This window comes from Mesoplodon densirostris, chromosome 16, assembly GCF_025265405.1.
Source record: "Mesoplodon densirostris isolate mMesDen1 chromosome 16, mMesDen1 primary haplotype, whole genome shotgun sequence".
NCBI lineage: Eukaryota > Metazoa > Chordata > Mammalia > Artiodactyla > Ziphiidae > Mesoplodon > Mesoplodon densirostris.
In genome coordinates, this window is record NC_082676.1 from 38,306,842 (window position 1) to 38,376,679 (window position 69,838).

General features: G+C 47.7%; 3 protein-coding genes across 5 annotated transcripts in view; 2 read left to right on the top strand and 1 right to left on the bottom strand.

The window, feature by feature from the left end:
• The first annotated feature begins 10,529 nt into the window (after window positions 1–10,529).
• On the top strand, window positions 10,530–37,385 carry EIF4H (eukaryotic translation initiation factor 4H). Of its 2 annotated transcripts, XM_060077876.1 has the most exons (7): window positions 10,531–10,675; window positions 28,094–28,281; window positions 30,319–30,383; window positions 30,468–30,564; window positions 30,880–30,939; window positions 35,228–35,365; window positions 35,456–37,385. In XM_060077876.1, exons 1-7 carry the CDS (start codon window positions 10,617–10,619, stop codon window positions 35,593–35,595), a joined length of 747 nt encoding a protein of 248 aa, XP_059933859.1. In that variant the 5' UTR covers window positions 10,531–10,616; the 3' UTR covers window positions 35,596–37,385. The 2 variants fall into 2 exon arrangements, with proteins under 2 accessions (XP_059933860.1, XP_059933859.1); XM_060077877.1 differs by lacking the exon at window positions 30,880–30,939 and having other exon boundaries at window positions 10,530–10,675.
• Window positions 37,386–44,271: 6,886 nt separating this feature from the next.
• LAT2 (linker for activation of T cells family member 2) lies at window positions 44,272–59,084 on the top strand. 2 transcript variants are annotated; one of them, XM_060078061.1, is made up of 13 exons: window positions 44,272–44,377; window positions 48,732–48,857; window positions 49,320–49,359; window positions 52,937–52,980; window positions 53,156–53,216; window positions 53,411–53,481; window positions 53,764–53,799; window positions 53,880–53,910; window positions 54,471–54,526; window positions 55,575–55,637; window positions 55,927–55,998; window positions 56,457–56,577; window positions 58,813–59,084. In XM_060078061.1, the coding sequence occupies exons 2-12, from the start codon at window positions 48,761–48,763 to the stop codon at window positions 56,558–56,560; spliced, it is 675 nt and encodes a 224-aa protein (XP_059934044.1). In that variant the 5' UTR covers window positions 44,272–44,377; window positions 48,732–48,760; the 3' UTR covers window positions 56,561–56,577; window positions 58,813–59,084. The 2 variants fall into 2 exon arrangements, with proteins under 2 accessions (XP_059934044.1, XP_059934045.1); XM_060078062.1 differs by having other exon boundaries at window positions 53,444–53,481.
• Window positions 59,085–60,544: 1,460 nt separating this feature from the next.
• RFC2 (replication factor C subunit 2) overlaps window positions 60,545–69,838 on the bottom strand; it is a 22,796-nt gene continuing 13,502 nt past the window's right edge. Inside the window, exons 7-11 of the mRNA XM_060120568.1 lie at window positions 65,291–65,448; window positions 64,976–65,041; window positions 64,170–64,250; window positions 62,860–62,973; window positions 60,545–61,282 (exon numbers count right to left, since the gene is read on the bottom strand). Of these exons, the coding sequence (XP_059976551.1) occupies window positions 61,172–61,282; window positions 62,860–62,973; window positions 64,170–64,250; window positions 64,976–65,041; window positions 65,291–65,448 (530 nt within the window). The 3' untranslated portion in view covers window positions 60,545–61,171. The remainder of the gene's footprint in view (window positions 61,283–62,859; window positions 62,974–64,169; window positions 64,251–64,975; window positions 65,042–65,290; window positions 65,449–69,838) is intronic.

The window sequence follows — 69,838 nt, forward strand, 5'->3', positions numbered from 1 at the left end:
GAATAAGACATTATGGGGGTGGAAACAGAGGAGGCAGGTTTTAAGAAGAATCAAACAGAACTTATAAAGATGAAAAATGGGGACTTCCCTGGTGGCGCAGTGGTTAAGAATCCACCTGCCAATGCAGGTGACACGGGTTCGAGCCCTGGTCCGGGAAGATCCCACATGCCGCGGAGCAACTAAGCCCGTGCGCCACAACTACTGAGCCTGCGCTCTAGAGCCCGCAAGCCACAAGTACTGAGCCCATGTGCCACAACTACTGAAGCCCACACACCTAGAGCCCGTGCTCCCCAATGAGAGAAGCCACCGCAATGAGAAGCCTGTGCATCACAACGAAGAGTAGCCCCCGCTCGCCGCAACTAGAGAAAGCCCTTGCGCAGCAACAAAAACCCAACACTGCCAAAAATAAATAAATAATAAAATAAATAAATTTTAAAAATAAAGATGAAAAATGCACTCAATGAAACAAATTTTTATAAGGGAAATGAGTTATGTAACAGGTTAAATATACCTGAAATGAAAATTACCGACCTGGGAGACATATCTGAGGAACAGATTAAATGTGCCCAGAATGCACAGAAAGCCAAAATGGTGGAAAATATAAAAGAAAAGTTAGGGGACATAGAAAAGAGAATAACAAATTCAACACGGGTATAATAGGTTCTATAAGGAGAAAGAAAGAATGTGGGAAAGACAATATTTAAAGAGAGAATGATGACTAATTTTCCTGAGTTGATCAAAGACACAATTTTAAAGATTCAACAAGCAGAAACTCTACCCCTGCTCAGAAACAATAAGTCCACATTTATTTTTTTAATAAGTATTTTTTTAATTTATTTATTTAGCCGCACCTTGCAGCTTTCGGGAACTTAATTCCCCAACCAGGGATTGAACCCAGGCCACAGCAGTGAAAGCACCAAGTCCTAACCACTGGACCACCAGGGAATTCCCAGTGAGTCCACATTTAGAACCATCATAGTGAAAAGGCAGAACCAAGGCCAAAAGAAAAACTGTTTAAAGCTACCAGAGGGGAAAATGCTGATAATCTGACAGTGAGATTGACAGCAAAACAATAGCAACATCAGAAGACAAACAGGGCAATGGAACATCATCATCAGATTCTACAGGAAAATAATTCTCAACCGTAGGATCGATACCCAGCTTAGTCATCATTTAATATTGAAAGTAAAATAAAATTTTTTTCAGAAACGACTCAGAGAATTTCTCTCTCATAAATCCTTTCTGAGAGTATTATAAAGGATGTACTCCAGGAAGAAAGAACTAGAATTCAGAACGAAGTGGTCAGTTACAAGAAGTGATGAGAACAAAGACATTATTAGTACACATGTGGACGAATCTAAACAAGCATGGACTTTAAAGAAGACTAATTTTGGTGTTGAAAATAAAATACTGGAAATTGATAACTTGTGAGATGTTGTATTTGTTTTTTTGTTTTTTGTATAAATTTATTTATTTATTTTTGGCTGAGTTGGGTCTTTGTTGCTGTGCGCGGGCTTTCTCTTGTTGCAGTGAGCGGGGGCTACTCTTCGTTGCAGTGGCTTCTCTTGTTGCAGAGAATGGGCTGTAGGTGCATGGGCTTCAGTAGTTGTGGCACACAGGCTCAGTAGTTGTGGCTTATGAGCTCTAGAGCGCAGGCTCCGTAGTTGTGGCACACGGGCTTAGTTGCTCCGTGGCATATGGGATCTTCCCGGACCAGGGATCGAACCCCTCTCCCCTGTATTGGCAGGTGGATTCTCAACCACTGCACCACCAGGGAAGCCCCTGTATTTGTTTTCTTAGGTGTGCCCTAACCTAGGTGCCACAAACTGGGTGGCCTGAAACAACAGAAATATATTCTCTTGCAGTTCTGGAGGCCAGAAATCAAGGTGTCAGCAGGGTTGGTTCCTTCTGGAGGTTCGGAGGGAGAATCCACTCCACGCCTCTCTCCTGGCTTCTGGTAGCTGTTGGCGTTCCTTGGCGTTCCTTGGCTTGTAGCTGCATCACTCCAGTCTCTGCCTCCATCTTTACATGGCCTTCCCCTCTGTTTCTTTTTTTTTTTTTAATATTTATTTATTTATTTATTTATTTATTTATTTATTTATTTATTTATTGCTGCATTGGGTCTTAGTTGCAGCATGTGGGATCTTTCATTGCAACATGGGCTCTTCGTTGCGGCGCACCAGGGTTCTCTCTAGTTGTGGCGTGCGGATTTTCTCTCTCTAGTTGTGGCATGCAGATTTTCTCTCTCTAGTTGTGGTACGGGGGCTCCAGGGCGTGTGGGCTCCAGAGCACGTGGGCTTAGTAGTTGTGCCACATGGGCTTAGTTGACCTGCGGCATGTGGGATCTCAGTTCCCCAACCAGGGATAGAACCTGTGTTGGAAGGCAGATTCTTTTTTTTTAAAATCAATTATTTATTACTATTATTATTATTTTTTAAATTTTTGGCTGCACTGGGTCTTCATTGCTGCATGGGCTTTCTCTAGTTGCAGCGAGCAGGGACTACTCTTTGTTGCGGTGTGCGGGCCTCTCATTGCAGTGGCTTCTCTTGTTGCAGAGCACGGGCTCTAGGTGCGCAGGCTTCAGTAGCTGTGGCGCATGGGCTCAGTATTTGTGGCACACGGTCTTAGTTGCTCCGCAGCATGTGGGATCTTCCCGGACCACAGCTCGAATGTCCCCTGCATTGGGGGGCGGATTCTTAACCACTGCGCCACCAGGGAAGCCCTGGAAGGTGGATTCTTTTTTTTTTTTTTTTTTTTTTTTTTTTGCTTTATAACAAATTTAATCAGTTATACATATACATGTGTTTCCATATCCCCTCCCTTTTGCGTCTCCCTCCCACCCTCCCTATCCCACCCCACCAGGCGGTCACAAAGCACCGAGCTGATCTCCCTGTGCTATGCGGCTGCTTCCCACTAGCTATCTACCTTACGTTTGGTAGTGTATATATGTCCATGCCACTCTTTCACTTTGTCACAGCTTACCCTTCCCCCTCCCCATATCCTCAAGTCCATTCTCTAGTAGGTCTTGGAAGGTGGATTCTTTACCACTGGACCACCAGGGAAGTCCCTCCTCTGTGTTTCTATCTCACATCTCCCTCTGCCTTTCTCTTCTAAGAATCCCTGTCATTGGATTTAGGGCTCGCCCTAAACCCAGGATGATCTCATCTCTAGATCCTTAACTTAACTACATCTGCAAACACCCTTTTTCCTAACAAGATCACATTCACTTGGTTCAGAGGATTAAGACTTGTTTTGGGGGACTACTATTCAACTTACTACAGATGGCTAGAGAGTGATTAAAGAGTTCTAGGGTCCTTGTTTTGTTTTGGATTGATTTTAGACTTTGTGAAATCAAATATGTGTGCTGGAAACTGAATGACAATTTCCCAAATATCTGAAATAAAATTATTATAAGTTGGGAAGGAATAAAAAATTTTGACCAATTTAATAGAAGATAGAACCAAAGAAAGGCAAAGAAAAAGCACAGTATATAGAAAGCACAAAATAGGATGACATAAATAATCCAAATATAGCAGGACTCACCATAAATGAAAATGCACTAACTCGCCAATTAAAAGGTAGACATTACCTGATTACATGCTATTCATACTGTTTAACCATATACTATTTATACGAGAGGCCCACCTAAAAATATAAAGATTCAGAAAGGCTAAATATAAAGGGATGAAAGAAAATGTGCTAGGCAAAGAAAGCTGGTGTGCTTCTGTGTGTCCTACACATTAGTATAGACATATTTAAATAGACTTTGAGCCCTCCCCACCCCCCAAAAAAATCAGGAATAAAGAGAAGGCTCACTACATAATGTTAAAAGGATTAGCAGAACAAGAAGATAAGATTATTTAAACTCGTATGCAATAGCAACAGAGTCTCCAAATATACAGTGCCAAAATTACAGAGAATAAATTGACAAATCCACAGCCACAGTGTGGAGATTTTAATATATGTCTCCCACTAGTTGAGAGCTAGCTCAAGCAGACAAAAATTAGTGAGGACACAGAAGAGTTAACCTACCTTCACAAAACTCCATATTCAACAATTAGAGACTACACATGGAACATTTTCAAAAACTGACCACATGGTAAGTCAGAAATAAGCCTTAGGGACTTTCCTGGTGGCGCAGTGGTTAAGTATCCACCTGCCAATGCAGGAGACATGGGTTAGAGCCCTGATCCGGGAAGATCCCATATGCCGCGGAGCAACTAAGCCCGTGTGCCACAACTACTGAGCCTGTGCCCTAGAGCCCGCGAGCCACAACTACTGAGCCCATGTGCCGCAACTACTGAAGCCCGCGCACCTAGAGCCCGTGCTCCGCAACAAGAGAAGCCACCACAATGAGAAGCCCACACACCGCAATGAAGAGTAGCGCCCGCTTGCCGCAACTAGAGAAAGCCCGCACACAGCAACGAAGACCCAACGCAGCCAAGAAATTAATGAATTTTTTTTAAAAAAGAAAGAAGCCTTAATAAATGCCAAAAATTTAATACCATACATACCACCTTCTCTGATGACAATAAAATGAGGAAGCAATAAGAGAAAACATACGCAAGTCCACGCACATTTGAAATTTTAAAATACACTTCTGAGTATTTTACCAATCAAAGAAATGAAAATACCATGTAACAAAACTGGTAGGATGTGGCTATAAAAATACATACTAGGGCTTCCCTGGTGGCGCAGTGGTTGAGGGTCCGCCTGCCAATGCAGGGGACGCGGGTTCATGCCCCGGTCTGGGAGGATCCTACATGCCGCGGAGAGGCTGGGCCCGTGAGCCATGGCCGCTAAGCCTGCATGTCCGGAGCCTGTGCTCCGCAACGGGAGAGGCCACAACAGTGAGAGGCCCACATACCGCCAAAAAAAAAAAAAAAAAAATACATACTGATACTTAGGGGAAATTTTTTAACCTTAAATGTATATGTTAGAAATAAAGACCAAAAGTCAGTGAGCTGGGCATCCAACTCAAGAAGTTAGAGGGAAAAAAACAAAATAGAAAAACCCCAAAGAAAAAAAAAGGAAACAATAAAATTGAGAACAAAGAAACAAGATAGAGAGCCCATAAACCCAAAACTGGTTCTTTTAAAGTCTAATAAATCCCCTGACAAAAGAAAGAGAGAGAGAGGGAGGAGAAAAACTATTGGAAAGAAAAAGGGCCATATTATAGATACAGCAGACTGTACTGAGAACCACTTTATGACATTAAATTTGAAATTTTAGATGGAATAGATAATTTATCTTAAAAATATAACTTACCAAAATGTATTCAAGAAGAAATAGAAACCCCTAATAAACCTATAACTATTTTTTAAATGGGTCATTTAATATCCAACCACCAATTGGTCCTAATAGGAAAATAAATAAATTGAGGTTTAGGCACCTAATGGAATACCATAAAGGTGCTAAAAAGAATGAACTAGTTTCACAAATGTCCACACAAATACAAGTAAGAAACAATTTGGAATGGAATCATGTGCAAAAGGAATTGTACAGTCTGATAACATTTCATAAAATGGTAAAATACAAACAATAATCATATCTATTCCTTAGAGATGAAGGGACTGACTGTTAAGTCAATGGCGAGTGGTGAGAGTGTGCAGGCCAGGAGGACTTGGGGGCCCAGCTGGCCTGGTGGGGGTCCATACTCAGCTCCAGTGCTTGGTACCATGGAGAAATGAAGGCCCAGTGTCACCAGATCTTCCCAGTTTTTGAAAGTGAACAAGAAATCAAGGCATTTATGTGAATTATGTTCCAATTCTTTGAAAGGCTGAACTTGGGGGAGGGGGTCTTCCATAGGCGGATCACATTTGGTCTATGGCTCCCCCAGTTTCTGACTTTTGGCCCAGGCCACAAGAAGTTGGGTCTGGGTTTGAACAGGAGCTCTGGGGAGAACAGGCTGGATCAGCCACGCTGGAAGCAGCCTAGATTCTGCCCAATGAAAACTCCTTGGCTTAGGCAATAGGTTCTTAGATATGACATTTAAAGCATGAGCAACTGAAGAAAAAAATAGATAAATTGGACATCATTAAAATTTTAATGTTTCAAACACCACCATAATGAAAGTGAAAAAAAAAAAAACACCCCACAAAACTGGAGAACATTTTTGCAAATCATATCTGTAACGGTCTTGTATCTAGAATAGATAAACTCTTACAGCTCAATAATAACAAGACCAATAATTCAATTTAAAAACAATGGCTCTGATTACACATTTCTCCAAATAAGATATATAAATGACCAATAAGCACATGAAAAGATGTTCATAGCCATCAGGAAAATGCAAATCAAAACAACAACGAGATACCACTTCATAACCACAAGATGGTCATAGTCAAAAAGATAAGTGTTGGGGAGGAAGGGGAGACATCGGAACCCTTATATACTGCTGGTAAGAATGTGAAATGGTAAATGTCATGAAGAACCTAGGGGTAAAACGGGAATAAAGACACAGACCTACTAGAGAATGGACTTGAGGATATGGGGAGGGGGAAGGGTAAGCTGTAACAAAGCGAAAGAGAGGCATGGACATATATACACTACCAAACGTAGGGTAGATAGATAGTGGGAAGCAGCCGCAGAGCACAGGGAGATCAGCTCGGTGCTTTGTGACTGCCTGGAGGGGAGGGATGGGGAGGGTGGGAGGGAGGGAGATGCATGAGGGAGGGGATGTGGGAACAGATGTATATGTATGACTGATTCACTTTGTTATAAAGCAGAAACTAATAAAAAAAATGGAAAAAAAAAAAAAAAAAAGAATGTGAAATGGTGCAGCCACTTTGGAAAACAGTCCACAAGTTCCTCAAGTAGTTAAACATAGAGTTAACCATATGATCCACCATTTTCACTTCCAGGCATATACCCAAGAGAAGGGAAGACACACAAAAACTTGTACACAATATTCATAGCAGCATTATTCATACTGACCCCAAATGGAAACAATGCAAATGTCCATCAGCTGATGAATGGATAAATAAAATACGGCATACCCACACAATGGAATTTTATTTCACAATAAAAAAGAATGAAGTACTGCATGGATGTACTACATGATACAGCATGGACCTTGAAAATATTATGCTAAATGAAAGAAGCCAGTCACAAAGGATCACATATTGTATGATTCCATTTACATGGAATGTCCAGAATGCACAACTCTATAGACAGTAGATTAGTTGGTCTCCGACTCTGGGAGAGCATATGGGGGTTGGGGAGTTAGGCTAAGGGGAGCAGAGTTTCTTCTGGGTATTGAAACTGTTCTGAATTGATAGTGTTGATGGTTGCACAATTCTGTAATTATCCTACAAACCACTGAATTATACACTTTAAATGGGTGAATGGCATGGTATGTGAATTATATCTCAAGAAAACTATTAAAAATATTACTAATGAAGCACATGAATGGTGCCATTGTTGAACCACAGGGTCTTTTTGTCCACAGAGCACCAGTGGCTGCGGAAGCTCTTTGCAATGCTACCCAAGTTGAGGGATGGGAGGAAATGGGATGATGAAGAAAGGGTTTTAATCAAACTCCAAATATTTTCATCTGATTCCCAGTTTTCATAGAAGCAACCAGTATTTATTGAACTTCCTCTATGAGACAGTCCCTGCTTTAGGTGCCAAGACTTCATCAGCCAGCAAAACAAATACCCTGCTCTCAGGGAAGGTGGACTTTAAATACGAAAACAATAAATAGATAAGAAGTCAGGTGCGACAAGTGCTGGAAGAAAGAACCACCAGGGCAGGAAAGAGAAAACTGGAGGCTGTTGATATTTCGAACAGAGCAGTTAGGGAGGCTCCTTTAAGCAGAAGCCCAAAGGAAGCAAAGGTGCGTGCCATGTGGGTATCAGGGGGACAGGCAAAGCAAAGGCTTGAAGTGGTGAAGTGATCAGGGTGCTAGAGGAAGAGGAAAGAAAACAGGGTGGCTGGGCGGACAAGTGACAGGACAGACAGGGAGGAGGGGCTGGGAGGGGACAGAATAGGTCCTTTAGGCCATAGTAAGGGCACTGGCTCCTACCCAGGAAGATGGGAGGGTTGGAGCAGAGAAAATGACATGCCCTGATTTAGGGTTTAGAAAAAACACTATGACTGCTTTGTGAAAAATGGACCAAGGGGGCAGAGTTGAAGCATCCTTCTTCTCCAAATAGTTTCACTGCTTATTTGATATATTTGAGATCTTTTTAAACAGTTTTTTGTTACTTCCCAAAGTCTGCACAGTTTCAGTGCTAGTAAGCTATAGTTTTGGTGACAAAGCAAGCATATTCAGTACTCTTTTTCTTCTTTATTTTCATCATGTATAGATAGAGATTTCATTTTTAATTTTTCTCATATTCACATTCACTTGTTTGGAAAGCCTTTGACCTAGAGTAACACGTGCTTGTAACAGAAGCTTTGCAGTAGCTCAATACAGATGCTTACTGAGATTCACGCAGGGCCAGATCTGCGCAGATTTGTAGAGTATCAGTATGTCTTTTCACATAAATTGACTAAGTCATTGATCTTAATCTCAACATAAAAGTGATTCATATTTGAGGTTATTTTAGATAGGTTAACAGCATTTCACTAACAAAACATCGTTCGAAACTTAAAAACAGCTGAATACTGAAAACTGTTATCACAAGGACTATCATTCTTTTATAGGCAAAGAATTGACAGATTAAACAATTTGTTTGAGGTCACACAGCTAGTAGTTAAGTGGGTTGGCCAGGATTTAAACACAGGCAGTTTGAAATGCAACCCACAAGCTTCACTACACTATAGGTATCTCAAGGAAAGTGGCATCTGAGATGGGTCCTCTAGCAGGTTACACCCCCAACTCCCAGGATTAAAGGGAACTGGTAAAGGCTGGGATATCCACTCTTGGGAAGGAGTTAGGGAACAAATTAGGATCAAAGCTCATGAGGACAATCTCAGGAGAGGTTGGGCATCTAGCTTTGCCATGGAGGCAGTCAGCATATTTATGGAACTTTCTAGGGTTGGTCTCAATCCTCTGGATCCTGTGTGGGACACAGGTTGTGTGCTAGAGATCAACAGAAGGGGAAAGGGCCTATGGATAGTAAGGCTTAAGAGTGTGGCCTGAGACTGGCCCCGGGTGTTGCCCAAGTAGAGAAAAGGCCATTAAGCCTGGTGGGAGGGGATGGCCCATGGATGGGCCTGGTGCTGGGAAAGCCCCAGACATACACCTTCCTATTAGTCTTCCCTCCTTTTACTTCATTCATGATAAATCACTCTCTTCTCCCTCACGCAGGGCCCTGTGGGAGATGACAGACCTCTCTCAACACGGGTTCCTATCCTCCAGAATCTCACCTTGGGGTGACTTTGGACTGGGAGACTTTGCTTCTCATTTAATCTTTACAATCTGAGGAGGTGGGTGATATCCTCCTCTTATGATAAAATGATCATAAAATTGAGACATTAAAGAGGTTAAGTAACTTGCTTGAGGTCACACAACTAGTACGAGGCAGGGTCCAGATTACTTTGGGTCTATCGGATAGTAAAGTGGTTTTATTATAAATACTTAACAAAGATAGAGACAGAAAAGCAAAAACTGAGTGAATAGCTGCCCTGTCAATGCCAGCACTGGGATAAAGTAGCAGAAATGCTTAAATATAACAGTACTGGGCATACGTTGCAAAAATTCTGAGGTTCTTCTAAATTCTTGCTAGACACGGAAGGGTTTGGAGCATCCAATATTACCACAATCTCAATCACAAACTGGAGAAATTACCAGTGTAATGAATTCTCATTGCATATCCATTCTTTGCTATTGCTAGATGGACTTCACGTCAGGATAGAATTTTCTTCCAAAAGCAAGATGCACCAACTCGCTCGCAGGTTCAACGACAAGCTATACTCCAATCTCAACACCCCTTCCCCACCACCAATACCCAAACGGCAAGTAGATCCTTGAGGCAGGATTCAAAAGGGCATCCCCATTGCCTCGCACGCTCAGATGCTGACCCCAATCTCACCCTTCCAGGCCCTTCGCCCCCTGTGCATTCTCAACAAATCCTTAGCTCTGTGGGGTCTCCGTCCTGGGGGAGGTAGCCCTTTCTTTGGTGTTAGCAAGCGATGCCCTGGCCGTGTAGGTGTCGGAGTGGGACCCCCCACCCCGACCAAGCGGAGGAGACCTCTGGGGTCCCTGCCAGGTCTGGAGTTCGGAAGCTAGGCGACAGAAAACACCGCAGGCCCGGTTTAGATTCCAAGGCCAGCCCGGGGCGGGGCCTTCGCAGCGCGCGGAGGGAGCTAACGGAGGTTCGGCAGGTAGGGCAAGGCTCACGTCCAAGGGTGGGGCGGGGCAGGGGCAGGAGGCGGACGCGGATGAAACCTCAGAGCTAGCACACAATGGGCCGGAGCGCGAGGGCAGGAACCGAGCCAACGCGCCGCCACACCACGTGGCCCGCAAAACGGGCCGGGCCGCCAGAGGCCAACCAGCCCAGGCCGGGCGCGGCGCGGCGCGGCGCGGCATACGTGCGCGCACGCGAGCGTGCGTGCGTGCGATTTGCGATCAGGCGGCGCGGCGGACAGCCCCGGCGGCGGGGCGGGGGGAGTTATATTGCGGGGTCCTTCCTCGCTCACCCTGGTTCCTCTCGGAGCGGAGACGGCAAATGGCGGACTTCGATACCTACGACGATCGGGCCTACAGCAGCTTCGGCGGCGGCAGAGGGTGAGGCGGGCGTGCGCGGGCCCCGGCCGGGCGCGGGAGGCGGGCGGAGTCAGGGGCCCCTGGGCCGCGGCCTTCCCGCGCGCACAGCAGGAGCGGCGAGCGGTAGGGGCCCGGCTGGGCCGACTGAGGCCTCGTAGAGGCGCCGGGAGGAGTGGGGTCTGGAAATGGCGCGCTCGGGGAGGGTGCGGCGGTGGTTAGGCTCCCCGGGTTTTGCTCGCGGGACAGATCCCTTTCTGTGCCACCCCCGCCGCCTCCGACGTGTCTTTCCTCTGCCTCGGTCGCAGGGCCAGGCCGCAGCGGCGCTGAGTGCCCGGCAGGACGAGCTCCCGCTTCCAGCCCCATCCCCCAGTACGGCGGGGCCAGCGCGGGGCTGTGCTGCAGCGCGGGGGTGGAGGCCGCGGCCTGCCCCGCTCCAGTCCCGGTCCCGGCCGCGGCTTCCTGTTGTCAGCCTGCGCTGCAGGCCCCCTGGCCCCTTTCGCCAGGAGATCAGCGGGCTTGGTATGATCGGAAGGCCGAGAGAGGGGCGATTCCCATCCCTTTACGGGTGTGAGGCTGGGATTTGGCAGCTGGAGCCCTGGAATAGTTCAGTTCACCCCAGAGTCGGGGGAGACCAACCAGAACATACACATCATAGCATTGTATTTGTCCTTTCTGAGATCAGAGTGCCTTGTTGACAAGTGCTACTTGCCTACTGGCAGAAAATGTTATTCTCCCTGGTTTCTCCAGACCTGGAGAAGGAATCGCATTTAGCTTCGTTCTGATTCTGGTCATACACAGACTATATGTAATTGAGGCACCTTGTTTAAAAGAAAGATCCCTGACTAGTGAAGAAAAAGCTTATGGTGTTCAATTCCAGGAACCCGCCCTAGATTATTTCTTTTTAGACACAAGTTACCTCATACAGAATTTAGAAGATAGGCTATAAACATCTTGTTGTTTGTCAAGGGCACACTTGGCCTTTGTGTGATTTACAGAAAGGATTACTTTCCCAGGATAACACCACAATAGTACCTACTGAGGTGTCCAGTCTCCTGGGTTTCACTCCTAAAAGTATCTTTGTTTGGTGAAGAATGATCTTTTAATACCTTGGTTTGGGAATGGCTCAAATAAAAGCTTGTTTGGGTGCGGGAGTGTACCCAGTATCATTCATGAAAGTTGGGGACATGGAAGTTGGGGGAGGTGGAGCCACCTGTTACTTCAAAGAATACTATATTTACTAATAAAAAAGAAATAGATGTTGGATTACATGTAAAGTTACTGCTTTGGGGGTAGGTTTCTAGACATCAAATTTGTGCTTCAGTCATCTCGAAATTTAATAACTAAGATTTTTTTTTTCCTAGTTTCCAAAAGCATTTGAAAGTACCCAGGAAAACTCTTAAACAGAGTAGTTCAGATTAAGGCAGCTCCAAGGAATTTTAGTTGGTTTGGAACTACAGTGTTAGTCATATTATACAGAGCCTGGGGATTTTTTTTATGATTATTTTTTAATTCTGCCTTTTGACAAATTTACCAGCTGTTCTGGTGACTAGAGGTGTTCAAGTTAGACTTTTGTTGGATATCAAATTTTGACAGTTGGAGTGCCTTGAACAATAGAAGTTGATCAAAAGTAAAATTCTCTTTTAAGATGCCATTTATTTATCAGAATATCAAAAGACGAGGACACTGCTAACCATTTACCCAGATGTACTCCAAAAACTTGTATAAGAGAATAGTAGCTGGCATGATACATCTCCTAAGCTTCCTAATAAAAAATCCCTTTACTATTAAGCACCTTCTGCATCTTACCTTCTCAGAATTTTCCACTTCATCTTCATGTAAAAGTACAAAGGAAATACTGCTCAGATTGCCTAACAGTAGTTTTTAAAACTTGTTGGTGAATATGTGTGTTCTTTTAGGCGGTGTCACAGGTGAGTCAGGAAACTTCACAGAGGACTAGACATGTAGTGGTGCGATCTGTGCCAAAGCTTTCCTATTTCAGATAGTTAATGTTATTTTAACTTCATCAGGTCGAAAGTTATCAGTTATTGGAATCTTTGAAATTTAGCAAGGTTATAGGATAGTTGACCAGATATTCTTCAATGATAATTTTGAGTTTTGAATTATGTTCACATCAGTACATGTCTCAGTGCTGTTTATGTTCAGATAGAAGCTTAAGCATTATAGACGATTACCATCTATGGAAAGCTGGTCTTGTATTGCTTTGTTTGGTACTTTTTTTAAAAATTTATTTTATTTAATTTATTTATTTTTGGCTGCGTTGGGTCTTCGTTGCTGCGAGCGGTCTTTCTGTGGTTGCGGCGAGCGGGGGCTGCTCTTCGTTGCGGTGCACGGGCTCTAGGCACGTGGGCTTCAGTAGTTGTGGCACATAGGCCCAGTAGTTGTAGCTCTAGGGCTCTAGAGTGCAGGCTCCGTAGTTGTGGCGCATGGGCTTAGTTGCTCTGTGGCATGTGGGATCTTCCCAGCCCAGGGCTCGAACCCATGTCCCCTGCATTGGCAGGCGGATTCTTAACCACTGTGCCACTAGGGAAGTCCCTGTTTGGTACTTTTGTAAGGCAACTTCTCTCTAGTCTAAAACACCTTAGCTAGATAAGATGTCTCAACTCTAAGCAACTTGGGTCACAGGTAAAAGGAATGGCGGGTTTGAAATATAGAGTCAAGGGGCTTCCCTGCAGTGGTTAAGAATCCGCCTGCTAATGCAGGGGACACGGGTTCGAGCCCTGGCCCAGGAAGATCCCACATGCTGCGGAGCAACTAAGCCCGTGGGCCACAACTACTTAGCCTGCGCTCTAGAGCCTGCGAGCCATAACTACTGAAGCCCACGCGCCTAGAGCCTGTGCTCCACAACAAGAGAAGCCACCGTAGTGAGAAGCCTGCGCACTGCAAGGAAGGTAGCCCCTGATCGCCGCAACTAGAGAAAGCCCGTGTGCAGCAGCGAAGACCCAACGCAGCCAAAAAATAAATAAAAACAAATTAATTAATTATTTTTTTAAAAAGAAGGGTCTTCTCATTAAAAAAAACAAAAACCAAGAACTTGGGTTTTAATAATTATACATTCCCCATAAGTTTATTTTGTAGTTGTGTGTAATAACCAGTACGGTTGTCAGGAAGCAATATTGAACAACTGCTTTATTTCCCCAGCCTACAGAGGCATGGTCCCCTGCAGCAGAGGAGAGAACCAGGGACTGCACTGTTGCTCAGAAAGCAAGTCAAAGCAGAATTCCAAATTATCAGGAGTTGATTGTACCATATCTTGAATGTATTTGGTTTTGCACTTTGCTAAATTATCTTTGTGGGGTTCCAGTTTTTCATTTGCTATTGACAGTAAAGTGGAGAGTAACACTGATTTTACATTTTTAACTGCAAAAGGCCTTCTGAGTGCTTAACCTAAAAGTAGCATCAATCCTGAGAATTAGATTGGAACTTGGAATTAGCAAGAATTGATATTGCTGAAATGGTACCTGCTAAAAATTGATTAAGCTACAAAGTTAAATATTCTTTACTAGGTTCCAGTTAGAGGATTTAGAATTCTAATCTTTGAGTCTTATAGGATTTAAGCTTGGCATCTCTGTCTAAATTTCTAAGTATATTTTAAGCCTTAAAATGGGGAAGAAAGTGTATAAAAGCTAGCTAGTTTCACTTATAACAGGATCTGTAAAGGTGTTGAAAGGCATATTCTAAAATCCTGTTTACCTGTCAAATGGCAAGTTGTTTGGGTTTATTGTCATCCTTCTCTCCACTCAGTCTCCCAGTGCTTGATTCCAAGTCACTGTCCTCTTTGAGAAGTGTTGTTACCACAAATACTTGGTTTTACCAAGAGATCTTTGAGATGTCAGATGTTCAGGCAGCAGCCCTGGCTTTAGAATCAAGCAGACCAGAGCTTAAGTGTCCCCCTGGCTGTGTATTAGCAGTATGATCTGGACAAGTTTCTTTACCTCTCTGAGCCTCACTTTCCCTGCATATAAGATAGAAACTCCTCTATAGGGCTGTTGGGGAGTATTAAATGAGATGTTAAACTGTGCAGCACAGTATCTGGTACATTAAAAATGCTTAATATATGATAGCTGTTGATTTATAATTTTTGATTTATTTATTTATTTTTGGCTGTGTTGGGTCTTCATTGCTGCGCACGGGCTTTCTCTGGTTGCGGTGAGTGGGGGCTACTCTTTGTTGCGGTGCGTGGGCTTCTCTTGTTGTGGAGCACAGGCTCTAGGTGTGCAGGTTCAGTAGTTGTGGCACACGGGCTCAGTAGTTGTGGCTTGCAGGCTCTAGAGCACAGGCTCAGTAGTTGTGGCACATGGGCTTAGTTGCTCCGCGGCATGTGGGATCTTCCCAGACCAGGGCTCAAACCTGTGTCCCCTGCATTGGCAGGCAGATTCTTAACCACTGCACCACGAGGGAAGTCCAATTTATAATTTTTTAATTCTTAAAATAATTCCTTTGGAGTTAGAGTGGGAAAATTTCTGTTGAGGGTTAGATGGAGTGAGTTTTTATTTTCCTGTCTATATTTCTAAAGCCAATAAAGGGAAAGCTATTCATTTTATAGGCATAAAGCATTTATAATGTAATACCATAAGTATGGTAAATTAGTACCAAGTAATTCATTCTTTTTATTCATTTATTTATTGGCTGCTTTGGGTCTTAGTTGCTGCACACAGGCTTTCTCTTCCATTGCAGTGCGTGGGCTTCTCATTGCGGTAGCTTGTTGCGGGGCATGGGCTCTAGGTGCATGGGCTTCAGTAGTTGTGGCACTCCAGCTCAGTAGTTGTGGCTCGTGGGCTCTGGAGTGCAGGCGCATGGGCTCAGTTCCTCCGTGGCTTGTGGGATCTTCCCGGACCAGGGCTCAAACGCGAGTCTCCTACATTGGCAGGCGGCTTCTTAACCACTGCGCCACCAGGGAAGTCCCAAGTATTTCATTCTTGTACATTATTGGTTTGTAGCAGAATTCATGCTTGGAATATTTAAATGCTTCTGAGATTTCTAAAAAAAATTTTTTTTCGCATACTTTCAAAATTTATATTTCTGTTTGAAATTAACCTTAGTGTTCTGGAAAGACTTTACACAAATTCAAGAAGTCTTCCCAGAAACTTGGAACATACAAAGCAGAATGTTTGGCTGGGGGTGTGGTGGGGCATGGGGGGAGTCAGTCCTAGATCAAATCCACCTTCCAGTTTCCAGCTTCCGCTAGAAACGGAAGAGTGTTGGGCAGAAGACCATGCCATGTGTCTCTGCCTTTTCATCATTTGTGCAGCTGGTTAGACCTGCACACGCAGGGCACGAAGTAAGCAACCACTTGATTTTGATTGCACTTAGCAGCTGTAATGTCTAAGTTGTCTTTTTAAATAATTGAACATCCTATTTTTTTTAAGTTTGCCAACCATATGATGGTTTTTTAAATGTTTTTCTTGATAGGACCCTCTGGATGTGCTTCAGTATGTTGATACTCTACTGAAAACATAGTACCTTCATTGCACTCCAATATAGGATAGATGTAGCTGGTGATCTCCCTCGCTCTGCACACTGTTCTCTAATTGAAATAATCGGTTGCATTTTTGGAGCCACCCCACCCCCACCCCTTTTTTTTTTTTGGCCGCACCGCGCGGCTTCTGGGATCTTAGTTCCCCTGACTAGGAATTGAACCTGGGCCCTTGGCAGTGAAAGCAAGGAGTCTTAACAACTGGACCTCCAGGGAATTCCCTGGAGCCTTTTGAATATCTGGCTGAGTAGAAGACAGCTCGTTTCTCATAGCTGCTTCTGTATTCACTCTTGAGGTAGGTTGTTTGGTTGACATATATGAAGAAAATCCAGCCTTACATAGGTAAGTAGTTGGAAGTGGGAGGACTATTTTAATAGCCTTTTCAGATAATTGTAGATACTCTTATTTGTGACTGTACCAAAACTTGTCAGGTGGTAATTTCCATAAAGGTTAGTTGTAACAATAAACTTTTCATACTCTTACATTAAAATCCATAGATCTATCTTATATTTTGAGTGGATCTTTTACTGTGCTTTTTTTTTTTGACTGTATTGGGTCTTTGTTGCTGTGCACAAGCTTTCTCTAGTTGCGGTGAGCAGGGGCTACTCTTCGTTGTGGTGCGCGGGCTCTAGGCGTGTGGGCTTCAGTAGTTGTGGGTCGTGGGCTCTAGAGCGCAGGCTCAGTAGTTGTGGCGCACAGGCTTAGTTGCTCCGCGGCATGTGGGATCTTCCCTGGCCAGGGCTCAAACCTGTGTCCCTTGCATTGGCAGGCAGATTCTTAACCACTGCGCCACCAGGGAAGCCCAGCTGTACATTTTTTTTTTTTTTTGTAACATGATACTTTGGTCATTTGGAAAGTAACAGTTCACTGAGTTATGTAGCTCTTCCAAATGTTGAAGCATTTCACTATACAGTGTCAAAAATCATGTTCATTAATGTCCCCATCAGTTTCATCAGAAAAATTTCAGGTATTGGGAGACTGTCAAGCTTATATCGATAGAAAAAAGTTTTCTAAAATTCTGGTTTTTGCTTGAAAGCCTGCGTTTTGTCATTCGCAGCAGATAGTACTGTTGTTTTCCTTGAAGTGACAGACTCACTTCATTTACAAGAAAATGTCTATGTAGCATCCGAGTCTGAACCATAGTTTGTCAGTTCTTTCAGGTAAAAATGGTGTTCCGTGAAAAGAATAGCTAGTTCAGCTTGTAACTCACTTGCAGGAGTGCCTTTCCTGGAGATAATCATGCACTTCTGTAAGCAGCAGAAGTGCTTCATTCCCATTTCGTGACAGGGAATATTTTAAAAGTGGGTCAGTATTTAGAAGTCCAATGCGCTATTCATTGCGCAACGGAGCCACCTGTGGGTCAGTATTTAATAAAATTAATCATTTTTACCACTTTATCAAAAACATTCTTTGCAGAAGGTGGCTTTTTTTTTTGTGGCTGCGCCACCAGGTTTGTAGGATCTTAGTTCCTCCACCAGGGATAGAACCTGAGTGAAAGCGTGGACTGCTAACCACTGGACCACCAGGGAATCCACCCCCCTCCCCCCTTTTTTTTAATACTGCAAATGCATGAGTAATAGTGCAGTTTGGTGCCCTGGCCTGATTCATGCGAATCAATGGCATGATTGGTGTACATGTTTGCTCTCTTTGACTTAACAGGGATATTACAGCCAGAAAGGTTTGGCTCTGGGGAGACAGAGCCAGAACCAAAGGAAGTACGTTTTGGTGCTCTTTTAGAGGCCGTCTGAAAGTGCAAAGAATTGTTACTTTAACTGATTTTCTGTTAATTGAGGAACCTCAGTATGGTCTAGATTGAGCTGGAATTTACCAGTTGCTCATTTTTCCTAATACTTAAAGATTTTTTAAATAAATGTATTTATTATTTTTTATATTTTTATTTTTGTTTGCGTTGGGTCTTCGTTGCTGCGCACAGGTTTTCTCTAGTTGCGGTGAGCGGGGGCGACTCTTCGTTGCGGTGCGCAGGCTTCTCATTGCAGTGGCTTCTCTTGATGCGGAGCACGGGCTCTAGATGCGCGGGCTTCGGTAGTTGCGGCTCGTGGGCTCTAGAGTGCAGGCTCAGTAGTTGTGGCGCACGGGCTTAGTTGCTCCACAGCATGTGAGATCTTCCTGGACCAGTGCTCCAACCCGTGTCTCCTGCATTGGCAGGCGGATTCTTAACAACTGCGCCACCAGGGAAATCCCATACTTAAAGATTAATCTGAATATTTTTATGCATAAGCAGTCAAGACTAATATATCAGACCCCCATGTAGCCATTACTCAGTTTTTTTTCTTATTGTGGTAAAATATGCATAACATAAAATTTACCATTTTATAGGACTTCCCTGGCGGTCTAGTGGTTAAGACCCTGGGCTTCCACTGCAGGGGCACAGATTCTGTCCCTGGTCAGGGAACTAAGATGATCCTGCATGCCACGTGGCACAGCCAAAATTTACCATTTTAACCATTTCTAAGTGTACAATTCAGTGGTACTAAAGTTCACAATGATTACAATTCAGTAATCACTATTTCCAGAACTTTTTCATCATTCCAAACAGAAACTCTACCCATTAAGCAAGGCTCCATTTATTTCACAGTTTTAATTTTATAAACATTTTTGCTTTTTTCTGTTTCATCTATCTTCCCCATTGTGGGGAGGGAAATGAATATTTTACAGCAGAGTCTAGTGTAACGACCTGCCCCATGTACCTATTACCCACTGTTTTTGTTTTGTTTTGTTTTGTTTTAATTTAAGTTTTATATTGGAGTATGGTTGATTTACAATGTTGTGTTAGTTTCAGGTGTAAAGCAAAGTGATTCAGTTATCCATATGCATATATCCATTTTTTCAGATTCTTTTCCCATGTAGGTTATTATAGAATATTTGACATACCACTTTTTTTTTTTTGTAGTCAAGCTTTTACTCATGAATTGCTCCTTACAGAGAATATGTTCCTTTTTCCTGTTTACGTATGCTCGGTTTTTTGACTAGAACTTCTCTGATGTCTTTTAATTCTAACATGTTATAATTAACAAACTGTCGTTCCAAGTGTTTGATGTATGGTTTCAGCTATGTGCTTTTTAATTTTTTTCATCATACCTCTAGCAGCCATCTAGACCTTAAGCTCCTTGAGGGAACCCACTGTTTTTTTTGTTTTGTTTTGTTTTTTTAAAGAAGATATTGTTGGTAGGAGTTTATTTATTAATTTATTTATTTTTGCTGTGTTGGGTCTTCGTTTCTGTGCGAGGGCTTTCTCCAGCTGCGGCAAGTGGGGGCCACTCTTCATCGCGGTGCACAGGCCTCTCACTATAGCGGCCTCTCTTGTTGCAGGAGCACAGGCTCCAGACGCGCAGGCTCAGCAGTTGCGGCCCACGGGCCCAGTCGCTCCACGGCATGTGGGATCCTCCCAGACCAGGGCCCGAACCCGCGTCCCCCGCATTAGCAGGCAGATTCTCAACCACTGCGCCACCAGGGAAGCCCACCCACTGTTTTTTTAAAGTGACCACTCCTATTTCATCTGTACCTCCTTGCTTTACTCTCCTCCCACACACTTGTGGATTATTTTAAAACAAGTCTTAGATGTCACTGTCATTTCATCTGGAAGTACTTCAGTATGAGTTTCAAAGGTAAAAACTTAAAAAAAAAATATGACCACAATATCATCACATCTGAAAACTTAAATAGCCCAGTAAATATTTTGAGTTCTCGTAATTATCTCATACATTTTGATGTACAACTGGTTCACTTAAATCAGAGCCAGACAAGGTTTGCACGTTTATTTGGTTGTTGTGTCTACTAAATCTCTTAATTGATAGGGTCCTCCTCTTTTTGTCTCTTAACTGTTTGTTTTTAAAGGCCGTTTGAAAGGATGTGTAGCTTTTTTGCAGGTACTTTTAATATACTTAATTCTGATAACTACCATGTGAAGTAGCAGCAAGTTAAAATTTGATATCGTTAAACAATTATTAAGTATTATTTTATTTTAATGCATATATGTGTTTTAGTACAGGTTACTTGGGTTCTTATGACTTTTCAAATATTAAATGAAGAGAACTGTTAGCTCTGACTGCATGCTTTTGAATTCTATGTTTTAAATGGTGGTCTCTCTATGGCAGTTTGTAGTTACCTAAAATAATTTACGTTTTAAAATAAATTGTATAGTTGTAAGTTACTTGTGGATCATATCAAATTCAACATTGCCTGAAAATGTGGTTTCATGTAAAATGAAATTGAGCTGGTAGTATGTGGAATGTCAAATCTCAAATAGTAAGTCTTCTATTTTGGAAGAAAAGAACCTATGAAGTTCAAAACTAATCCATAGAAATAGTTTACACCATACCTTTAAGACAGATTTCTTTTGTGACAGTATTTCTGAGGACCAATAAATAGCTTGAGATTTAAGATTTCATTTTCTCTGAAAAATCTGGTACTTTTTTTGGCTGCATTGGGTCTGTGTTACTGCAGCAGGCTTTCTCTAGTTGCAGCAAGTGGGGGCTACTCTTTGTTGTGGTGCGCAGCCTTCCCATTGTGGTGGCTTCTCTTGTTGTGGAGCATGGGCTCTAGGCGCGCGGGCTTCAGTAGTTATGGCACGCGGGCTCTAGAGCGCAGGCTCAGTAGTTGTGGCACGCGGGCTTAGTTGCTCTGTGGCATGTGGGATCTTCCAGGACCAGGGCTCAAACCCGTGTCCCCTGCATTGGCAGGCAGATTCTTAACCAATGCGCCACCAGGGAAGTCCCAAATCTGGAACTTTTGGATTGAGTAACCTTTTTCACCCATATGAAGTTATTAAATTACTAAGCCCATTTCTTTCCTTTCATGTGTGGGAGTCCAAAATTTTAGTTCATTATGATAAATACCTTTTCCCAGTAAGAAAAGTTCCCTAAAAGACTGTGTAAACCAGAAGTCCCTTTCATGTTCACTATTCATCTAAAACAAGGCTTTCAAACTGCCTGTTGTGTCCTGTTGGGAGATTATGAAATCAACTTAGTGTGGGTCCTGGTAAGCATCTTTTAAGGTGAAATAGAATAGAGAATAGTGTGCATTATACTATGAGTTAGTACTGTTGGCAAAGCTTTTTAAAATTAATTTGTGTAGTTAACATGCAGGAATGTATGCATGTATTAAGTTGTGATGTAAAATGTATTTCTTGTTGTTGTACACAGGCTGAAAATTTTTTGAAAAATACTTAAGTACATAATTGGGGATGTCTTCTGAATACATGTAACCCTCTCTTATAATCTAAATTTTTTTCCAAATAAGCGTACCCACATTGGTGAAGAAGTTACTGGCAACCCTAAAGTAGTTGGTAGGCCTGTGGCTTCATTCCTTCCACCCTAAGTCTCAGATACTGTAATAGTTCTGGAGATCAAGCAGTGAACAAGACAAGAGTTCCTGCCTCAGAACAACTTTGCATTTCTCTGCATTGCTTTTTATATCTTACAGATGTGATTGAATGATTAAGTTCCCCTTCACAGCAGAAAAGAGCTCCTTGAAATAGGGCTCATTGAAGAATTCACCATAGACACTGCTCCCTCCCCACCCCCAGTGTTTACCAGAAACTTTCAGAGGCTTTCATGCACATCCTGTAGTAATGACAGTTGTCAAGATAAAGGGATTTAATTTTGAGTGCTAATTGAAGGCCTTGGAAAATACATACACTTAGAGGAAGGTCTACTTGGAACTGAAGGGTCTTTAATCCAAGTTCCATTGGGCTAGTTTTTTAAAACCTAAGTTAAAACTAAAATGTAATGTGGCATCTTGAATAGAATCCTAGGACAGGAAAAGGACATTAGGTGAAAGCTAAGAAAATCTGAATAAACTGAACTAGTTAGTAATGAATTAGTTAGTAATGTATTGATATTGGTTCTGTGATTGTAACCAGTGTATCTTACTAATGTAAGATGTTAATAGGTAGTGTAAAAGGGTGTTTATGAAATAAGGGCTTGGCTTTTGAGAGCCTAACCTTTTTTGATTATTGTCTAGAAACCAAGTAGGTTACACATTTTGATCTTTCTTTCTGCATGCTCAGAGGATTTTGTCTTTGTTGCTTACTTGCATTTTATTCTCATAAAGGCAGTCTTACTGTAATTTTATGTAGGATCTAGGATAGTGTCTCAAGCCACGTGATACATGCTAATAAGCGTTTCTGGGTGGCACCTGAAAGACCAAAGTTGTTGATCAGCCCCAATGAAACTAACTCAGTTATCACCTAGAAGTAATAGAGGGAGAGCACCTAATATTCCAAATACCAAAGAGAGGTTAATACTCTATAGTCATGGTATCTTGGTACTGGTCTTAAAGTTTTAAGAATGACAGCAACAGTACTTAAATTCTGTATAGTGTCTAATGCACCTAGAAATCTTCGTAAAATTCTTGTCCAGAAATAATAGCATGTGGCCTTCATTTTTTATCTTTTACACTTCGGAAGCAAGTCTTGAGCACTTAATTTTGTTTCATCCACTTACTGACTCTAATCCCAGCCCTAATAATCTCTTCTCTTCTTTTTTCTTATAGTTGCCCTTCCTCCAGTCTCCTCTCACTCCTATATATCTTCGCTTATTCACACATTATCATCTTAAGAGTTCAGTGTTTTGTCTGCTGCCTGGAAAATAGAGTCCAAGTGCCTTTTGCTCCACCCTGCAGAGACAGTGCTCGTTGCTGTCTCCTGAATTTTCTGCAGTCGTTTACTTGGGATGTGATTTCTCCTTTCTAGATGCCTGGACCCCTTTAGCTGAATTATCAGCTCCTTGAGGGTAGGAACAAGTCTTAGGTTTGTGCCCTCAATATGGTGCTCTATTTAATAGACATTCAGATACTTTGTTGATTTGAGTGAAGAAACGTGATTTGTCTGTAACTCCAGGTGTGATTTTGGTCACACCTGGAGTTGAAAGTTGAATTTCCTAAATGACTGAGGATGTAATTATTACTTTAAAACTTTTGTATTTGGGGCTTCCCTGGTGGCGCAGTGGTTGAGAGTCCGCCTGCCGATGCAGGGGACACGGGTTCGTGCCCCGGTCAGGGAAGATCCCACATGCCGCAGAGCGGCTGGGCTCGTGAGCCATGGCCTCTGAGCCTGCACGTCCGGAGCCTGTGCTCTGCAACGGGAGAGGCCACAACAGTGAGAGGCCCGCGTACCGCAAAAGGAAAAAAAAAAAACAACTTTCGTATTTTATTTTTAATCAATAGACTGTCCCTATGTGCAACAGTAATGAGCGGGCAAGCCCATTGCTCAGTGGGAGCGATATGGCCTGGGAGTTTGCAGCACAGCCCTTCAGGTCTCTATTCTGAATTGCAAGGTGGTGGGGAGGTGGGGGTGTGTGCCCAGGCTTGCAGCTTTGCCTCATCTGTTGGCTGCTTTACATCCATGGCTTGTTAGTCAGCCTCCTTCTGTATGAGCAGTGTATTCTGTAGCGTGTTTAATTTACCCATAACACTTTAGAATTGTTAAACTTTTATAAAGCAATCAGTCTCCGTGAAGTGTTTTTATGGTCAATTTCAAACTCCTTTATAACATAGAAATTTGAAATATTTATGAAGTAACAGATGAGAAAACCGAGGTACAGAGGTGATTTGGAAGAGGTCCTACACCAAGCTAAGTAAGGTGCCAGGTGAGTCTTCTGTGTTTTTAACCTGTTTTAGAAAGTGCTTTCATGTAACATAGCTTATTTAGGTAATAGTCCCCTCTAAACTTAACTTAGTGTCAGAAGTATCTCATAAGAATTTTAGCTCAAAGAACTTCTGACATTTGACATTTTTTTTTGATTGATGACAGAATGTATCATTTTATTACGTCCATATGCATTCTCTGGGGTTTGTCTTCTTCACCCTTGTCTCTCAAGTTGCTGGCACACTGTAGACTCTTCATAGAGTGAATAAATTGAAATCTACCCGGCTGGCCCCAGTCCCACTGCATTGTAATGTCTTCAGTGAACTACTCAACGAAAAGCTAAAAACCACTCAAGTTCTGTAGAACTGACCACATCAGGTAGGGCAGTATTTAGGACTGCATCTGTTAGTCTTGAAAAAATCTGGAGTGTTAAGCCACTGGCAGTTTTGTGAGGCTAGGGTGAAATGAGCAAGTTGATGGGCTTGGGTTAGTTCTTTCCACATCTCCAGCTCTTAAAGTACTGCTTGCCTGAAGCAGGATTCTTCTATCTTTGAAAAGCCAGAGCTGGCTTCTGATCCTACTGCATTCTTGCTAGTGCCCCCCCCCCCAGTAGCATTCACCTGGGCAGCTGTCCTTATCAAGGCTTGCTTACATGGCTTTCTGTACTCAGTCAGAGGTCGGTTGACCCTGTCTTTTCAGTCCTCTGTCCAGCACCCCACAGAAGTTCTCATGTGCCCTTTTAGCAAGGCTTCCTACCTCCATTTTCTTGATTCATCAAATAGACACCTGCCAAATTTATCATTTCTTCATCCTCACCTTCATGTTGAATTTTTAAAAAATCATTGTAGCCCTTTGCTTTTTTACATATCTATGTAAACATATACACAAACATGCATGTATGCATTTACAGTTATTTATGTTTTATATGTGCTACTCAGGTGTCAGCTACTCCAGGACAAGGGGCTGTTTTCCACTAGATGTTTAATAAATGTTGAGTAGATGAATTTAAAGTGTTTTTAAGTATAGTTGGTCCCCTGTTTTGACAGTTTTCCAAGTGTTTATACTGTATTTTATATGTTCAGTACCCAGTCCCAAAGAGTATCTTACTGAAAATATTTTAGGTTTTATGGGGGTTTTTTTTGTTGTTGGTGGTGGTTTTTGGGTTTTTTTGTTTTTGTTTTTTGTTTTTGGCTGCATTGCGTCTTTGTTGCTGTGCGCGGGCTTTCTCTAGTTGTGGCGAGCGGGGGCTACTCTTCGTTGCAGTGGTTTCTCTTGTTGCAGAGCACAGGCTCTAGGCGTGCGGGCTTCAGTAGTTGTGGCACTCAGGCTCAGTAGTTGTGGCGCATGGCTTAGTTGCTCCGCGGCATGTGGGATCTTCTCTGGCCAGGGCTTGAACCCTAGTCCCCTGCACTGGCAGGAGGATTCTTAATCACTGTGCCACTAGAGAAGTCCCAGTTTTATGGTTATTGAAATGCAAAATAAGTCACATTCACTTGTAAGCCTATTTTTCTGGTATTAGGACAGAATGCAGGATTTTTCTATTGGGAAGCAGCAGTTCTGAGTTAATTAAACTTAAAATTTTTAGTCATCTAAGAATTACCTCATAGCCTGATTCTTCTGCTAAAAAAAAAAAGCGTTGTCCTAAGGATTGGTATTTATTATCAAATATTTGAGATATCTGGAATTTGTGTCAGGCAAGATGTGGAATCTTTCATGATATTTCTAGCAATATATGAATTTTAAAAATCAAGTTACTTTTGAAGACCTGGTATTAATATATATTCTGCCAAAAGAAAGGAAGGTTGACTTTAAGCAGATTTTTGACGATGTGAGGAGACTCTTTTGCTTTAAATGTCTCTTAAAGAAAAACACCTCCCCCTTTTAAATTTTTTTCCTCCTGTGTTCTGCAAACATTTTATTTTGAAATTTTTCAAGTCTTCAGTAAGGTTGAAAGAATGCAATACGATGGACACTGGTGGATGTAACAAGTTTTCACACTCGCTTTATCTTTATATATTCGTGCATGCACACATGGGTTTATGCTGAACCCTTTGAAAATAAATGGCTGTCCTGACACTTCACTCCTAAGTACTTTGTCTCTCCTGAGAACAGAGGCATCCTACTAACTTCATTATCAATTAATCACTCCTAAGAAATTTAATGCTAACAGTAATATTTATACTCACCAGATTCAGATTTCTGCATCTGCTTTTTCTTTTATGGCTGTGTGTTCCAGGATCCAAAGATCACATGTAGCATTGGTTATCATTTCGTTAGTTCCCCTGCTTTTTTTGTCTTTCATGACTTTTACATATTTGAAGAATCTGTGCCAAAATAGAAGGCACATTTAAATTTCTCCCATTATTAGTGATACTAAGCTCAGTTACCTGGTTGCAGTAGTGACTGGCAGATTCATTTTATCAGTGTTTTGGCATCCTTTGAGCCTTGCCTGAATCAGTCACTACTACATTGGTGGTTGCAGAGTAGTGGTTTTCTAATTACATTTTTAGCTGACAGCCTTATTGATGTAAAGAAGAGCTCCCCTTCCCATTCATTAATTTAGTAGACTATCTATTAGAGCAATGTAGGTTCAGAGCAGAATTGATCAGAAAGTATAGAGTTCCCATATGCCCCCGCCCTCACAAATGCACAGGGGCACAGCTTCCCCTGCTGTCAACATCTGCACCAGAGTAGTACATTTGTTCCAATCAATGAATCTACATTGACAATGTTATTATCACCCAGTGTCCGTAGTTAACATTAGTGTTCACTCTTGGTGTTGTCCATTCTGTTCTATGGGTTTTGACAAATGTATAATGGCCCCATTTATTTTTTTGTTTGTTTTAAAAAATATTTATTTGGCTGCAGCGGGTCTTAGTTGAGGCACACGGGATCCTCAGTTGCGTCATGCAGGCTCTTAGTTGCATTATGTGAGATCTAGTTCCCTGACCAGGGATCAAACCTGGACCCCCTGCGTTGGGAGCGCAGAGTCTTAACCACTGGGCCACCAGGGGGAAGTCCCGTGGCCTCATTTATTTATTTGTTTGTTTGTTTGTTTTTTGTGTGTGGTTTTTGTTTTTTTTTTTTGGCTGAGTTGGGTCTTCGTTACTGCGCGTGGGCCTTCTCTAATTGCAGCAAGCGGGGACTACTCTTTGCTGCGGTGCGCGGGCTTGTCATTGCAGTGGCTTCTCTTGTTGCGGAGCACGGGCTCTAGGCGTGTGGGCTCAGTAGTTGCGGCACGTTGGCTCAATAGTTGTGACTCACAGGCTCTAGAGCGCAGGCTCAGCAGTTGTGGCGCACAGACTTAGTTGTTCCGTGGCATGTGGGATCTTCCCAGACCAGGGCTCGAACCCATGTCCCCTGAATTGGCAGGCGGGTTCCCAACCACTGCCCCACCAGGGAAGCTGATCCCATTTATTTTTAAATTATCTATAAAACATGGTAAACCTCAGGTCTTAGATGGCAGTTATTATGGTCATTGTTACTCTACACATGTGTACTATGTGACAGGCAGTATATGACGCACCAAATGTTATTTCTCAATAATTCAAGGTCTCTCTTAGTATTAACCCAGTTTTCCAAATAAGGCTTAGAGAAATTGAGTTACTCCTCAAGATTATATGGTGGAGTAAGTATGTGGTAGAGCTCGGATTTAAACCAGTGCCTATGCAGATTAGCCATCACATGGTGGAGTCAGGGTCCTGCCACTTTTAAGCTCTGTAACCGTGGACAAGCTAAACACCTCTTGACTTAGCTGAGGAAATGGCATTGACGTTTAAATGAATTAGTAATATGCACCTTGTATTTGAGGACCCAGTGAGGTAGTGCATGGGGGAGTGGAGAGTAGTATGTACAATACACAGTACTTGCTGCACAAAATCTAAAATTTTTATTAGAACATATTATCTATAATAAACAAGAAACAATTGTATTGTGAATGAGTTAAACTTCAGCTTCAGGGTAATAAGTGGACACTCCATTTCTGTGTGTGTTAGTATTATCGGGTGTGAAGGAGGGCATTGGCTTAGGTTCTTTTCTCCTATTCTTAGTGAATAGGAGAGAACCACTTGTTTGTAGGAGGATATTATGTTGGGATTCGATTCTCCAGGGAAATATACGTTCACAGAGATTCTGTGTTTCTGTGGACATTTCTGTCATCCAGAAATAGGCATGTTTTTCATAAATATTTTGGAATACTATTATTTCAAGGAGATGTTACTGTATACATTATATAGGATTATTTTGCCTGGGTGGTGTGGCTGAGTGGGAGACATTTTCCTTGGCCCTCTGGGGCAAGAACACATGGGCAGAGTTGAATCCTGTCTGTTTCCCCTCCTAGGTCCCGTGGCAGTGCTGGTGGCCATGGTTCCCGTAGCCAGAAGGAGCTGCCCACAGAGCCCCCCTACACAGCATATGTAGGAAACCTACCTTTTAATACGGTGCAGGGCGACATAGACGCTATCTTTAAGGATCTCAGCATAAGGAGTGTACGGCTAGTCAGAGACAAAGACACAGACAAATTTAAAGGTGAGTTTGGGGGATTTTTACTGTGCATTATTGTAAGGGGAGGAGGGTCTAAACCAGAGGGCTCTAATGATGAAAGTGTTTCGATGAAAGTGTTCCGAACATTTGCCCAGTCCAAGTAGTTGAAATAAACATTTATTAGCGCTTTAACGCATAGGCCTTCAGTTCTATTTGGGGGGGGGGAATGTTTTATACATAATCTAATTTGTAGAAATATGTGGCATATGCCCAAGTAAATCTGGCGTTTTCCTGACCTATATAGCAATCCTGTCTCTGCCAGAAAGGGAGTTACCAGGAAAGAAATGAACAGATAAAACTCAGGACTCTTCAGGTGCATATCACCTTGGCCGACTCATGCATTTTTAGGGGGTAGTTTTACTGTAATCTAGTTTATTATGAAGTCTAAAAGGTAACCCAGTACTCGTTGTCACTGTACATTTGTGACTTCAGAGCATGTGTTTAGGGAAATGATTGGCTCAAATTTCAGATAAAGTTGTGTCTGTAGGTTAGTCTTTCGGGTTCTTGAGCAGAGGAGTGAGCATGAGGAACCAGATGGACATTATCATCCAACTTCCAAGGCTTCCTGAAGGGAAATGTGCCCTGTATTTAAGTGCGTGATGCCAGATACAAGGGCATTTGGTTTGCTTTATTTACCCAGAAGTACATCCATGAAAGGCACACAGAGGCTGTGGGGCTGTAGAAGAAGCAGGGGTGCTGCTCAGCAGAGCGGTTCCGTAGTTCTGTCGTTCTGAAAGCTTTCCGACTTAAGAACCTGGAGCCTTGTTATAGTAAGTGATCAAACAGTGAAAAAGAATGTATCATTTAAGCTTGGAGCAGTAAGTCCCGCTGCTAGGAAGCATTAGGAATTCAAATTTAAGGTAAAAATGTGTGGGTGAAGCCAGGCTTTGGGCTGAGTCATTAGCAGCAGAGATGGTCTCATAGAAGGGCATCTTTCGTTTCGGCAGCTCTGGAGTGTGAGATGAGTGGGAGCTCTGGAGTGACTAGGCTCTTGTTGCCTCTTTGAACTTGCAAGTGGTTTTCTCAGTTCTTCTAAGCATTGAATCCACTTAGGGGAAAAGGCATGGTTGTGGAGGTGGAGTATGGTTGGGGGTGGAGGACGGGGAACTCTACAGCCAAGCAGTACATTCTTTGTGTAAGCAAATGGTGAACAGGAAAAGTTTGGACCCAGGCTTTAGAAGCACTTGCAGTCTAGTGGGCTCTGAAGGTGAAATGTAATCATCATACAGGATGGGGGTGGGAGGGTGGTAATACAGGATGCGGTGTGAGCATACTGGGCAGAGGGAGTGCTTAACCCAGATTTAACCGAGACGGCATGGACAAGAGTATTGCAGGTAGAAGGAAAAGCTTATTCAGAGGTTGGAGGTGAGAGAGAGGGTGTGATTTCTTCTGCCTGGAGTGTCCTCTGCTTACAGGCCTGTGTCAGAATCTAGCGTTAGAGACTCAAGTTGTCAATAAAGCATGCTACACCGAGGCCAGCTGTCTTTAATTAATTAGCATCCTGAGGAGGATACGCTTGTGGCCGAGGGTATGTTTTTTAGCTTTGTAAAGCAATTTTTATACCAACTACCTGAGTAGGAAGTAATGGCACCTTCAGCCTGTTCCATCAAAGCATGTTTGGTATTGAATTTGAAGTCTGTGTCTTAAAGCCCTTGTTAGGTTATATTAAAGTCATTCAGAAGTCAGAACTAACAGCTCTTCAGTGACCCAAGGAAGGTTTTAATATTATGGTTAAAACATAAAGCTTTATAAAAACACAGCTACTATTTCAGTACCTATTTGATTAGCACTTTCTGATAGAATATAATTAAGAGGGGAAAAAATATAATTAAGAGGGAGGAATACCAGTCAAGTTCTATTTATTAGAAAGTAAAATATGCTCTTTCAGGTTCTGCAAGTCTGCTGCCATCTAGATGCAACAGAAGTGGTAGTTATGATGTAGGGAAATGGTACAGACAGGGATCCCACCTTATCTTTAACCCGGAATTCCTTGAGGAAATCGGGGTTTGTTTTCTCTTACAGGATTCTGCTATGTAGAATTTGATGAAGTGGATTCCCTTAAGGAAGCCTTGACATACGATGGTGCAGTAAGTATATTCAGGTTTTCTCTGTGGTGTTAGTAGTTGAGTTTTTTTTCTTGCCAGTACTTAACAGTGTTTTCCACTTATTAGCTCTTGGGTGACCGGTCACTTCGTGTGGACATTGCAGAAGGCAGAAAACAAGATAAAGGCGGCTTTGGATTCAGGAAAGGTGGACCAGATGACAGAGGTGATTGGTTCTTCTACAACTGAACATAAAACTTGCTGTATGCCCACTGATTACAGCTCTTGAAGGTTACCAGAAGAACTCTTATCTCGTAGGTCTGATAGGTGTTTATGAGCTTTTAAAAATGTGTAAAATCTTAGAAAGAATGGATGATGCTTCTGCAAGCCTGGGTTTTTTTCCTTCCTGTTGGCAGCAAAAACTCATAATTTCATTGAACTTCCCATCACATGAGTTGTACGTCTTCCCAATGAATTTTTCCATGTTTGTGCAGCAAGGTAATGATACGACCTCAACTTTATCTTTTTTGTGTATCCTCAGGAATGGGTGGCTCTCAAGAATCTAGAGGTGGATGGGATTCCCGGGATGACTTCAATTCCGGTATCAGTATTTAAAGTATCACCACTTACCCTTTTCAGTGGCCTTGCTGCTGTTGTACATTTCTTGTGAGTAGCCCGCCTGGCCGGACTACTTTAGTTCCTTTCACAAATGAAACTTTCCTAAAAGGTACCCAGGCATGCAATAAGCCTCTGTTAGAACCTCAATGTTTGGGGTAGGACTTGAAAGCTTCCACATCGTGGGCAAGTTGGACTGATCCGCCTTATTTTGTTACCTTTTCTTAGTCTACTGTTCTTATGTGTGCCTGTGTCTCATGCTGAGTCTTTCTCTGGGTTTAGCCCAGGGGAGCCCCTTGATGGTGCTTGTGTGTATGGCATGAATAGAAGTACTATTATTTCTAGAAGTCTGAAGGTTCTAGAAGCTTACAGAAAGCCTCATACTAATGGTTCCTGGTGGCTCCCTCTTAGATGCTAATAGGTAGTCCTGATGACCTCTTTGTTTCTTAAAGGGCATGGAGCCCCTATCCCTTAAGTGAACATAATCCACTTTATCATTGCTTTTCTTAACTCATCAAAGCGTACCAGTGGGTGCCTCCTTGTGTCAACTCAAGAGGTCAGTTTGCATGCCAGGCTTTGAAGGGTTGATCTCCTAAACATTTCTTCATCTCTTGTTTTTTTTTAAATTATGAAGGTAATTCATACGGTAAAAATGTCCATTGTAACCATAAGGTAGAGAATGAAAAACAAGTCTGTTTTCTTTCCTATAAACTTGAGATTATCTCTGCATTTGCCACCACATAAGATGAGATCATTAGTGCCCGCCCCCCCATCACCCCCCCCCAATCAAAACAAAAATCAGTAGAAAGTAACTGGTAAGTATGGGAGGAACTGGTCTTGTGAGTCGAAATTTTTTAAAAGTTCATTCCAGTACTGCGTTAGCTAAACAGATTACTGCTTATATCTGTTGAATAATTTAATTCCTATAAGTCCTATAGCCAGTCAGAAATGAGCTTATTCATAAAAGTACAGTATAATCCAGTAAACCTGTAATTTTATGTATAAGCTAGTCTCTGATTGAAAAATGCAACAGATGTCATCTCAAAGCCACCTCAGGTGTAGTAGTTAGTGACTTGATGAGTGGTGGTCTCCAATCTGCCAGTTTTGCATTTCCTAGTACTGTAGAAATAGCACAGTGAGCTCACAGCGTTGGAGGTTACCAAAGGAACTGATGTCTTTCTGCTACCGGCTTAGCTTGGGCTTTTTTACTCTGAAGCAAAACATACAGTGAACATAGCCAGAGAAACTACCTTGCCACCAACCAGTGTAAACTACAGTGTTTTGGTGATAATCTAAAACCAGCAGTGCACACATGGTGGCGTATGGCCTATATACATTATTTGTATAGGTAGACCTTTTTACTCTTTAGAATAATGCCTTTTTTTAGATGACATACTCTCATTGTAAAAAAAAATTTTTTTTCAAGGAGTACAAAAAAAATACAAAGAAGAAAAATGAGAAAGTCCCTGTCAACCAGAAATAGGCAGGATGTTTTTATTTATTTTTTGTCTTTTTTTTTTTTTGGCCGTGCCATGCAGCATGCAGGATCTTAGTTTCCCACTAGGGATCGAACCTGCACCCCCTGCAGTGGAAGCGCGGAGTCTTAACCACTGGACCACCAGGGAAGTCCCTAGGCAGTGTGTTAAACTAAACTTCGTAAAGAAAGCTCAGAAGATTTTCATGAATAGTGTGCCTCCTAGAAATCTGTCATCAAACTTGATGAAAAGATAATTGTTAGTGTCAAACCTTGCTTTTTTTCCCCCCTCATAATCTTCCCATCGCTCATATCATAAGAGTTTTGAAATGAGGTGGTCACTTAATGTACACTGGGTTTGGGGTTTTTTTTCCCCCACTATACTTTGTCTCATGAACCTGGACAAAGTAGCAGTTGTGTTTATGTGCCTTGTCAGTGTGGGTGTGAGCTGATTTGTTTTATGCTAAACACTAGTAGCAAAAATTAATCTCATTAAAAGGGAAGTAACTTTACTTTCATAATCAACGTGGAAAGGTACATACAGTTTAGTTTTGGGGAAATGTCAGGTTAAATGTTTGAATACTAATTAAGCTTGTTTAATGAATGGTGTATCCTCTCTGGTTGATAGAAAAGATTTTGTAAAGAAACTTATACTTGATTATATGCTTCCAAAATGGGTTTTCCCCCAAAGCAGTGCTCCTGTTGGTCTAAACCTTCTTAGAATTGTTTTCATTACTTGTTTTGTTAAAATTGAAATTGTTCAATTTAGTCTCTGAACTGAGTTTCAGATAACTTGATCAATTTAAAAATTCCTTGCCGCCCTTAAAGAACAAATAAACCCCACCATTGCAGATAGTTGATTCTCCATATTCACAGTAGTTAGGTTCTTTAAAACCACTGCAAACACCAAATTGGCGGACACGGAGCCATCGCTCATAGAGGAAATACATAGGCTCCTGTGAGCCTCTGGTCATATTTTTGTCAGCCATTCAATACATAACCTTGCTTTATGTGTTTGTGTTTAAAGACGCCTTGTTTAATATATATAGTTGATTGATTAACAATGAACTCACGGCCAACAGCACTGTAACTCATGCCTGCGTGAGGCTTCTCTAACAAGGCACATCCCAGCCTTGCACTTAGGAGTACTAGACAGCACTTCAGCATGATGTTTGGGTGCTGTTTTATTTTAACAGCAAAATCACTAACAAAACACAAAAGAGCAGAAAGCCTGGCACTAAATAGATTGTGAAAAGGACGCTTGTTTACCGTTTGAGCTGAGACAAGGCAGAGTGTTGGCTCATTCAACCTCAGCTGGGAATGTATGTGTCAGGTGACAGATGTTTCACTGCTCTGTGCATGTCTGAATGACAGCAAAAGGCCCCAGGTATTGATTTTGGGGTTACAAATAAATTTTAGTGAGTAGACAAATTTGCAAACGTGAAATCTGTGAATAATGGGAATCAACTATTTAGTAGAAGAATATTTCTCAAGCTCAGGATCCTTCTTCAAGGATAAGTTCTTACAAAGCTTTGAGCAATGGCACTATCCTTAGAGTGAGTAAAAACAGTCACCTTCAGGAGCTTAAACAGAGGGGGCAAGCTCATTTGTTTAATTACAGTCTTATTTCTTAAATTTTTACTGAAAGTTAACTTAAATAGGTTATACTGTTAAAAGGTTAATTATCTTAACCTCCCCTCATGACTTTCAGTTAAATACAAAACTAAATAAGGCTTAAGTTTCTTAAAGTCCATTGAGAAAATATTCTTCACACTGATGAGAATTGCAACTTACTTTTTTTAAATATAAATTTACTTATTTTTGGCTGCGTTGGATCTTTGTTGCTGCGTGTGGGTTTTCTCTAGTTGTGAGCGGGGGCTTCTCTTCGTTGCGGTGCGTGGGCTTCTCGTTGCGGTGGCTTCTCTTGTTGCAGAGCACGGGCTCTGGGCGTGCGGGCTTCAGTAGTTGTGGCTCGTGGGCTCTTGAGCGCAGGCTCAGTAGTTGTGGTGCACGGGCTTAGGTGCTCTGTGGCATGCGGGATCTTCCCGGACCAGGGCTCGAACCCGGGTCTCCTGCATTGGCAGGAGGATTCTTAACCACTGCGCCACCAGGGAAGTCCAAATTGCAGCTTACTTTTAATTCTAAATGAGATGCAGTTTTACTTCTGTTGGTAATTATTTTAGCGGTGCACAAATGAATGGGGGGGGGAGCCTTTGCAGCCAGAGGAGGTGTGGGTTGGGTCTGCGGTTCCTGCTCTCTGGCGCCCTCTCTGGGAAGGGAGTGGGCCTGATCACAGCTTTGTTTACACACAGGTGCTTTGCTTTTAGAATGATCCACACCCGAATCGCAGCAGAAACAGAAAAATGGGGAATGTCACCCAGAGGTGACTTTGTATTTTTATTTTGTCTTCATATCTAGCTTTTTTCTTTTGATTTTGTGTTCTAAATTGTAACTTCTAAATTTCAGGTTTGTCTTTTTTAATAACTATAGATTGTATTAGAAAACAATAAAATGTGCTTTGAGCATTTTTGTTTTAAGCCATATTAGAATATTATGGACTTTTCCTGCAAGCTAAGAATTTACAGCTCGTTTTATTTTTCTCTCCTACGATTCTTTTTTTATTTTAGAAGTCTGTTAGCATTGAAATTACCCAACAGATTCACGTTTGGACTCATTTTGTATGCACTTTTGATGCTGGACAAACTAAAGAATTTAAAATTAAACTTAATTCACACACGCTATGTTATCAGCTTTGAGCCAGTAGGTTAAAAGATAATTCAGTGTCATCTTCCTCCTCCAGGCTTCAGGGATGACTTCTTAGGAGGCAGGGGAGGGAGTCGCCCAGGTGACCGGCGAACAGGCCCCCCGATGGGAAGTCGTTTCAGAGATGGCCCTCCCCTTCGAGGGTCCAATATGGATTTCAGAGAACCAACAGAAGGTATGACAATAACGTGAACGTGTAAATGGAGCTCTGGAGGGTGTCTTTTCGTGACACATTTGTAAGCCATGTTGTGTTTCCCTCCCCCAGAGGAAAGAGCACAGAGACCACGGCTCCAGCTTAAACCTCGAACAGTTGCAACGCCCCTCAATCAAGTAGCCAACCCCAACTCTGCTATCTTCGGGGGAGCCAGGCCCAGAGAGGAAGTCGTTCACAAGGAACAAGAATGAGCTTGCGGTTGGGAGGGAATGGGATGTGGGGGGGTTCGAGCGAGACCACAGCCTGGCTGCCCCCCGGGCCGGCAGTCCTGCAGTTACCATTCCTGCGCCTGACCTTTGTCCTCCTTTCTTACAATGGAAACACAGAGCTTGTGAGTGCATGTCAGCAGTTAACAAGTGGTTTTTAGTACATTCTTGGCTTTGCTGTATCTACCTAGTGCCTGTTTTGTGCTTTTTTTTTTTTTTTCCTTCCTGCCACTCCTTTCCTATTTTCCTTCTGTCCTTTTTCCTTCTCGCTCCTTGTTTCCTTCCAGCACATGAGTTTCTCTAGAGGGACAAAGGCAGCTGCCATGCGGGAGTTCTTTATATTGAAGTGCTGCTTCATTTCTCTCCTTTGCTTTTCTGTTTTTCCTTTAGCCACACTGGGCGTTTCCTTTGATTTTTCTCAGCAACCTGCATGTTGAGTTCTGTATTGCTGTGGCTTCCAAGAAAAAAAAAAAATCACAAATTGGATAGCATCTTGTTTTTATTCAGCTGTTATCAACATACAGAATTTGGGACACCTTGCTTTCAAAACAAGGATAAAATATCTGTTGATCTTTGCAAATTCCTTCCTGTAACTATTTATAGATAGTCCTGACTCCATTACTCCCTCCCCAGATGGGAGAATAGGCTCACATTTCAAACAGCAAAACCTAAAAGGATAATGTGAACTGCTGGTGGGGTGTGCACATAGGAGATAAATTGAATACACTGCTGTGTTCACATGCTTTATTGCTCTTTCAACACCGTGTCCAAACCGGTTCCCTTCTTTCACCGGCCGTTTTAGAGGCTCCTCTGTGGCTGGATGTGACAAACTGCTGTCTAGTTTCTGCTGGCTGCAGAGGTGCTTTGGGCACTGCAGGTGGTAGCGCGGTGCTGGGCTCACTTCCTAGTGCGGACGCTGCTTCCTCTCAAACCCCTGTTGTCGTGTGTTCTGCATCACGCCCTGTGTTTATCTGTTCCCTGATACAAGTAATAATGAGATACTGCCCTTCCCACCATCCCTTTAATTTTAGAGTGAAAGAATGGGCCTAGAATCTGGCATTTCACTCTCTTTCACTTGATGAATTGAGAATTTGACTAGGCAGAGCTGTCAGATAACTGGTAGGTGGCTTGAGGTCACTAGTTCTCAGCTTTAGGACGTTCACTCCCACATACAGTGTTCAGCGCTCACCCAGCCTAGGCAGCAGCTTTTGAGCTTGAACACCTCTGTGTGAACAAATTCTTTAGCACCCGAGTCCCACTTCATCCAGTTGGGAGCAGTTCGGGGTCAGCTAGAGCCCCGGCAAAGAGAGACCCTCACCAGCATGACTGGAGGGCCGGGGGCAGGCTGGCCTACGCAGTGTGCTTAGAAAGGAGCTCCTCACTAGCTGCCATCCTCGGCTTCTCTTACTTTGTCTTTGTCACCAGGTCTCAGCAATTTACAGAACTCTCCCTCCTTTCCTTCCTTACACCTGTCATGTTTGCTTCTGAAATAAGAACCATTTGTGTAACACCAATACTTAACTTAAGAAAGACATGCATTATGTGGTTGTAATCAAACCTGATGCTTTCAGATGACCTACTTACATCTTCAGTGTGGAAAAGATTAAGAACAAAACAAATTCATCTAAACTTCTGGGCAATCCAGTTGACTTTTAAATGTAAGAATGGAATTCCAAACACTTAACACATTCAGCTATATGACAGAAAGTAAATCTATGGATATGGTATTTTGTGAATGATCTTTTAAATAAAAGAAAACCTTACGTAATATTTAATGCTTGTCTTTATTTTTGAGTTGTTTTTTAGCTGCTTGTGAAGTTAACAATTTTAAATTTGGAAAGTAGTGTCCAAATTTAGTGGAATGTTATGCAGAGTGAGCAAAGCGTCTTGCTTTCGGAAGTTACAAGATTTGTGAAATTATTTTAAAAGCTGGTGATCAGAGATGGGATGCCAACTTTTTTCCTGTTTTGTTTTTTTTCCCCCCAAACTAATTTTTCTTTTTTGGGTGGGGGGATTTTTTTAAATTTGTTTTTGGCTGCGTTGGGTCTTCATTGCTGCACACGGGCTTTCTCTAGTTGGGGCGAGCGGGGGCTACTCGTTGCGGTGCATGGGGTTTTCATTGTGGTGGCTTCTCGTTGCGGAGCACAGGCTCTAGGCGTGCGGGCTTCAGTAGTTGTGGCATGTGGGCTCAGTAGTTGTGGCTCGCAGGCTCTAGAGCGCAGGCTCAGTAGTTGTGGCACACGGGCTTAGCTTCTCTGCAGCATGTGGGATCTTCCCAGACCAGGGCTTGAACCTGTGTCCCCTGCATTGGCAGGTGGATTCTTAGCCACTGCGCCACCAGGGAAGTCCCCAAACTAATTTTTCTAACAAATGTTACATGATGTGGTCATAGTTTTTGGTTGGGTAAAGGAACTTTTAAAAATAACTACTTGTGGGCTTCCCTGGTGGCGCGGTGGTTGAGAGTCCGCCTGCCAATGCAGGGGACACGGGTTCGTGCCCCGGTCTGGGAAGATCCCACATGCTGCAGAGCGGCTGGGCCCGTGAGCCTTGGCTGCTGAGCCTGCGCGTCCGGAGCCTGTGCTCCGCAATGGGAGAGGCCACAACAGTGAGAGGCCCACGTACTGCAAAAAAACAAAACAAACAAACAAAATAATAACTGCTTGTTTGAGAAGAAATCCTAGGTGCTCCTCATGTGCATGATGGGTGCTACTTCGTGGCAAGCAGATCGTGTGTTTGAGGAGGCGCTGCTGTGTAGTTGAGTGATTTTATGACCCAGTGGGCAAGGGGCAGGGCTTTGAACTACGTGTGGGAGAGGCCAGGCTGGTGGGGAGGGTGCAAAAGTTGCTTACCTTGCGGTCAGAGCCTGACTGCAGCTCAATCTGGACAAACAAGGCGGGGAGGATGGGTGCTCTTCCGGCCAAGTGCGTGAGGGACTGTTTACTGCAGCTGCTCCTCAGCCGAGAGGGCTTGGAGGAGAGGACTTGATGCTGACTGGTGTTTCCTTAAAAGAGTGGGAGCATTCCTGAGACTGGAAACCCTCTGCCCAAAGTTAAGGAGTTGGAACTTGGTCTCCTGGAGGGATTTCCTGGGGCTGGTGGCCAGAGGCTTGAAATCCAACTTTTAAGAGCCTTTTTTCCAAAGGTTCTTTGGATTCCATCTTTAAGGGCCTGTGGAATGTTCAGACCCTTGGAAGGGTCATCTAGGTCTCCCAGTAATTCAGAGGTTTCTTACGATTGAAATGAGACTGCAGCTGCCTTTCTGCCTCCCCCAGATGTTGCTGTTACTGTGCAGTGGTTGCTTCTCACAAGCACCTCTTCCCTTGGCCTGTAATACTTTTGTAATATTAAGACATCACAGAAAGTGTTTTAGTACCTGTGTCTCATCCATAAGTAACTGAATTGAGATGGGAAGGTATGTCTTTCTCCAAATAAGCACCTAAATAAATAGGGTCATTTTCATAAAAGTTTGTACCACCTATGTGAGTGTTCCAGAGATAGGTTTAGACAGATAGTTGACATCTGGTTTCTCTCTGCTATTCTTGAACTGGTTTCAGAGAAACATTTTAGTGGAGTGCCAAGTGAGGCCCTTTTAATAAGGGGTTCAGGTTTCTAAGAATGTTCTTTCCTCGGAGTCCATTTTGTCCGAAGCCAGATTGTTTCTCCAGGTCCCGGGAGAGGACAAGTTTCCACAGCAGGCTTCCAGAAGCCTGGGTTTCCCATCATGACTCAAATATCTTGTTTCTTCAGGGAGGTCTTCGTGAGCTCGAGGCAGAAAGGGGGAAGTAGTCAGGAGGGGTGTATGTTCGGGTGAGGAAGGAAGGTGTTGAAATTGTTACCTAGCATCCCCTTTCAATTCGTGATTGCTTAGAAATAGCCTGGTTTTCTCAGTGAAGAAAGTTACTTGGTAGAGATCAAGTCTAGAAGAAGAAACACTTATTCACAGGGGGATTCCCTGGTGGCGCAGTGGTTGAGAGTCCGCCTGCCGATGCAGGGGACACGGGTTCTTGCCCCGGTCCGGGAAGATCCCACATGCCGCGGAGCGGCTGGGCCTGTGAGCCATGGCCACCGAGCCTGCGCATCCAGAGCCTGTGCTCCGCAACGGGAGAGGCCACAACAGTGAGAGGCCCGCAGTACCGCAAAAAAAAAAAACCAAACGCTGATTCACTTGAGTTTGTTAAAGCCACTCTGGCTTGAGATGCGTTAGAAACAGCGTTTCTTTGCTATGTCATGAGATGGTGCAATGCAGCCTCTAGAGATTCTTGTGCCTGATTTTTTATTTTTTTATTTTTATTTATTTATTTTTATTTATTTATTTATTTATTTATTTATTTATTTTGCGGTATGCGGGCCTCTCACTGTTGTGGCCTCCCCCGTTGCGGAGCACAGGCTCCGGACGCGCAGGCTCCGGACGCGCAGGCTCAGCGGCCATGGCTCACGGGCCCAGCCGCTCCGCGGCATATGGGATCCTCCCAGACCGGGGCACGAACCCGTATCCCCTGCATCGGCAGGCGGACTCTCAACCACTTGCGCCACCAGGGAGGCCCGTGCCTGATTTTTTAAACAACCTTATTATAACCTCTCTTCACGAGTTATGCTTCAGATACACTTTTGCTTCCTCTCAGTCCTCTTCTCAAATTCCAAATGGCTGTTGAGGTCATGCGGGGTCACTAGTACCGTGACAAGTTTCACTCTTTGGAATGGCAACCTCAGTAGGTCCTGAGGGGGCCCAGTGCTGTCTGTGGGGCTACTTGGTCCCGTGGAGGATGGGGTCAGTGGCCTGTTTGCAGTTCAGCTGCTGCTTGATGTCTGCACAGTGGGATTTCTCCCCACTGTTTTTGTAGGGAAATTGAGGAGGGAGATGGGTCACGTCCTGAACTTTCTGAAGGATCATCCATACCGAAGTCTGTGGCGCGTGTCACAGATGGCCATCTCCTGGTTCTCCCCACCCTCCCCAGACAGTTTGCCTGGCATGTAGGGTAGTGAACCATCCTAAAAGGTCCCCCTGAAGGGAGGCTGTGTGGACGGCAGGCTGGGCCCCTTGTGCTTCTTTCCAGGAACAGCTGGCCTGGGCCTGGCCACATCTGCCCTTGTTGGTGAGGAGCTTTGCTCTGTCTTTTGCATTTTCTTGGCCAGTCTAACAACATTGAGATGTTTGAGTTACTTTCTCGCTTGGGAGAGATTCACAGGCTTATAAACATCTAGTATCTGAGAGTTTTCCTTTTGCAGTTTTTTGTCATGAAAAAGAGCCAAAATAATGAAAGCTATGTACTTAATTATAGCCTGCTACTAATCTCTTCCCCCATCTGTAACCACACTCTAACTGTAAAATATTAAATATACAAACAGAAACGCACTCCTTTGCAGCGGCAGGCTCTTTGGTTTTCAGTTCAGGCACTTAGAAAAAATCTGTTTCCTGTACCTGTTCTTTCGTTCACTGTGGGAGACAAGGTAAATGGTAATAAAATTACTGGCCTAGAAGCTTATCTTTCCAAACGGGATTGGGAGGGAGGGAGATCAGAGAAGCTTTCCAGGTAGCCCAGAGGTTCTGTAAATAGCACCAAGACTCCTCGGAACTGGTAGAAGTCTCTCACATGCATTATACTCTTGAAATTAAAAATAGGCTCACTAGATTTTTTTAAAGTAATGTATCAAAATATAAATAAAACGGAGGTATTACAGACTAAAAATACATGAAGGGTATATGATGATTTCCTGCAGATCTGTAAGAGAAAAGCAACCCAATAGAAAACTAAGCAACACATGAACAGGCATTTCACAGGAGAGGAAATATGGCCCCAAAATGGTCCGCCTCATTAGCAATCAAGGAGTTGTAAATCAAGACTACAAAGAAAATACTATTTTACCCCCTCCAAACGGCAAGAAGCCTGACAAACCAGTTGCTGGCAAGTTTGTGGGTCTCAACATGTTACAAATGAGACTGAGTACAGCCACTGTGGGAATTAATTTGAAATTGGCATTAACCTGAAAATTGAATGTTCCCACACTCTAGCCCAGCGGTTCACCTCCCAGATATGTACCCAAGAGAAATAACAGCCACGCATCATGATAATTTTATACATAAAAGACACTTTAGAAATACACATAGATGACAAAAAAGTCACATAGGTCGGGGGGAGGCAGAAGAATTGGGAGGATATTCTAGGTTCCGTTGGGTAGTGAGGTCATGACCAAAGATAAATGGCATAAATGGCTGGAGATGAGGGACAGGAATGATGCTTGTCTGTACCTTGAGAGTTGAGGGTGGCAGACAGCTTTATAGACAGGCTCCAGGGGCTTCTAGAATGTTGTGTACGCTTCTCAAGGTGCATTTTTCTGAAGAAAATCCCTCACTTCCCACTAGCCTTTAAGGGATGTATGACGCCAGAAGATTCTCAGCCTTGGAGTTGTTGAGTTCTTAGAACTGCTGCATTACTACCTAGATATCTTGCTTCTGTAACGTGTACACAACTGACACTCAACTGTGAGCTGAAAAGCCAATTATCCCTGTTTGGAGTGATGAAAACTTTGAAAATAGACTGGTGATGGTTGTACAACGTGAATAATTAATGCCACTGAATTGCACACAAAAGTGGCTAGAGTGGTAACTTTTGTGTTACATATTTTGTTACAACTTTTTAAAATGTAATATACTAGCAACCATTGAATTGAAAACAAAAAAATAAACAATAAAAAAAACCCGGGACTTCCCTTGTGGTCCAGTGGTTAAGACTCCACACTTGCAAGGCGCAGGGTGTGCAGATTTGATCCCTGGTCAGGGAACTAGGATTCCACATGCCACGAGCACAAAACAAAACCCAAGTGCACTAGCATTTACACAACCGGACACGAAATATCTAATTTGGGTTTTTGGTTTGGTTTTTTTTTTAAAAAAAAACTGGCCTATAAATGAAATAGAACTTGGAGGAATTTGAGAATTGCCCAAAAGGGGGCAGGATCCTCCTTCCACTCAAGTCCAAAAAGGGTCTTTAGGTTGACAGGCCACCGTTTTTATAGATGGAAACTGGGCTCAGAGAGGGTGCAAGAGGGCTACTAGGTGCCACTGTAGATGGGCCCTGAGACTTTGCCGGTGGTTGGCGGTCACTTCTCCAGCATCTGCCATCGCTAAGGCTGCGACAGAAGCCAGCATGTAGAACAGAGCACCATTCCCACTGGACATGTTGGAGCTTCTGTCCGTCTCCGCGGGCAGGAAACCCTGGGCAGGTACATAGTCCAGGTATGGATGGAAACCAACACAGGCTTGTCCCAGTGAGTGAGGAGGAGCCAGGCAGGCCGTCCCAGAGAGGACCTGCGCTCAAGGGTGGTGAAAAGACAGGCTTTGGAGGCTTTGGAGTCTGGGTTCAAATCCAGCGTAGCCTCTGAGCCTCAGTCAGCTCACCTGTATAAGAAAAGTAAGGTCACCCTCCAAGAGTTGCCGTGGGACTTAAACGTACCACTGCCCCACGTGGGATGAGGCAGGCAGCAGTGATTCTCAGGCTTGGGAGTCAGGTGATGTTGGCTTTAGTCCGGGTGCCACCACTTGCGGGGATGAGGATGACTGCTGATGCTCAGGGCCCACGGGCTCTCCCATAAGCTCCAGTCCCTGCGCCACCCTTCTCCCCCGCGGGGGGGCAGCAGCGGGCGCCCAGCCCTTGCATTTCTCTTTTGGTTGCCGCTGGGCCTCCTGGCGGCACTTCCACCGTCGCCTGGCCGGGTCTGGGAAGTCTGTGGACCCTGGACTGGGGCTGAAAGAAGAACCTTGTCCCAGCAGAGAGGGGCCCAGAGCTGGGGAGCCCAGGCTCTGAGATGCCAGACAGATGGGGGTTGGGGTGACCCCTGTGGGCTTCCTGGTCTCCAGCGGATGGGGCGCCACTAAGAGTTCAGCGGCCTTGGGCAAGTTATTTAATGACCAGTAATGGGAGGCACTGGGGAACACTTGCTGCGTGCGTGCGGGGCACCTGTCTGTAGCGCCATCCTCACCTCTGAGGGAAGGGCCCAGGCACCAGGGCAGCAGGTGGAGAGAGTGGGGGCTGAGCTCTAGCCGCCCTGCCCAAGGCTGGCTCCACACCTCTGTGAGCCTCATCTGGAAAATGGGTGTGCGGAGGCTCCCAGGCCCGGCAGAGGAGTCATGGTTGTCCTTCCTTCTGTCCTTCAGCTTGGTCCCTTCCTCTGCTGCCAGGGACTGTCCACTCCTCTGTCCATCTGTCTTTGTCTCTGCCCGTTCGTTTGTGATGTCTGCCCTGATATGTCTCTCTGTGCCCATCCACCCACGTCCCATGTTGTGTGTGTGTGTATCTGTGTTTCTCATTCTCTCCCTGCACGTATATCTGTGTGTGTGTATGTTTTCAGTGTGTCTCTCCGTGTCTTCCTACTCTCTCGCTGCCCATGTGCGTCTGTGTGCGCTCCCCCATTTCGTTCCCTTTGTCCCTGTCCCTGTGTGTCTCTTCCTCTTTGTGAGACATGTGTTTGTGTGTGTGTATTTAGTGTGAATTTTGTGTGTGTTTGTGTGTCCATGTCTTTCTGTTCTCTCTGTGCCTGTTTGTGTGTGTCTCTCTGTCTCTCTGTCTCTGTCTCTGTTTGTCTCTCTGCCTCTGTCTGTTAAGAGCAGAGCCTGTCCGGCAGAGCAGCGGATGTATGAGGGATGATTCACTGGCTGACAGGAAGCCCGCCGCCTTGCATCCTGCCTGCCAGTGTCTGTGGCATTGGCATCAGATCAGGCAGGTGTGTGGGCTCAGGATGAGGTGGCCGCAGTGAGGAGACCCCTCTCTCAGGTAAGCCTTTTCCAGGGGTGCCTGGAGCCTGGCCCCCAAGGCAGGGGTCCTGAGGCTGTCCCCCCGACACCCCACGGGGTTGGGAGTGGCCCTGCTGGCCCAGCAGGAGTGCTTGGCTGCCCGTCGGGTGGGCTGGGAAGAATCCGGGATGCCCGGCACTCCCTCCCTTGGCCCCAGGCCTGTCCTGGTGCCCCCAGCTAGGAAGCCCTCGCCCCAGGCCCTGTGGCACTAGAGGGGCAGCTGATTCTGGGGCTTTGGCCCCTCTCCCGCCCCGCCTTCCCCAGCCCAGCCTGCACAGCCCTGGGAAGCCCCCCAGGGCGGGTTCCATCACTTTCAGAGTCCGGTGAGAGTCGAGGATAGCAGCTCCCCAGGCCCCAGGCCCAGACCTGTGAGCCTTGGTTTCTTCATCTGTAGAACAGGACTGTAACAACCCTGCCCCAGGGCTGTGGGAGGATGGGAGAGATGCTACAGACAAGCAGAGCCAGGCCCTGCCCCTGGCCTGGAGGAAGAAGCTGTCCCGGCCACCCCGCCCAGCCCCCAGGCTGGCCACCAGCTCTCTGCTGGGGGGCTGAGAAACTGTAGGCCCTTGGGTGCTCTTTGTTTTTTAAAAATTTTATTTTATTTATTTTTTTATACAGCAGGTTCTTATTAGTTATCCATTTTATCCACATCAGTGTATACAGGTCAATCCCAATCTCCCAATTCATCCCACCATCACCACCCCCACCGCTTTCCCCCATTGGTGTCCATAGGTTTGTTCTCTACATCTGTGTCTCAATTTCTGCCCTGCAAACCGGTTCATCTGTACCATTTTTCTAGGTTCTGCATATATGCGTTAATATACGATATTTGTTTTTCTCTTTCTGACTTACTTCGCTCTGTATGACAGTCTCTAGATGCATCCACGTCTCTACAAATGACCTGGGGTGCTCTTGGTGCCCTGCTCTGCCTACGGGTGGCCCTGACCTTCACCATCCCCCACCCGTGCCCGGAACAAGGGCTGCCCGGGTCCCTACCCCAGCCACCTGTGCATTAAGAGCCTCCATTAGAGACCTCTCGGTCAGCCTCATCTGAAGGCCAAGGTTATTTCGGAAAACGGAGCAGAGCCCAGCGGATAAGTCTTTCCAGGAGCCGGACGGGGACCTCTGGGTCCACCCCTACCCTCGCAGCCTGACCTTCGGCCCTGGTGGGCCTCAGTTTCCCCATGTACTACATGAGGGCTGGGAGGCTGAGCAGGAGGGTTGCCAAGGGCCTTTCAGGGTGAGAGGCTGGGTGCAGAGGCTTGCTCAGCCTAGCCCTGAGAGCTTTTCCGCCGTCAGCTTGTTGCAAAACTTGTTCATATGAAAACTGCCCACTTCCCTTTCTGCTATTTTGGCCTGCAGGCCACGGGCTGTGGCGGCCTCCCCTCCCCTCCCCACCCGACTCAGCCCTGCCTGGCCCCTTGGGGCCCTCCTGGGGCTGCCGGGCCTGCCTCCACCAGGGGCCCAGCTCCTCTCCCTCCGCCCTCCCGTACCCCACTTGTTCTCAAGCCTGGTTGGGAAAGCAAGGAGAGAGGACAGATGGATTCAGTCTGGGGGGCAGCCACAGAGTTTTCCCCAAATGAGCCTTTCTTTTAAAAAATATTGTGTGATTCTTAAAAATGTAATATAAGAAAGGATTTACGTAAAGGAGTGTAGGTCTTGGAGTCAGCCTGCCCTGGGTATAGATCTTGGTTCTGTGACTGGTCTGCTGTGTGACCTTGGGGAGAATACTCACCTCGCTGGGCCTCCCTCTCCTCCCTTGGAAGAAAGGAGCTGGCATCTCCAAGGTGATGCTACCTGCGTCTGTGACAACCGAAGGGCTGGGACAACAGCGCTGCTCTCCTTCAGATCCCAGCCCCTCCCAGGGTCCCACCACGACTCCCTGCATGGTGCAGTAGAGCGGGGGCTCAGGCCTGCATGTCTGGGGGACCCGACAGGGAGGGCTTCAGGTAGGGTTGACCCACACTGCTCAGTGCAGGCCATCCAGCCAGCTCTGGCCCTGACAGGAGGCGGCTTTCTCTTCCCATCCCACAGGGACCGTGATGATGGCAAGTCACGGTGGTCACAGCCAACCGTGCCCCACCGGCCGGCACTAGCACCTTACAGGTGTCCTCTCAGTGCTGGGCCTCAGATGACAAACCTGAGTGTTGAGTGTCATTCTTTCTCTCATTTAACAGAGGGGTGACCGAAGCCCGGTGACACTGGGATTCAGCAGCTGGGGCAGAATTTGTGTTCTCATGTTCCCCTCCCTTCCCTCACCCAGTGCCAGGCAGGTGGAGATGGACCAGGGCTGGGGGCATCCGAGCATGCTGCTCATTCCAAAACAGCAGGGCCAGGAAGCAAGAGGGCTTTCTGATGGTTGGGGTCCTCTGGGAGGGAGGGCAGCAGAGGTCAGCAGCCCAGGTCCCAGGGCCTTGAATGCCAAGCTGAGAGTGTGGACTTGCTCCTGGGGTCTTAAGCAGACCCCGGCGGTGACCAGTGCTGGACCCTTGTCCCAGGGGGGAACCCTCCCATGTGTCTGTGCCTGAACTTCCTCTGGGGCAGAAAGAGTCTCTGTTTTGACCAAAGGACAAAGATGTCAAGGGTGGGAGCTCAAGGGACCTGTCTAAACCAGCCAGCTAGAAATAAGATCCTCAGCAAGTTTCTCTTCCGGAAGCCCCAACTGTGATCCAGGCTGGACGTGTTTGTCCTCCCAACGACTCTTGGAGGAAGAGCCTGGGTTGATCCCAGTCTTATAGATGAGAAAACTGAGGCCAAGAGACCCTGAGGCACAGGCAGGCTTCCCCGATTCAAGGCCAGGTGCTCCCAACCTCACCAGCCTGAGATGGACTTGGGCCTTGGCTGGAGGCCCGGCAGGGAGGCAGCCCCGGGGCAGAACGAGGTGGGGGGGAGGGAGGAGGTTATGCGGCCTGGGAGGGCAGTGCCCAGGCTCGTAGATCCCCTCGGACAGCCTCCTGGGGTGACCAGGCCATCCTCTCTCCTCATGTGGAGGCCGCCGGGTCATGAGGTTTGGGAATGGTCATGTTTCCGCTGACTCACTTGGAGTTTGGGGGAAGGAGAGGTGACTTCTTCATGACGGGCCCCTGACCGGGGCTCGGCCCTGCACGGAGATACCTTGTCATCTTTGCCACAGGGATTCAGGAAGCTCAGAGTGGTGAGGGGGACGGCTGGGTACAGTGCAGCCCTCTGGGGAGCCCGGAGCAGGAGGCGGGCAGCACAAAGCTCAGGTCTCCCCAAGCCTTGCCCTCCCCAGCTGGGAAGCAGGGAGAAGCCTCCTCCCAGGTGGCCGAGGCAGGAGGAACAGGTGTTCACGGAGGGGACACTGAGTAGCGTGGGCTCCACGTGCCCACCACGGGGTACCGCCCCCTCAGGACCCCCGGCTGCCCTCAGCTCTGTCACTGGCATTTGCAAGGGGGTGCTGAGTCTCTTTATAGTCATAACGATTCTCCTTAGAGAGCCCCTCAAGTGGGCTGTACTCACCAGGCCCTCCTGTGTGGGTGCCTGTGGCTTTGCTGAGGCCTGGCAGTCACAGCGGGGCCCCGAGGCTGGGACCGGCCACTGACCAAGAAGCAGCCTTTTAGCCCCACCTCCCAGCACATCCCACCACCAGCCACCAAGGTCCATCTGCCCAGGCGCCCTTCTTCCCCTCCTGGTCTCAGGCCCACCTCCTCCAGGAAGCCTTCCTGACCTCCCTCCTTCCGGCACCCAGGGCAGGAGGAATCTGGGCAGATGGGTGTTTTAGGAATGGAAATTCCACCCCCAGCTTCCCCAGAGGCCATGGGTAGGAGCGGAGAACCACCCAAGGGTCGATGGGGGCTGCCAGGGGCTCCCAGGCAGAAGGGCCATGGACTCTGAGGTGGGGGAATAAAGCTGAGTTGGCAGGAGGCAACAGGTTGCAGTGGGCGGAGCCAGCGTTAGGGTCTGGAGGCTGGAGTTCAAATCCTGTTTTTCCCCTTAGCAACTGTGGGATCTCTGGCTTCCGTTTTTCTGTTTGTGAAATGGCTCGAGCCTCTCCCTCAAAGGGCAGTTGGGAGGACTAAGCGAAGACGTGTGTGGGAGTGTGCAAATACATGTGGTGCTGTCTGGCGGGTCTCCAGAACCTTCCAGCACTTACCAAGAGTTGATGATGGCCCTGGGAGCCCGGGGTGCGGGTCGGGGGTCAGATGGGGGAACAGGGCTGGTTCTGTCGCCCCCTGGTCCCAGAGCAGGGAGGGGAGGTGATGCTGGCCTCAGCTGTGGGGTTGGCAGGGGACAGTGGGGGCCAGAAACCTGGGGTTCCTGGAGGGGGCGGCCCTGCAGCCTCCACCCTGGCTCACAGTGCCCCCACGTCGCAGCCCTGCAGGAAGAGTGGCCAGGAGTGGACATGAGCGCGGGCACGGAGCTGCTGTGGCCGGGGGCGGCCCTACTGCTGCTGCTGCTGTGGGCGGCGGCCGGCCTGTGTGTGCGCTGCTCCCGCCCAGGTAAAGGCTGGGATCATGGGTGCGAGGGAGGGGAGGGCGGTGTACCCAGCGAGCCACTCAGGCCCAGACCCGGCTGCGGTCGGAAAGGGCAGTCAGATAAGCCTCAGGAGGCAGAATTGAACCCCGGGGGCCTGGGTTTCTCCTCTGAAGACAATGGGTCTGGCTCACTGGGGGCTTCGGTTCTGCTGTGTCAAGGGCATGTGTCTGGGGCCGATGGACTGCACTGGACAAGCGTGGGGAGGGGGGCTGGGCTGCCTGCGTCCGCCTTCTCCATGCTCCGCATTCCTAAATAAATGGTGAGCAACCCCCGCCAGTGTCAGGTGGCCCCCTGTGATTGGTGGCTTAGCCCGCACGTCCGGTCTGAGGCCTGCACAGGGCACAGGGGAGACAAGATGGTTGGGCCTCAGATCTCAGTTCCCACCCGGCCCCAGGACGCTTGCTAATCTGGTCCTGTTCTTGCAGGTGCGAAGAGGTCCGAGAAAATCTATGAGCAGAGGAGCCTGTGAGTGTCTCAGTGTCCCCAGCCCAGTGACGCTGTGTGCCCTGGGCGTGGGTGTCCATGTGGGCATCCCCTCGGGCACCTCCACACCCCACCCCTAACCCTTCACTCATACCTCCTCCATGCCAGGCTCTAGTGGGTTCTAAGCAGTTAGGGGAGGTGAGGGGATGCCCAGGGGCTGTCCAGACCCGGCCCTGGATGGGGAGGGCTGGGGATGCCACAGGAGGGGAGGAAGGGATGCCACACTCCAGCTAGCCCAGGAGCATCTCCAGAAATCCCCATGGTGACCCCAGCCCTGGGGAGCGCACTGTGCCGGTGCTGGAGGTCGACAGAGGAATCCCACCCTCCCGGGGCAGTGGAGGGGACAGAGACCGGGCGCTGTGTCTGAGTCTCCCCTGGAAAACACTAAAGGACCTCTGGGGAGGATATGGGTGTGAAATCTGGGGGACCAGGGAAGGCCTCCTGGAGGAGGCGGGAGGGATTTTAAGAGAGAAAGAAGGCGAAAGGGGACATCCAGAGAGAGAGGGAATGGTGTGGGCATTTGCCGATGTCGGGCCGGGGTGGACACTGTCTTGGGGATGAGGTGGTTGCTGTGAGTGTGTCTTGAGAGAGATCAGCTGAATGCGGAGGAAGAAGAGTCTTGACTGTGGAGAGAGGCCTTGGCCTTTGTCCTAAGGGCCAAAGGGAGCCACGGGAGAGCTGGAAGCAGGGCAGTGGGGGTGAGATGAAACGGGGCCACTGACCCCAGGCAGAGTTGCAGGACCTGGGCAGGAGGGAGTTCCAGGCACCTTGGGGACAGGCTGGCCGTTCTGTGAGCCCTGGGAGGGTCAGCAGTGCTGGGCGCTATGGATCGGGGGGCGACCCAAGAACAACTCGAGGCAGGAGAGCAGCAGCCAGTGGTGTCCTTACAGTGCCTGGTGGAGGGCTCTGAGACCTGCGTGCACACACGTGCACGGGCCTGCACGCCCAGTTGCACCCACAGGCTCCCCCAGCACTCGCTCATGCGTGCACTTCTCACACTCATGGCACTTGCTTGCACGCCTGGGCAAGCACTCACATACAAACTCACACACACACCCTCTCTCATTTCCTTTTGCAACTGAAAAACCACAGTGAGATTTGAAAATAGAATTTTCCCATCCATGCCTACTCCTGGGGCCAGGGCTGGACCTTCCCAGGCTTTGGGGGCCACTTGGTCCTCTGGCTCGCCAGCCCATAACCTCCACCAGGGCTGGGCTGGGCTCCCCTAGTGCCCACCCACACCCCTGCCCCAGGGCAAGTTCCTCAGTATCTTCCCTCTACCCTCCTCCCTTAGTCCCTGCCCACTCCAGGCCTCTGATTAATCTTAGAACTGAAGATAGTCAGAGGCACAAGTTAAACCTCCTCACGTGGGAGGTGGGAAAACTAGAACTAGGCCTAAGTGGGAGGAGGTGGGAGGGGAGACTTGGGCTCTCCCCACCTCACTTGGGTTCAGTTCTATCAGCCTGTGTGTGCCAGGCCCAGCTCCTGCATCATTTCCTCTGGGAAGCCATGCCTGACTCTCTTCTGTGGATTTAGGGCATCATTCCTAAATCAGATCACTCTGACCCCCAGACCCCAAGGCTGGAAGGCTGGGGCATGTCACCATTCTGGTCCAGGGAGGAACCCAAAATGGTTTAATGATTAGCTAATCTGATCCACTATCCTTAGCAGTGGCTTTCATTCCCAAGGGCATTTCATGGTCCAAAGTGGCAGCTAGAGCTCCAGCCCTCATCTCTGCCTTCCAGGCAGTAGTAAGAATGAAGGAGAAGGACAGAAATGGGGCATCCCAGTTAGCAGTGCCTCCTTAAAGGAGTTTTCCTGAAAGCCCAACAACCTTGGCTTTGCATTTCATTAACCAGAATTATGTGGTCACACATAAATGCAAGGGAGGCTGGGAAATACAGCCTTTTTAAAACACTGGAGGTAACACTAGTTTGTAACGTTATATACGTTTCATGTGTACGACATTATATTTCTACTTCTGTACACCCTACATCGAGCTCACCAACAAGTTAGTTTCAATCTAGCATCACGCAGTTGATCCCCTTTACCCATTTTGCTCTCCCCCACCCCTGGTAACCACAGATAACCACTATTCTGTTCTCTGTATCTATGTGTTTGTTTTTGTTTGGTTTGTTCATTTATTTTGGGTTTTTTGTTTGTTTGTTTTTTATATTCCACATATGAATGAAATCATACAGAACTTTTCTTTCTCTGTTTGACTTATTTTACTTAGCATAATTCCCTCAAGGTCCATCCATGTTGTCACAAATGGCAAGGTTTCATCTTTTTTATGGCTGAATAGTATTCCAGTGTGTATATATATACCACATCCTCTTTATCCATTCATCTGTTGATGGGCACTTAGGTGGTTTCCATGTCTTGGCTATTGTAAATAGTGCTGCAATGAACCTACGGGTGCATATATCTTTTCAAGTTAGTTATTTTGTATTCTTTAGATAAATACCCAGAAGTGGGATTGCTGGCTCATATGGTAGCTCTATTCTTAGTTTTTTGAGGAATCTCTCTCTATACTGTGTTTATAGTGGCTGCACCAATTTACATTCCCCTCAACAGTGCCCAAGGGTTTCCTTTTCTCCACATCCTCGCCAACCCTTGTTACTTCTTGTCTTTTTGATAATAGTCATTCTAACAGGTGTGAGGTGTTACTTCATCATGGTTTTGATTTGCATTTATTTCCCTCATAATTAGTGATGTTGAACAGCTTTTCATGTGTCTGTTGGCCATCTGTATGTCTTCTTTGGAAAAGTGTCTATTCAGTTCCTCTGCCCATTTTTTAATCAGGTTGTTTTTTTGTTGTTGAGTTGAGTTAATTATATATTATATTATAAGGGATATTAGCCCTGTATTGGATATATCATTTGCAAATACCTTCTCCCAATCGGTAGGTTGTCTTTTTGTTTTGTCGATGATTTCCTTTGTTGAGCAGAAGGTTTCTAGTTTGATGTAGTCCCATTTATTGGGAAATACAGTCCTTTGGATGGGCATGTGGCTGTCTAAATAAAAATCAGGGTTCTGTTTCAAAGAAAGAAGGTGATGGTTAGATACCTGGCTGTGTCTGCTAAGCCTTGAAGTTGCCTCATCAGTTACTGGGGAGTAAATGGCGTGTGTGAACAACTCAAGAGGACCACGCTCTGTTAGGAATGTTAAACCCTCCTGGGATGGTAGGTGTTGGGAGCCGCCTCTTTGTTGCTCCTGGCTGGTCACTGCCAGGTCCCTGAGCAGCTGCCCCAGCCCTGCCCACAGACTCTTCTGGGCATCTCCGGGGGTCCTGGGGAGGCTCTGTGGGGGCATATGTCTGGCTGGCAGCTGGCTCCAGCCCAGGGCCATGTGAGAAGTGTGGGCACGCGGTGGGCAGGCAGGGAAGCACTCTAGAGAAGGGGTGCATCAGGAAGCCCTGGATCTGAGTCCTGGGGGGCTGGCAGCCCCTCCTCACTCTCGCCCTGGTCTGTCCCTCCCTGTCCGTCTGTCCTGCCCCTCTGTCCCTGGGGCTGTGGGAGGCCAGGCCCTGGCTCAGCACAGCTTCATGTGTTTCCAGGCAAGAAAATCAGCAGAACTTTGCAGTGGCCCGGACCTATACCTGTGAGTCCCCAGACAGAAGGGTCCAGGGCTGGGCTCGGGATTGGGAGTGTCCACATCAAAGTCTCTTTCGTCCCCATTGTTCTGAGGCTGTGGCCAGGCCTGATCTAGTGGGGTGATGGGGCTGTGCTGGCCAGCTGGCCTGGGGGCCCAGCCAACACCCCCTCAACCTTTGCAGTGGTCAGGGAGGCCTGGCCAGGGCCCCTGGTGGACACGGCCTCCAACGCGGCATCAGCAAGGTAGGAAGGAGCCCCTATCCCAGCCCCACGGGAGGCGATGAGGTGGTCCCCGGGGTCCCCACCTGGCTGAGCCCAGGCCAAGACCTTGCTCCTTCCTCGGACCTCAGAGCCCCAGTTCTGATTCTGAGGGCCCTACCGGGGGGCTGTGGGACTGTGGCCTCCAGACCCCCAGGAAACCCGGGGCCTTCTCCCAGCCCCTCCTCAGCCCCTGCCCCACTCCCGTGCAGGAAGGACAAGCTGCTGCAGTTCTCCCCCAGCCTCGAGGGTGAGTGCCCTGGGACACAGGGTTGGGGGCAGGGGCGAGGTGGGACCGAGACAGGTGAGTACCTGGTGGGACAGGTACTGAGCAGGAGGCCTTCCCAGAGGAGAGACGCTGTGAGCTGGGCTGGGAGGCCTGACGGGGCTGGCCCAGCAGCGAGAGGGGACGGAGAGCAGGTGTGAGGGTGTGAAGATTGGAAACACCTAGGTTTCTTCCGGTGGTCACAGCTGGGAGGGGGCGGGGCCTGGGGAACCAGCATTGAGCCAACGGGCCTGGCCTTTCTTCCAGATTCTTCATCCTCCAGGTACCAGAACTTCAGCAAAGGTAGGTGGGCTCCGCGGAGGAGGGGGCCGCAGTGGGGCATACAGCCCGCGCTCAGGCCTGATTCTCGCCTCCTCCTGCAGGAAGTAGATGCAGATCAGATGCAGCCTACATGTGAGCGGGCTTCTCCGGGCCCTGGCCACCCCCTCGCCCCACGGCCCGCCCTGCCCGCCCTGCCCGCAGCCTCCTTACGTGAGAAAGCCCTCCTGCCCTGGAACCCGCTGGCCCAGGCAGGCTCTCCATAGCACTGTTTCCCTCATGACCGTAGCTTTGCGGGGGCTGAGGACAGGGACAGGAAGGAGCCCTGCTCTGTTTGGGGGTGTGGGAGGCCATCGGGGGGCCTCATCCTGCACCACCCAGTCAAAGACGAGTTCCACCGACCCTCAGATAGGAAGGGCCCCCAGGACGTCTCCTCATCTCACAGTTGGGCAAACTGAGGCCCAGGGCAGGAGGTAACTTGCATAAGGCCACACGGTGAGGTGGCTGGAGCCAGGGCGGCTCAGGGGTGCAGGGAAGCAGGGTGGGAGGATCGGGGGAGACGTTGGCAGGGCCCCCGCGGGCTCCAGGGGCAGTGACGGCCGGAGCAGCCCTGGCCTCGCTGCCCGCTCATGAAGCTCCTGGCCCGACCATGGGCCTGCCCAGCAGTTGGTGCTGTGTCTATGTTTTCTTGCCAGACACCCCTTCACCACGGACTATTTCGATTATGGGCAGTTCCAGAAGCCCCCGGAAGGTGAGGCAAAGGTCGATGAAGGCGAGAGGGAGGAGGTGGCCTGGGAACGCAGCTTCAGAAGTCACACCCCTGGGGCGGGGCCAGAGGTGGAGGTTTAGGTGGCTGGAGGAGGCTGGGTGGGGGGACCTGGGGGAGACTGGCCCTGTGCGCAGGAGCCAAGGTGCAGAGGAGGGAAGGGATGGGCGGGAAGAAGGGGTAGGGGGGCCAGAAGGGGAGCTGAGGGCAGGAGCAGGGGGCAGGCTGGTCCCCTTGTCATCCAGGTCCCTCTCAAGGCTGGGCACACAGGGGACCTTGAAGGAAGGCCCTGGACCGGTCAGCCTTGTTGACAAACGCTGAGCCCTGCAGGCTCCGAGGATGCTGGCACCCTTTGTTAAGAGCAAAGGTGCTCCTAACACCTTTCCTCTACAGAAACTGAGAACTGAGGGTGGGCAGTGCCTGCTGAGAGGTGCACAGGGCTTGGCTCCTGCCGGGGCTGGGCTGGGATGAGAGGGGGTGTCCTTTTCTCCCCGCTGCGTTTCTAAACTGGGGAGAGGCCCTCACTTCTCAGAGCCTCTTCGACACAGATGGACGCAGGGTGGGGTGGTGTTTAGAGCTCAGCTTCCCCGTTGGGGGGTCGGGGGGAATGCCGGGGTACCAGGCTCTGATATGCCACAATCAGCCTAGGCCCCGGACAAAGGATCCTCAGCCCACCCCACTGCCTGAAGGGTTAGGCAGTTTCCTGTCTTCTGGGCCCCCAGCGGCTCTCCCTGCCCCTCTTTGCCCCATAGAGATGGGCCTCCCTTCTCTGACTGTCCCTCGTGGGCCTGATTGAAGCCCCACCCCCGAATCTCCCCTCCCCAGGGCATTCAGGGGAAGACAGAGAAGGAGCCCAGGGTGGAGGCTGCTGGAGCCAGGCCAGCGCCCCTTAAGAAGCTTGTCCAGGAGAATGCTCGAGGCCCCGGGGAACCCAGAGGGCTGGGGGCTTGATGAGACACAGGGAGAGAGGAAGGGCCAGGCCTGTTGGGCAGGGACCACCAGCATCTTGTGCCCTCTCCTCTCTCCCTGGCAGATGATGATGACACCAATTCCTATGAGAACGTGCTCATCTGTGAGCCAAAGAAAACCGAATCAGGTGAGGCTGCCCTCCCCGGAGCAGGGCAGGAAGGCGGGCCTCCTAGGCCAGGCCCGCCTGCCCCGCTGAGCTCTGAAGTCCCCCGCGGCACGGTTCACCATTATCAGACCCTGTGTCCCGGGAGGAGTCTCCATCAGTCCTGGGCTCTCCCTCCCTCCCTCGAGGGGGCTGCCCAGCACGAGGACGCAGGCTGCCCCTCTGGAGGGGTGGACGTGGCACATCTCTGGCCTAAGGACTGGCCATGGTGGCTGACCCTCTGCCAGCCCCTCTCCCGGTGTTCTCCCTGCAGGGGACGAGGGGTCTGAGGATTATCAGAACTCGGCGTACATCCAGCAGTGGCGGGAGTCCAGGAGAGTCGTGGGTATGTGGCCGGGGCCCCGGTGCTCCCAAATGGTCACCTTCAGCGGACTCAGAGGGGCCAGGCCTGGGACAGACAGTCGAGGGGAGGAGGAGAGAGGGGAGCTTAGGGGATCTGGCCTGGGAGGGCAAGGCCGGGTGGGCTCCCCTACGGCCAGTCCAGCTGATTCCACAGAGAAGCTTCTCGCACATCAGCGGCTGCAGAGGCTCGAACTGTGCCAGGATCCCCCCTCAGCAGCACCATGGCCTCCTGAGGTTGGTCCTCCTGGCCGGCTGCCCATCCAGCTGCACGGACGGCATGGCACTCGCCCTACTCCTGGGCAGGACACACCTCTGGCAAATCCCAGAGAGGACGGGACAGACACACCATCCAGTGTAGCCTTTCCTGCGGGCTGTGTGGTGGTGGGAACAGGGCTGGGCATGTGCGTGTGAACCCTCTGACCATCTGCCTGCGGGTCGCAGAGCCGGTCCGGAGGGAAGCACCTCCCTCCCCAGTAGGAAGTCCAGATGAGGACGGCGGGGAGCCCGATTATGTGAACGGGGAAGTGGCAGCCACCAAAGCCTAGAGAAGCCCTGGAGGAAGGTACGGTCCAGGGTGGGGGGCTGCACAGGCCTAAGGGGCTGCACTCCAAGGGAGAAGCAGAGAGCTGGGGCTGGAGGAGCCACAGCAGGGACCGTGGGGCAGCACCCATGGATGCTGAAATGGGGTGGCTCCTCGGGGCGCTGGGACGCCGCCCTGGGTGCTGGGCCTCCCGAGCAGTCCCTGCCCGCCCCCCACTCCTGTGGCTGGTGTGGGGAGGTGACAGATCCACGGCGGACACCAGGTCTCAGGCCCAGGGGGTGTCAGGCAGGGCAGGCTGGTGAGTCATGGGATGAGAAGGTGGGCTCTGGGTGGGCCTCTGCAACCTTGGGCGAGAGACTTAACCTCCCTCGACCCATTTCCTCGCTTGCAACCTGGAGCTACTGGGACCTGTGTCTTAGACAACACACACAAGGCACTGCACGGAAAGCAGGACCAGTTGGACTCAGGGACGGGGCGGGATCGGGAGGAAATGGTGCCAAGCGCTCACACACACCATCTCTTGGCGCCCCCAAGGCTCAGAGCGGACAAGCCACCTGCCCGAGGTCCCACTTAGAGTGAGTAGAGGAGGGAACGGTCCCCCAGGAGCTCAGATGTTGGAGCCCAGGCCCTGCCTCACGGGGAGCAGGTCAACCCGAGGGCCCCGGAAGGCTGCCCAAAGTCCTGATCTGGGGGACACGGGCAGTCCTCTCAGTGGGCGGCCGGCCTGGGCTGTTTGAGAACCAGCAGCAGGATCAGTGGCAGCAGTTGAAGCCCAACGGGCAGAGCCCAGGGTTCATTCATTCGCCCAGTACCGAGAGGGCCCCTGCCAGGGGCAAGTCCTGCCTTGGGGGCTGGGGACACGGCGATGAACAGAAGACACACAATCCCTGTCCGCTTAGAACTTCCATCCTGGTGGGAGAGAGAAAACAGATAACCAGCTGGAAGAGAAGAGGAGAGAAATGCATGCAGCACGTTAGGACTGCAGGGGTGGGAAGGGGCGGGGAGCAACGTGGGGCGGGGAGCGGCGGTGCCGTGATTCAAGCCGGGAGGCAGCGCAACCTTTCTGAGCTCCCCTCCTCGCCCCTCGGGGGACTGGAAGGACACCCAGGCAGAGGGACTGGCAAAGACCCCCAGCAGGAATCTGCGTCTGACGATGTGTGGGCAGAATGATGGGGGAGCGTCGGCAGAGGTGGAGGGCTGCGGCGGGAGGCGTGCGGGGCCAGCACCTGGGTTTTCCTGAGGTGGGGCAGGGGAAGGTCTGGAACAGAAGAGTGACTTGTTTCTAAAGGATCGCGGGCCACCGCGTAGAGACATGAATACAAGGGACGCGGTGGAGGCAGGGAGACCGATGCGCTCAGGCAGGAATCCAGCGAGTGTTTGCGGAGCGATGGGGCTCACTGATGCGTGGCGTGTCGGCTGCCCGGTAGAGCGAGGACTTGAGGAGGCCTGCAGGGGTTTGCCTGAGCAATGAGAGGGCGTCGCTGCCAGCAACTGAGATCAGGGAGGCTACAGGCAGGGCGGGTTTTGTGGGCAAGGCCGGTTTATTTCTGGGCCTGTTTAGTTGGAGATGCCGTGCAGGAGGATGTATGAAATGGGCAGTTAGAGATCTGCGCCTGGATTCAGGGAGAGGCAGGAGTGGAGAGGCTGTGCAGGTTCTTCAGACGAAAGAAACTAAGAGTATGTTGTACGCTGACAAACGATACTGGAGGTTCGAGTCTGGGTCGGCTACGGCTGGCTGGAATTTACACCCGGGACCCCACACACAGAACGGACTGAACTCCACAGGCTGGGGCCCACAGCAGCTCGACAAGACTGCAGAGGCCCAATCCCTATATTCTAGCAGGTGGAAGGGCCGCCAGGCAAGGGGGAAGGCGGAGTGGAGTTAGGGCCTGGTACCCCTCTCAGGTCCTTTCTGGGTTCGAGGGGAGAGGACGCAGCTTAATGTTACTGGTCCCAGGACACGTGCAGCGGAAAGCCGCCAGCTACTGTGCAGAGGGTGTTCCTGCACCCAAGGCACGTCAGAGTAACTCGGGCCTCGGCCAGAACCATGCAGTCAGGATTTCAAACAAAAAGCAGACGCTCCTGGAATAAGAAACATGCTTAAGGCTGCTTGACGGCGGGTTCTCTGCTCACTGGACACCGACCATCACTGTGCATCCTCCTCGACCCGTGCCGGCTGCTCCGGGGCTGAGGGGACAAAGCGTCAGGCCAGGCAAACTTTTCCTCTTTAACAAATATTTTTCCTTTTCATTGAAGGAGCCAGGGAACCATATACTGCCTCCCCAGAGCTGCTCAACTTCTAGACCCCCTACAGCTACTCCTGGGAGGGGCACCAATGCACCCTGAGGACCAGCCAGCTGGCCACGGGGTACCCAGCCCGGGAAAGGACAGTTACGCATGGAGCCGCCCTCTGACCGGCTCCCACGGGCAAGCCAGGAGCCTGGGGCCGAGGGCAGCTCCCGCTGTGGTCAGATGCCCAGGACTCAGGGCAGTCTCATCCCCTTAACCACATTTAAAACATCATACTACATGGGTGTTCGTGTCCTTTTTTGCTTTGGATTTTGATCCCAAATTGCTTACTAATGTTGGTTGCTGGGATTTTTGTGTGTGATGGATAAGCTTGTACAGTTAATTTATATAGGTGGAGTTGTATTTAATATTCTGCGTTTCAGAGTAGAGGTTGTATCTATCTTGTCTCCTGTAAGCATTACATGTACTTAACTTCAGCAGAGTTAGGGGGAGCCCTGGCGCTCCTTTCTTTGGGCCTCTGTTGACTGAATCAGAGATGAGGCCACGGCCACCTTCATGACCCTTCAGCAGGAGCGTCTGCTGTGGACAGAGCACGTCATGGTTCTGGGGAAGGGGCAGGCGGATTAGAGTGGCCTGGAGCCTCAGCTGACCGTCTCATGGGAAGGACAGGGTCCAAGGGACCTTCTGAGTCAGAGAAGCCAGAGTCAGGGAAATAAAATGCCTCCTCCAACCGAAACATCTCAATAAACCGTTCCAGTTTAAGGGCAGTGATTCTCCTGTTTGCTTTCCCTGCTTCACGTAGAACCTTCTAAGGCAATGAAAGTCAGGCTTCTTGTTTCAGAAAGGGACCCTGAGGCCTAGAGAGAGAGAAGGCTGGGGACAAGAACTTGGTCCCTGAGTCCAACCCTCTTTCCAGATGCTGCACCGATTCTATGAGACGAAGTTAATGCTGCAAGTTAGGAAATTAGAAGAAAAAACATCTAGAACACAGCTGTTGGCCACTTGTCCCTTCACACCCCGCAGTCCTGGCCTCACGACATGGAGAGGACAGCTTAGGCCTGAGCACAGGTGTGGTGGGGCTGCAGTGAGGCTCCAGCGGGAGGGGGTCCTGCCCCGCCGTCGCTCAGTGTGGGAAGCTGGGGTCTCACTTTGCACAATGGGTACAAGCATCCCTTCGCCTCATAAGGATCCCAAGGCTCCAGACAAAAAATAAGATTGAGAAGGTAGGGAATTCCCCTGGTGGTCCAGTGGTTAGGACTCGGCGCGTTCACTGCAGGGGCCTGGGTTAGATCCCTGGTTGGGGATCTAAGATCCCGCAAGCCGTGTGCCAAAAAAAAAAAAAATTGAGAAGGTATGCCAAAGTATTTTTGTAAAACTTCACCCTGCAGTTTCTGAGGACCTTAATTTTTTTCCCCCTCTTAATCAAAACCCTAACCGCAAAGAACCAGTGACCTTGGAGCCTTTCCTGTATCCGTTCAACCACGTGGTCTGGACACGTGTCTAACCCTGCCTGGGATTTGCTTCAGAACAATCTGGGAGTGGGGTAGGATGCTGGTGCTGGGGTAGGGTACAGAGGAAACAAGACTGGCCACGTGTTGGTAAAATTGCTAAGATGGATGATGAGTATGTGGAAGTTCACTGTATCATTCTCTGTTTTATGTACAATTGATATTTTTCATAATTTTTAAACATGGAAAAAAATAACACCTTGCCAAGAAAGAAAAAGCAATTCTACAAATTAATGCAAAATTCACTGGGAAATTCTAAAGCAAATGAGTACACCCGTTTGCACAGAAAAGGCGACCTGGTGGGAGGGTCCCCTATGCCTGTCTGCACCATCCTCCTCTGTGATTCTTGCCAAATCCTTTCTGAAGGGCTCAGGGCCCCAGGCTGTTCTGAGAAGCTGATAAATTACACCAAACCCTGCCTCACCCTGTGGGACTGTCCTCTAGGCTTCTAGAAAAATGGAGATTAGCCTGTCCAGTCTATTATCGAAATCACCTTTCTACCTGTAGGATGCTAGGGGCGTATACACAGAGACAGGAAGCCAGCTTTCCTTGTGGCCCTGCACTGCCACCTTTCTGCTGACAAAGCTGTACGGTTTTATTACTAAAATGCCAACACGTGCACAGATAAGGTACTGGGCCCTGGAGGGTCTCTGGGGCCTTTCCATGCTGTCACCCCACCACGAGTCTGAGGCTGAGGGTAAACACTCCAGGAGCAGGGGAGACGTACTGGAAGCAAGGTGATGGCCAGGAAGATGCACTCCAGGGCCGGCCAAGGCAGCACTTTTTCCAAATCAGAAGGCTGTGACTCCTGCCTCTCAGTGACGAGGACTCATAACCCAGCGAATGAGTTCTCTGCTCTAACTGGCCACCGGGGCCATTGTCTTCTGACACAGCCTGGCCAGGAGCCCTGCCATCTGCAGAAGGGAGTTCACACCTTCCGCTATTTTCATATGAGTGTATCCAATTTCCTGAAAAAAAAAAATCAAATTTAAATCTGGTTAATAGTGAGGGAAGAAGTTTAGTTTTTAAAATCTGAACATCTAAATGAACGGTTTGCTCAAAATTGATGCAGTGAACTCAAACTCTAGCTGGAAAATGAACTCTGAGAACTTCAATTTATTTCCTAAAAGGATGCTGATATTTCTTTGACAGGTACTGCTAAGAAAATGAAAAAGAAAAAAAAAAAATCCAGACTGGGAGAAAACATTTGTAACACACATATCTGACAGAGGACTTGCAACCAGAATATATAAAGAACTCTCAAAACGCAGTAATAAGAACACAAACAACCCAATTTAAAAATGGGTAGGGCTTCCCTAGTGGCGCAGTGGTTGAGAGTCCGCCTGCCGATGCAGGGGACACGGGTTCGTGCCCCGGTCCGGGAGGATCCCACATGCCACGGAGCGGCTGGGCCCGTGAGCCATGGCCACTGAGCCTGCGCGTCCGGAGCCTGTGCTCCGCAACGGGAGAGGCCACAACAGTGAGAGGCCTGCGTACCGCAAAAATAAATAAATAAATAAATAAATGGGTAGACTTAGACACTTCCTTAAAGAAGATCATGGATGTCAAATGAGCACATGAAAAAGTACTCAACATCATTAGTTATTGGGAAATGCAAGTTAAAGCCATAATGAGATACCACTATACACCTATTAGAATGGCTTAAAAAAGACCAACTGAGCATTCCAAGTGCTGACCAGAAGGGGGATCGTCTGGAATGCTCACATATTGCTGATGCAAAGGCTAAATTCTATAGCCACTTTGGAAAAGTTTGGAAGTTTCCTATAAAGTTAACCCTTCAATTACCATTCAACCAATGAATCTCACTCCTGGGAAGTTACCCAAGAGAAATGAAAACTGGGGTTCATGTTCACACCAGTTCACACACACAAATGTTTATAGTGGTTCTATTCATTGTCATCAAAATCTGGAAACTCAAATGTCCTTCAACTGGTGAACAACAGTGGGATGTCCACAAGAGCGAACACGACTCAGCCATGAAAAGGACCCACCGACATAGGCAACAGCGTGAACAAATCCAAAATGCATTAAGTGAAGTGAGAGAAGCCAGACATAAAAGGTTACGTTCTGCTTGATTCCACTTGATTATGACCTTCTGGAAAATTCTGTCCCCCAAATAGAAAATACATCAGTGGTTTCCAGGTGCTAGGGGGACGAGCTGACTACAAAGCGGCCCATACATTTGGGGAGATTACAGAGCTGTTCATACCTTGATTGTAGTGGTGTTTACGAGACTGAATGCTTTTGTCAACAGAATGCACCCAAGAGGCTGAATTTTACTCTATTTAAATTACACCTCAGTTAATCTCACTTAAACAACAAACAAATAAATACCTCTCTCATAAAGAGAGTCATTCCAAGGAACACTAGGTCAGTGCCTGGCAGGACTGACTTAAACAGACCCCCAGCCCCCAGGATGACCGGTCATTGACTGAGCATCTTCCAGGCACCTGGCCTGTGAGTAAAACAAAACCTCAGCGTGGCCCACACTCTTGAAGAGAGAAGCATTGCTCTACTCACTAACCTTAATAAACTCCAGTTTCAAGTATTCTGCCATTTGGAAGGTTTTACACACTCGAAAAATGTTGCCAATGATGTCTTCCGGGGAATAGCCAAGATGCCACAGGTGAGCAAGGATCTAGACAAAAGAAAACACACAGAGGCCGTGTAACTCTGTGAACAGCAAGGATACTGGGGGAAGTGAGGTCAAACCCACACCAGTCTCAGGCCCGTCACAGAGCTGGGAGCAGACAGGCCATCTGAAACAGCACAAGTGCTTCTGAGAATCGGCCCGACGCAGCGGCCCTGCTGGTGGGCCGCACCCCTTAGGTCACGTGGGATGATCGGTCTTCCCAGCAGGCAGAGAGATAGTGTCGCAAATGTTTTAAACCATACTGCAAGACGGGCTACCACCATACCCTGTAACGTCTTTATCCAAGGCTCTTAAAAAGCCTTTTTAGTCGTCCCAGTAAGCACCCCCGAGTGTCTGCTATGCTCTCTGAGCTGCCACTCTTATTAATGAACACCCCCAGCACGATTAGGCCTGAACAAGTCCTGACCAGGGCAGAGATGACCACAGTGGTCTCAGCCTCCTGCCTTCTCAATGCCAGGCCCCAGTTCCAACGCTCACCCCACCCCAACTGCAGGGTCTGGAGTCCTTGACTCCCTGGGGCAAACGCAGCGGGTGGGGAAGCCCCGTGTCCATAAATCTGACGGCGTCCTTCAGGCCACGTGCCTGGGTCTCCCTGCCTTGCCCACCCGTTTCACGAGAGGTCGAGCTCTGCCCTAAACCCACTCAGCTTGTAGCTTAGTTTGGTGGCAGCACGGGGAGGGAAACCGGCTGCAATCAGAGCGATGGCCTCAGATCACACCAGTGCCCCCCATGTGGACTTGAGGGTCACCTACACCCCAACGATGCCCACTGAAATCTGCTCATAGGACCAGGCTCTGGGTCCCAGGATGCCCATTCCCAGGCTCTTCAGGAAGATAGAGGGGGACAGCTCCCCCTCCACAAAGAGAAAGATGGATTTCTCTACAAAGCAAGGAATTGGGCTGTTCTTTCCTCATGTCCTAGGAGGACAAATTCCTCTTGCAGAGAATATAATTCGAGTAGAAAAGCATGGCTTTGAATTCCAGGTCTATTACTTTTAAGCAGTGTGATTTAGAGCAACAAGTTTAGCCTCTGAGCCAGTTTTCTCACCTGTAGAGGGTGCCCAACTCTTAGCATCAGTTAAGAATGAGGTGGAGCGAAGTCCCCAGCACAGGGAGCGCCCTCTCTGCCCGGCTCAAGAAGCGAGAGGTTCCCCCGAGTCAGGAAAGGGGGAGGAGACCCACCTTGTAGGCCTCATCGATACTGGCGCTCACACAGTGCTGGATCATCTCCTTCACCAGCAAGGGGTGGGGCTCGTCACAGACCTGACCAAACAGAAAAGAGAGGCCGGTCTGGGGCTGAGGGGGACCATCCGAGGAGGAGCCCTGGCAGACCCACGTCTGGGCAACCTAGGGGCAACCACCGTCTTCACTTGCTGTTTACATTGAATTCTCCAGCAAACAGAGCCAGGTTTGGGAATGCCTCTCTCACCACCAGAGTCGTCACCAAATAGAGTTCGGTGTCGACCTAGTGCGGTGCGGAAAAGCCTCTGACATCATCATTACAGATTTCTCACACAAGATGAATTCACAAGAGCCAATAAGGAATGTACGCTCAAGGGGCAGCTTCAAAGCCACGAGTCACCTGTCTTACATCACTGGGAAGATGACCTGCCCAGTGGACTCTCTGAACCCACTTAAGAACTGGGAGGTCTTTGGGGCCAATCTCCCACCTGGAATAGGAACAGGTTTGCCCTGGACACGGCCCCCAGCCTCAGTGTGATCTCGGGCCTGTTTCCTCAGCCCCCAGATGATGAGAACATCTGCGTGCAGGGATGTGTGAGGACCAAACAGGACACACGTGGAAGCCCCGGGCCTGCTGCAGCAGCGGAGCACGTCCACCACCCACACCATGCCACAGCCAAGCCCCTCCTGCTCTCCGCGGGGGTGAGTCTGTGCCCCTCCTCCCAACACCGCCCACCCACCCTCCTCTGCTGGCCCCGGCAGATACACAATGCTCTGTCAACTGTGATGCCCACGCCAGCTTTTACCTTGAACACATTCTCACTGTTGATGAAGCCGAATCCCAAGAAAGTGGACTGCAAGTTGTTCAATGCCTGCCGAGGAACAGAAACAAGGCCAGGGTGATTTTCAGTCTCTGCCCGCCCCATCTCCCCTCTTGGGATCCGAGCTTACCCCCCTACCTGCAGGCCTGCTCCCCACTGGCCCGAGGCCCCACCAGTGTATCGGGTCAACGTTCCCCAGTCTGGCTACGCTCATCCCCAGGCAGCGGTCACCCCCCTCTCCCCCCAAACGAGGGGTGCAGCAAGCCCGGGAGGCCGGCGCCCAAGCGGTGGCGCACGCACCTGCCTCATGTCACCCTGGGCGGTGAAGAGGATGGCTTCCAGGCCATCATCCGTGTACAGCACCTTCTCCTTCTCGATGACGCTCAGCAGCCTGGCAAGAATCTGGGCGTCGGTCAGCTTGGTGTAGCGGAGGACTGCGCACCGGGACTGAATGGGCTCTGGACGAGACAGGAGGAGAGTCAGGCTCCCCAGCAAAGCACGGCATGACCCCGTCGGTCCTTCAGTTACTCGGAAGCAGCCGCACGAGCCATGTGGCCCGGCCATGCTGGCACCACAACCCCTGCCCAGCAGTGCTCAAGAGGGACTTGGCAAACAGGGCTCAATTTCAAAATATCAACCAATAGTGGCCTCAGCTAGGAGTGCCCAGGCTGACCTTGGCTGGCCAGGGCTTCCAGAAGGGGAAAAGATCCTCCAGGATAGAGACAGCCACGTGCCACAGCCCACAGGAGAGTCAGTGAGCGCCCAGGTGGACTCCTGAACCACCGTGTACGAGGTACGTCTGGGCCCTTCTGGGCAGGTCATGACCCAGCCAGTCTGGGGTGAGAACAGAGCACCTGCGTGGCTTCTTTAAGCTTCCACGGGAGATTCTGACGCACATGAGAACCAGCAGATGGATGAATGCCGAATTCTGGATGCTCTCCCTGACCTTCAGTTCAGACTACGACAACAGCACCTCCTTGATCTCCACGCCCCGAGTGGGTCTCTCTCTGATCCATCCTGCTCTGCTGCCCCACTGGCCTTCCTCAAAATGTGTTGATCCGTCACCTCTGCCTGCCCAGGCAAACCCTTCAACTGCCCACCAAGGTCACAGTACAGACCACCTCTGACCCTCCTACATAAAATCTTCTGCAAACCTCACCCGTCTCTCCTCTCCTAAGCCCGCGTGCCTCCCATGGAAAAATCGACCTGTGCTCTCCCGGCAGCTCTTCCCACCAAGGATGTCCTTTCCTAGCTTCTTCCCACTTAAATCACAACCGTCACTGAAGAAGCTCTTCTCCCACCCTCCTCCTCGTGGAGCCGGCCCGGACCACCCCAGACTGAAGTGACCGCCCCTCCTTTGCTCTCACATACACTTTCAAGGAACATGTTCCTGTTAGTTTATTTGCATTAAAGAAACCAGTTGCCTCCCCCGGGGATGCAGTGGACGAATACCACGACCAGGTCCTGGCTCCAAGGAGCTTAGGTTTGCCGGGATAGAGAAGTGAGCATCAACAGGGACGTTCCCACACCCTGGGACAGGGCCACGGAAGAGGTTTGTAGGAACGGCTCCAGGAGCCCAGCCAGAGAGCGATCAGCTCAGTGGAGGTGAGTTCTGAGCTGGGCCTTTAGGGACGAGCTTTCCAGGCCGGAAAGGCAAAAGGAGCAGCACATTCAAAGGCCAGAGTGAGGAAAGGGCACAGGGGCTTTGGGGAACCGTGAGGCACTGTGCAGCTGCATCACACAGGGTAGAAGGAGATGAGCTGCGGGTAATGGGCTCCTGTGTGCTAGGATGGGGGTGGGCGTGGCTGTGTGGGCAATGAGGGACCACCGAAGGGTTCAGTGGGGGAGTGGCAGGGTCAGACCTGTGCTGAGAAGACCCCGGCAGCCAGCTGGTGACTCAGGTGCAGAGAAGCTGCAGGGACACTGCACCAGTGAAGGGGAGAGACTGAGGCCAGACCTAGAGTAAGGGAAGGAGGGGTAGGGGCTCAAAACACTGGGGAGGTGGGAAGACCTTGGATCTGATTCTGGTGAGGGGCTGGCTGCGGTGGTGAGCAGAAAAGGGAGGACCTGAGATGGCTCAGGGCTTGCTGGCTTTGGGACGCACCCCCCGCCTTGTGTGAGCCCCTGATGGGCAGGGACAGAGCCTCATACAGGTCTGCAGCCTCCACTGTGCCTTGGGCAGAGGAGATGCTGTGCACATAAAATACCGCGCTCAACATCTGTCCAATGGATGAGACGTTTCAAAGAACAGCTTTCCTAAGAGTTCACTTCAATTTATCTGAAATCAGGAAGATCCATGACAAAACCTTATTTACATATTTGGCTTAACAGCACAGACAAAAGAAAGACCAATTCGAAACGGGAGTTCTTGGGACTTCCCTGGTGGTCCAGTGGTTAGGACTCTGCACTTCCAATGTCGGGGGCATGGGTTCGATCCCTGGTCGGGGAACTAGGATCCCACGTGCCACGCAGCCACACGGCGGTGGGCCAAAAAGTAAAAAACAAACAAACAAAACAAAACAAAGAACCCACAATGGAATTCTTATCTAAAAGCAATTAATATGCAAACTACACTAGAAGTTTCCTTTCATAGATTTTTCTCTTTGGAGAAGTACCAAAAGCTACGAATTCAGATACGTGTCAGAATAAAGCAGCCATAGCCTTCCTCCAAAAAAGCAGAGCTCTCCCTTAACTGGTATAACTCCAGGAGCTAAGGTGAGGTTGTTACTGACAGTTTCAAAAATCAGCTCTGCAGTGATTTTATCATGAACCATTTCCTCTAAAGCTAAGCAATACATTTCTTTAGAGATTTGGTTTACATGGTTCTTATATCCCTTTAGAAATTAAAAAATAATCAGAATGCTACCTATATATACCAGAAAAATTAATTTCATGAAAAGGGAGGGCCAAACCTTTCTCCACCAATAACTGCAGTTTCAAATCACTAAACAGACTCATCCACGCATAGCCCTATGCAAAATGCACTGGGGGGATGGCTTCACAGGCGAATTCTATCAAACATTTAGAGAAGAGCTAACACCCATCCTTCTCAAACTTTTCCAAAATACAGCAGAGGGAGGAACACTCCCAAACTCATTCTACGAGACCACCATCACCCTGATACCAAAACCAGACAAAGATGTCACAAAAAAAGAAAACTACGGGCCAATATCACTGATGACCACAGATGCAAAAATCCTCAACAAAATACAAGCAAACAGAATCCAACAGCACATTAAAAGGACCATACACCATGATCAAGTGGGGTTTATCCCAGGAATGCAAGGATTCTTCAATATACGCAAATCAATCAATGTGATACACCATATTAACAAATTGAAAGAGAAAAACCATATGATAATCTCAATAGATGAAGAAAAAGCTTTTGACAAAACTCAACACCGATTTATGATCAAAACTCTTCAGAAAATAGGCATAGAGGGAACCTACCTCAACATAATAAAGGCCATATATGACAAACCCACAGCAAACATCATTCTCAATGGTGAAAAACTGAAAGCATTTCCTCTAAGATCAGGAACAAGACAAGGTTGCCCCTCTCACCACTATCATTCTACATAGTTTTGGAAGTTTTAGCCACAGCAGACAGAGAAGAAAAAGAAATAAAAGGAATCCAAATTGGAAAAGAAGAAGTAAAACTGTCACTGTTTGCAGATGACATAATACTATGCATAGAGAATCCTGAAGATGCTACCAGAAAACTACTAGAGCTAATCAATGAATTTGGTAGAGTAGCAGGATACAAAATTAATGAACAGAAATCTCTTGCATTCCTACACACTAATGATGAAAAATCAGAAAGAGAAATTAAGGAAACACTCCCATTTACCACTGCAACAAAAAGAATAAAATACCTAGGAATTAACCTACCTAAGGAGACAAAAGACCTGTATGCAAAAAACTATAAGACACTGATGAAAGAAATTAATGATAATACAAACAGATGGAAAGATATACCATGTTCTTGGATTGGAAGAATCAACATTGTGAAAATGACTATACTACCCAAAGCAATCTACAGATTCAGTGCAATCCCTATCAAACTACCAATGGCATTTTTCACAGAACTAGAACAAAAAATTTCACAATTTGTATGGAAACACAAAAGACCCCAAATAGCCAAAGCAATCTTGAGAAAGAAAAATGGAGCTGGAGGAATCAGGCTCCTGGACTTCAGACTATTCTACAAAGCTACAGTAATCAAGACAGTATGGTACTGGCACAAAAACAGAAATATAGATCAATGGAACAGGATAGAAAGCCCAGAGATAAACCCATGCACATATGGTCACCTTATCTTTGATAAAGGAGGCAAGAATATACAATGGAGAAAAGACAGCCTCTTCAGTAAGTGGCACTGGGAAACTGGACAGCTACATGTAAAAGAATGAAATTAGAACACTCCCTAACACCATACACAAAAATAAACTCAAAATGGATTAAAGACCTAAATGTAAGGCCAGACACTATAAAACTCTTAGAGGAAAACATAGGCAGAACAATCTGTGGCATAAATCACAGCAAGATCCTTTTTGACCCATCTTCTAGAGAAATGGAAATAAAAACAAAAATAAACAAATGGGACCTAATGAAACTTAAAAGCTTTTGCACAGCAAAGGAAACCATAAACAAGACAAAAAGACAACCCTCAGAATGGGAGAAAATATTTGCAAACAAAGCCAACGGACAAAAGATTAATCTCCAAAATATACAAGTAGCTCATGCAGCTCAATATCAAAAAGACAAACAACCCAATCCAAAAAGGGGCAGAAGACCTAAATAGACCTTTCTCCAAAGAAGATATAAAGATTGCCAGCAGACACATGA

Excerpts from the sequence above, each read along its gene's own strand:
- EIF4H (XM_060077876.1), top strand. The coding sequence starts at position 10,617 with ATGGCGGACTTCGATACCTACGACGATCGGGCCTACAGCAGCTTCGGC. Across the intron at positions 28,282-30,318 it reads AGACACAGACAAATTTAAAG|GATTCTGCTATGTAGAATTT; the intron begins GTGAGTTTGGGG and ends TTTCTCTTACAG. Across the intron at positions 30,384-30,467 it reads CCTTGACATACGATGGTGCA|CTCTTGGGTGACCGGTCACT; the intron begins GTAAGTATATTC and ends TCCACTTATTAG.
- LAT2 (XM_060078061.1), top strand. The coding sequence starts at position 48,761 with ATGAGCGCGGGCACGGAGCTGCTGTGGCCGGGGGCGGCCCTACTGCTG. Across the intron at positions 48,858-49,319 it reads TGTGCGCTGCTCCCGCCCAG|GTGCGAAGAGGTCCGAGAAA; the intron begins GTAAAGGCTGGG and ends CTGTTCTTGCAG. Across the intron at positions 54,527-55,574 it reads GTTCCAGAAGCCCCCGGAAG|ATGATGATGACACCAATTCC; the intron begins GTGAGGCAAAGG and ends TCTCCCTGGCAG.